A 72,089-nucleotide genomic window follows, 5' to 3' on the forward strand; every position below is an offset into this window, starting at 1 on the left:
CTTTGATCTCCAGATATAGCCAGTTATAGGCATCTAGACCAGAGTTCTCAGGCACTAGGCTGTACAAACTTTTACTCCGTCTCCGCTTTTTGCTCTGTTTGAACTCACTTTCCAGGTGAGGGGAGTTTCTGGTTCCATTTTTCTGGGTAGACGAGGCTACTAGGGTCTTTTTTTTTAATATTTATTTTTTTAGTTCTTGGCGGACACAACATCTTTGTTTGTATGTGGTGCTGAGGATCGAAGCCGGGCCGCACGCATGCCAGGCGAGCGCGCTACCGCTTGAGCCACATCCCCAGCCCCATAGGGTCTTGATTCTAGATAACAGACACCACTAATGCCTGTTTCTCCAAGGGCTACTATTGGCTTCATAAAGTCAATCATCAGTTCTTTAAAGTAGTCTGGTCAAAACTGAAGATATGATATTCCAAGCACATTCTTGGTAAAATAACCATTGTTGCTAATTACACAGACCAGTTTAGTCAGGGTCCAGGGTCCCCAGCCATAGCCTCTGAAATGAGCAATGATTTTTATCATCCCATCTGGGTCACCAAAACTGTAGGGAATTTGTTTTATTTTGTTTTGGGGTGGTGCTAAGGAGTGGATGCAGGACCTCATGCATGATAGGGAAATGTTCTACCACTGAGCTACACCTCCAGCCTGAAAGTTTTAAATTTACCTTTTCACTCTGAAAGTTTGATAATTTCAGTCTATGAAATAAACTGAAAATAGACGGATAAAATGAAAATAGAGAAATAGGAGTATTAGACTCAAAGAGGGGCATGATAGTTGATTCTTATGTACAACTTAAAGGGATAGGAACTTGGGCTTCTGGAACCAAGGTAGGTGGTCTAGTCTATGGAAAGTTTCTAAAGCGGTTGTTAGAGGGAAATTTAAAGTTACAAAAACATGTATTTAAGAGGAAGAAATGCTGGTGGTGTCCACCTGTACTCCCAGTGACTCAAAAGGCTGAAGCTGGAGAATCACAAGTTGGAGGCCAGCCTTAGCAGCTTAGTCCAGTTCAAACAAAAAAATAAAAAATAAAAAGGTCTGGAGATGTAGATAAGTGGTGGAGCGCCCCCTAGGTGCAAAATCCAGAACTGAAAGTTTAAATAAGAAAGGGAAGAAATCGAAAATCTGAATAGATACTGGAAATTTATCAAAATTTAAAAGTTTTACTGTGTGTGGTGGTACAGACCTGAAATCCCAGTGACTCAGGAGGCTGAGGCAGGAGGATCTAAAGTCTGAGGCCAGCCTGAGCAACTTAGTAAAGCCTTGTCTCAAAAAATAAAAAGATCTGGGGATATAGTTTAGTGATAGAACTCCCCTGAGTTTAGTCATTGTTAACACACACACACATAGACACACACACATATAAACACACACACATATAAAACACACACACACATTTTTGTATCCCAAAGTACTGATAAAAAAAGTGAAAAGATGATCCACAGAATGTCCAAGGGTGGGCTGGGGTTGTGGCTCAGTGATAGAGTGCTTGCCTAGCATGTGTGAGGCACTAGGTTTGATTCTCAGCACCACATAAAAATAAACAGATAAAATAAAAGGTCCATCAAAGGTTATAATTAAAGCATTGCCCCAGGGTTTCATAAATTGATTTCCAGACCACTCACATATAATCGAATCAAGCCTTTATTGAAGCACAGGGGTGGGGGCTGGGGATGTGGCTCAAGCGGTAGCGCGCTCGCCTGGCATGCGTGCGGCCAGGGTTCGATCCTCAGCACCACATACAAAACGAAGATGTTGTATCCGCCGATAACTAAAAAATAAATATTAAAAAAAAAAAAAAAATGTGAAGCACAGGGGTGGTAGCTGATCAGGGAACATTGCCAGTCAGTCACCACTGGTGTGCTTCAATAAAGGCTTGATTGGATTATACTGAGTGGTCTGGAAGTCAATTTATGAAAACCTGGGATGTTTCCTTAACTATAAAACAACAACTAAAAAAAATTTAAAAAGAAAGAATGTCCAAGGGTTGTACAGCTCAAGAAGACACAGAGCAAAACTTTGATCAGCATAAGCTGCAAATATCCACTCTTGCCCAATCATTTGAGCACTTTGACAGACAAGAAATTTTTATTTTTTTATTAATACTTTTTTGTTGTTACTGTTTTGTTTATTTGTTTTCTTCTCTGTTTTTTTCCTCTTTTAAATAATCATATTTTCTTTCTTCCTTTTTCCTTGTTTCCCTTCTCTTATTTTTTACTTTCCTCCTGCTATCATTTTTCTTTTATTATTATTATTTTTTCTCTTTTATTTTTATTATTTTATCTTTTTATTTTTATCTTATTTTATTTTATTTTTTAGTACTGGGGAATTAACCCAAGGGTGCTTAACCACTGAGCCACATCCCCAGTCCTTTTCTATTTCTATTTTAAAGACAGGGTCTCACTAAGTTGCTAAGATTGGCCTCAAACTTATGATCCTCCTGCCTCAGGCTTCTGAATCACTGGAATTATAGGGGTGTACCACTGTGCTTGTCTCACAAAAATTATCTTGAAATAGGTATGTATCTTAGTGCATTTTTCTTCAGCTATTACAGAATATCACAGGCTGCATAATTTATGAACAATAGAAGGTTATTTGACACATAGTTCTGGAGGCTGGGAAGTCCAAGAATATAACATTGGCATCTACTGGGGTCCTTTGTGCTGTGCCATGATATGACAAAAAGGACAAGAAAGCATGTACAAGATAGAAAGAGGAATCAGGCCAATATCAAGAGCCCACTCCCATGATAATGGCATTAATACATTTACAAGGGTGACCCTCTGTGACACAATTACATCTTAAAGGTGTCACCTTTCAATACTCTTATAATAGCAACCAAATTTCAACACAAACTTTCTAGAGAATGCTAAAACCACAGCAAAAACAGGCCAAACTATAAAACTAAAGCCATAATATTTCTATGATAAAACATAGGAGATTTTGGTAACTTTGGGACAGGCATAGGTATCTTACACAGAATCAAAAAACATGAACCAACTGGTTGTGGTGGTGCACACCTGTAATCCCAGAAACTTGGGAGGCTGAGGCAGAAGGACAGTGAGTTCAAAGCCAGCCTTAGCAATGGCAAGGCCCTAAGCAACTTGGTGAGACCCTGTCTCTAAATAAAATATAAAATAGGACTGGGGATGTGGCTCAGTAGTTGAGTGCCCCTGAGTTCAATCCCAGCCACCAAAACAAACAAACAAAAAACCCATGAACCAAAAAGAAAACACTGATAGCTGGGCACAGTGGTGCTCACCTGTAGTCACAGCAACTGGGGAGATTGAATCAGGAGAATCACAAGTGAGAAGACAGCCTTGGCAATTTAGGAAGATCCTGTCTCAAAATAAGAAATTAAAAACAAACAAATAAACAAAACGGCTGGGCCAGGAATGTGGCTCAGTGGTAAAGTGTCCCTAGGTTCAATCCCTAGTAAAAAATAAATACTGAATTTTACTCAGCCATAAAGAAAGAATGAAATTATAGGATTTGCCAGTAAATGGATGGAACTGGAAACTGTCATGGTAAGTGAAATAAGCCAGTCCCCAAACAACCAAAGGCTGAATGTTCTCTCTGATATGTAGATGGTAACACACAATAAGGGGGAGGGAGGGAAGATAGTTCATTGGATTACACAAAGGGGAATGAAGGGAAAAGAGGGCCATGGGAATAGGAAAGACAGTGGAATGAATCTGACATAACTTTCCTATGTTCATATATGAATACATGACCACTGTAACTCCACATCATGTACAACCACAAGATTGAAAGTTATACTCCATGTATGTATAATATGTTAAAATACACTCTACTGGCATGTATATCTAAAAAGAACAAAAAAAATGAAAATATACTGCTAATTTAAACTTTATCAAAGTTAAAAAGGTCTACTCTAAAATATAACATCACCATAATTAAAAGGCAAGCTACAGACTGGGTATTTGCAAAATGTATATCCAACAAGTGCTTTGTACATAAAATATGTAAAGGCCTCTTATAATAATAGACAGAAAAGCTGATTTTTAAAAATATTATTACTTGTAGGTGGACACATACTTTTATTTTATTTTTATGTGGTGCTGAGGATGGGACCAAGTGCATCACATGTGCTAGGTGAGCGCTCTACTGCTGAGTTTCAACCCAGCCAAAACTTGACTTTTAAAGGAGTAAAAGATTTAAATGGACACTGTGTGTGTGTGTGTATGATTGTGTGTGTGTGTGTTACCACATGCCCAGCCTTAAGAAAATACATGTTGACTGGCAAACAAGCATATAAGAAGATATTCAGCAGCAGTCATAAGGGAAATATGAACGAAAATCACAATGAGTTACCACAAAATACCCATTAAGGTGGCTAAATATAAAAAGACTCACAGTACCAAGTGTGCTATTAAATGTCTCATATTAGTTGGTACTAAGTCATTTAGTTCAGTTTACACTCAATGCTGGGAATTGCCCAAGGGAGTGAATACCAAGATGTGTTGATCACTGGGGCCATCTTAAAGGCTACCCACCACAACAATAGAATGTGTAAACAATTTGTGGTATATCTGGACAATAGAATACTATTTATCAGTAGACAATGAAGTAAATATTCATATGTGCAATAGTATATAGATTAATTTCAGAAATGTTATGCTTAGCCAAAGAGGCCAGGCAGAAATGAATTCATATGATTCCACTTATGTGAACCCCAAGAAAACCAAATCTTACTACAGTGAAAGAAAATAAATCAGGGGTGGCCTGGGCCTGGGTGTGGAAGGAAGGCGTTGACTGGGAGGGACACAGAAAACTTTGTTGTGATGAAAATATTCAATAACTTGACTGTAGTGGTGACTACACAGATATATAAATTTAACAGAAGCCATTAAAATGTACACTCTATATGGTTGCATTTTATTGGATTGTTCCCTCAATAATAGGAAAACACTGAAAAATGTGGTAAAGTTAAGTAAACAGGAGGCTATTGACCCAAGGTTGTCTCTATAACCAGAGCTCTTCTATAAGCAAACCAGATTTTAACTTAGAAACATTTATTGTAAATGACTTAAAACAAAACAACCCTCAGCCAATCACAAATGACCAACCAGCTGATTGGTTTATACAACTAGGAACTTCCTGTCTGACCATACCCAAATAAGGTAACACCTTGTTATAGCCAATAGGATCATCTCTCTACTTTGCTTCCATGGTCAGCCTATAAAGTGTTACTGCTCACACAGCTGGGGAGAACTGTCTGGGTTTGAGCACTGCTTAATTCATAAATAATTCTTTGCTCAAATAAACTCTGTTATATTTAATATAACTAGCTGGGGTTACACATATAATCTCTATGGCTTGGGAGGCTGAGGTAGGAGGATATGATTTCAAAGCCAGCCTCAGTGATTTAGTATAGCCCTAAGCAATTTAGTGAGACTCTGTAAATAAAATACACAGGAGCTGGAGATGTGGCTCAAGCAGTAGCACGCTTGCCTGGCATGCGTGCGGCCCGGGTTCGATCCTCAGCACCACATACAAACAAAGATGTTGTGTCCGTGATAACTAAAAAATAAATATTAAAATTCTCTCTCTCTCTCTCTCTCTCTCTCTCTCTCTCTCTCTCTCTCTGTCTCTCTCTCTAAAAAAATGTTTAAAAAATAAAATAAAATGGGCTGGGGATGTGGCTCAGTGGTCGAGTGCTCCTAGGTCCAATCCCTGGTACCAAAATAAAAATATAATGAGGGGCTGGGGATGTGGCTCAAGCGGTAGCGCGCTTGCCTGGCATGCGAGCGGCCTGGGTTCGATCCTCAGCACCACATACAAAGATGTTGTATCCCCCGATAACTAAAAAATAAATATTAAAATTCTATCTCTCTCCCTTAAAAAAAATATATATATATATATATATATATATATATAGAGAGAGAGAGAGATATCAATATCACTAAAATAAAAAAAAAAACAGTGCTAATACCAAATGCTGGCAAAGAAGCTAGGTGCTATGTTTTAGCTAAGTGTCACCTAAAGGTCCATGTATTAAAGGTTTGGTCCCTCAGCCTATAGAACTATTAGAAGCTGGAACCTTTAACACATGGGGCCTAGTGAGAGATCTAGGGGAAAGTCATTGGGGGCATGCCTTTGAAGGGGACTGTGGGAGTTCAGTGCCCTCCTTGTTGCTCTCTTTCACTTCCTGGCCATAAGGTGAATGGTTTTGTTCTGCCTTGTATTCCCACCATCATGTGCTTCCACAGGCCCAAAACAACCCAGTCAATTGGTCATAACACAAAACTATGAGACAAAATAAAAGTTTTAATATGTTGATCATATCAGGTATACATTGTAGTACTGAAATAAAAAAAATGTCTTTATAAGTTTATTATATTAGGTAATCATTATAGTTCCGAGAAGCGGACTAAGATACAGAGAAAATGGATATACTCATAAATTGCTGATGGGAATGTAAAATGTTATTGCCATTCTCAAAAACAGATTGCCAGTCTTGTTATCAGTGACAACCAAGTTCTATTTCCACAGATGTGAAGACTGAACACCCAAGAAACACCGAGGCAAATGACAAGAGCAAGTTTTTATTTAAACAATAGAAACAGACTTCTGGGAGGAAGAAGGGGACCCAGAATTGGTATCCAAAGAAGTGGGAGTGTTCTGCCCCTTTTACACATTTTAGATTGTCTTTGTTCTCATACCCTCCTTTCCCTTATCTTGCTTCTCTCCTCTCCCCATCCTGTGTACTTGACTGGTGGCCAGGAGATGAGCCAAAAGGTGAGAAGCAAATGGACAGGGGAAAGGCCACCCAGGAGGTGCTTCACTAACAGCCTTTTGGGAGGAACAGTTCCCTCTTAGCAGTAACCTTGGCAATAGGTGGAGGAGGAGGAGGGAAGGGCTCTTGAGGTTTTTAGTTTGTTTTTTTTTTTTTTTTTTGCTACCAAGGATTGAACTCAGGGGCATTCGACCACTGATCCACATCCCCAGCCCTATTTTGTATTTTATTTAGAGACAGGGTCTCACTGAGTTGCTTGAGCCACTGTTCCCTGTAGGTGTTGGCATTTCAATCCCTCAGAGACAGTCTGTACCTTCCCAGACCCAAATCAGCTTTCATCTTCCGGATCCCACCCAAACACCTATGGACACAAACTGCCTGTCCTTTATTCTTGCTTTAGTCTTATAAAACTAAACATGCACCTACGTTTTGACCCAGCAGTCTCACTCTTAGGTATTTATCCTAGAGAAATGGAAATTTATGTTCACATAATAACCTGTAAATGAATATTTATAGCAGTTTTTATTCCTGATAGCTCCAAACTAGAAACAACCCTGATATACTCACAGGTGAACATTTAACAAAGTGTTGTATAAGCAAACTGAGGAATATTACCTAGCAACAAAAAGATATAAAACATTGCCATTTGACACTTCCAATAAATTGGGAGAAAAAAGTCAATTATAAAAAGTTATAATGTGTTTCCATTTGTAAAACATTATCAAAATGCCAAAATTATAGAAATAGACAATAGATACCATCCAATTACATTATATGCATGTATGAAATTGTCACAATGAAATCCACTGTTTTGTACAATTAATACACACTAATAATTATAGTTAGAAAAGATAAGGAAAAAAAAAGATCTGGGCATGGTGGTGTGCACCTCTAATCCCAGTGGTTTGGTAGGCTGAGGCAGGAGGATTGAGAGTTCAAAGCCAGCCTCAGCAATTTAGCAAGGCCCTAAGCAACTTAGCAAAAGCCTGTCTCTATATAAAATACGAAAAAGGGCTGAGGGTGTGGATCAGTGTTTAAGCATCCCTGAGTTCAATCCCTGGTACTAAAAACAAAAAGTACTTTCTCTCTATAACCTGGCCCTGTTCGATTTTGGTGAGGTTTGATAAGTGACCCCATACAAACCTCTCCCATCTCTCTAAATGATTCCTCCAAAGACATTGCTGATTATTCATCCAAGTGGTTCAGTCCCATATTGCAGGAGCTCTGTCCTGTTCTTTGATCTGATTGATCCTATGTCAGAGAGGAAGTGACAGTCAGGCATGAGTTACTTACTGTCAAAATGTTAACCAAAGGAGTTTCCATGAAGGAGGACCTCAATTGGGGATAAGTAGGATCTTTGGCATTGAAAAACCAGCGTCTACCTCAGAGCAAAGCCTGTCCAAGGAAGGGACATGACCTTTGTCCTTGGAAAGACCCACAGAGCACTCCTAGGCACATTCCCACCCTGCTAAGTTGTTTGTCTACAAATAACAGGAGAGATCTGCTGCGCCAGGTGTCCCTGACTCAGTCAGGCTAGGTGGAGACCCATAGTAACCCCCTAGCAGCCACCAATCAGCATGAGACAGGGAAATACCTGGGATGCCAGATGACCCTCCCAGTAGTTTATGGTGGTTGATAACATGATGGGAAACCATGTAGTTCAGCAAGAACACCCCTTTTGGCTTAAACCAATCAGTTCAAATGAACACCCCTTTTGTACTGACCAATCACCCTTACCCAACTTGTTCCCGCCAGTGAATGCGCTAATCATGTTTTAGAGTTGTTTTATGATTTTCCCGGGTGTGTGATGATTTGCTAAGAGATGCTATGATGTATGTGGGGGTCCCTGCCTTCTCCAAAGAATGTATAAAACTGCTACAAACCCTGGGCTCGGGGCCTCTCAGCATCACCAGTTGCTGTGTGTGTGCGCACATGAAGGACCGAGCTAGCTCGCAATAAACACCTCTTTGCTGTTTACATAGATCTTGGTCTCTGGTGGTCTTTTGGGGGTCCCGAATTCGAGCATAACAGCATAAGTGATGGAAAATAATTTCAGCAGATACCTTTCAGAGACACACACACAGATTACTTTAGGAAAGCAGATGCTCATTCAAGAGAGAATGTGGGCTAAATCAAGAGAGACTTTTGGGGAGTAAGAAGTACACATTGGAGTGAGAATGTGGCCATCTCCAGAGGAAAAGACAGCAATCCTCCAGTGTGTTGTGTTAATATTTATAAAGGGAAAGTAGATAGAGGCTGAACTGAAGGTGAAATCAGGGCAGAGTTACACAATTTCACAGCCAGTTTTCCCTACATTTGCATATTGCCTGCAGCTTGTTACACTTTGTAGGCAGAAGCATGGGACAAGGGCATGGGTCAAGGATACAGACCAAAAGTGGGGGCTGGGTTACTTAGGAATGCTTGTTTTGCATTTCAAAGGTTCATGGGCACTTCCTGCACTCCAGTGATCTGTGGACACTTATGAGGCTCAGTTTCTTTTTCTGTATTCTTAAATTGCTATCTCAAAAAGACCCCCTTTTGGGGCTGGGGCTGTGGCTCAGTGGTAAAGCACTTGCCTAGCATGTGTGAGGCACTGTGTTTGATTCTCAGTACCACATAAAAATAAATAAATAAAATAAGGCATACTATCCATCTACAAGGACTAAAAACATTATTTTAAAAAGATAATTTTTAAAAATCAAATGTAAGGAAAGAGGTTTAGAAAGAGTAGTCCTTAGACTAGGGTTACCTAGAAGTCCATTGTTAAGGATTTTCACAGGCAAGAAAAATACAAGACACTCAAAAGGGCAAAACATCTGGGGATTGTGGTGAACATGTGTAATCCCAGTGATTGGGAGGCTGAGGAGGAAGGATCCAAATTTCGTGGCTAGCCAGCCTGAGCAATTTAATGAGGCCCTGGTGAGACAGAGACTACCAAAGGGACAAAGGGCAAATGCATCCCTGAGCTTTAATGTATCCCTTACTCATGACTTGACTGCCATTAAAAGATAGTACAAACTGGGTGTGGTGTCACATGCTTGTAATCCCAGTGAGTCAGGAGGCTGAGGCAGGAGGATCAAACAGTTTGAGACCAGCCTCAGCAATTTAGCAGGAGCGTGTCTCAAAACAAACCAACCAACAAATAAATAAATAAAATAAAAAGGACTGGGGATGTTGGGGACATAGCTCAGAGGTAAAGCCCTCCTGAGTTCAATCTACAGTACCAAAAAGAAAGAAAGAAAAAGAAAGAAAGAAAGAAGATAGTACAAGTTTTATTTCTCTGCTATTCTTAACTCATGGTTGTTAGGTATTAAAAGCTTGATATATGATTAACCCCCCTTTAAAAAACCTTATCAGCTTCAGAAACCAGATGCATCTTAAGGACCAGGATGTTCTTGCCTTGACTCTCAAGAGTGTAACAGTGGTTCACTTTATGCTTTGACTATATATTTTGTTGCTCTAAAACTGACATTTTTTTTTTCTTTTTCCCAACCTTCTCTTTCCTGACCTTCTCCTTCCTAATCTCTCCTCCCTAATCTCATTTCTCTGAATCACCTCTTTGAAAAATCTCTGCTCTCCTTAATGGGGAGAATCACAGACTTTGGGACAGAAATCCCATTTCTTCTTTGCTAGCAAAGCAATAAAACTTCTTTTTCCTTTTTCTCAAAACCTTGTCTTTACTGCATTGGCATTGCAGACGAGGACAAAGCTTTCAGTAACAGGACAAACAATATAAAGGGTAAAAACGGTTGAGTAGACATTAAAATGGCAAATCCCCAGGGCCCTTAACTTGTCACTTGCCATAATTGAGTCTCTTCCATTCCCCACCTATGTGTTCTCTGAACAGTTTACAGCATCTCATCCTCTGCACAAGTCAGAGATGTTTATACAGAATACAGCATCAATAAGAAAAACTAACATCTGGTGCCAGGATGACAAGCTGACCATGCCTTCCCCAGAGTTAAATGCCCTTTTAGGAACCCTCTCCCCCCATACACCTTTAAAATTGTACCTAAAGCCAATTAACATTCCTAAACCTTACTCCTTTTCCACCTTGGAAACAGTGTTTTCACATGAATAAAACACACACTCCGTTTGTTCAGGGGCCAACCTGACACTCAAGATCAGTGCCACCTCCCCCTGGTCTTAGGAGAAGCCCTCACAAAAGCCTATCTGTATGTTCTCTCACCTGGATGTTTTTTTGTTTGTTTGTTTGTTTGTTTGTTTGTTTGTTTGTTTCTATAGTCAGCAAGTCAAAGCTCCCATGTTCAGCATCACCAGCTGAAAATAACAAAAAAGGATGGGAGAGGAACTCAGTGTAAAACTGCTTGCCTAGCATGTGCAAGGCCTTGGGTTCAATAAATACTGTAACTGCCAAAAAAAAAAAAAAAAAAGCAGCAGCAGCAGCAAAGCAAATTGAGCCAACTTGAACTAATAAACAGAATCTCTTTAGTCCTATTGCTTTTGTTACCAAAAGCTTGGTCCTTGTCCCTGATGCCAATCCAATAACAAGAGCAAAAGAAGAAAGAAGTTTTATTGCTTTGCTAGGAAAGGAGAAACACAGGGGATTCTTGTCCAGAGGCTTTGATTCTGCCCATCAGGGGGAACAGAACATGGGATTTTTAAAGAGGTGATTCAAAAGCTACATTCCATGTGTCCTCTGTCTGAGTTGTAATTCACTTGTTTATTTGGGAGGTAGTCATTTCTGAGATCTTCCGGTACCATCCCCTAAATCTGAATTACTTGGTTTCTGTGGTGGGTGTGCGCTCAAGGAGAAATAACTCTGCCTAGGATGGGGAAGAAAGGTAATCCTGTTTCTACTGAGATTAGGGAGGGGAAGAGATTATGGAGGAGTAGAGAAAGAAGCATGTTCATTTAAAAAATAAATTGCATTGATAGAGCAGCAAGAGATATGTTCAAGCATAAAGCGGGCTGCTGTTACACATTTATCTTAAGGAAAACCAACTTTCAGGGCTGGGGATATGACTCAGTGGTAGAGTGTTTGCCTAGTAAGTGCAAGGCCCTACCTGGGTTTAGTCCCCAGTATTGAGATAGGGATTTAGAATAAAGAGAGAAATGCTGAATCTTACAGAAAATACCCACAAGCCCTTGTCAATCTTGGCCCATGTCCTTGAAGTATGAAGGGAAATACACAAGTGCAGGGAAAATTGACCTAAAATTGTGCGGTTCCACCCTGGATTCACCACCAGTCTGGCCCTTGATGGAGCCCTTCTATAATTACTGCACCCCCAGCCGAAGGCAGACCTTCTCATTCTCTAGATAGCCGACATTCTTCCTTGAATGCATATCTACCTTCCTAAATAAACTTCAGTCTATCCCTTTTTCTAACTTGTGCTAAATTCTTTTCCATCACATATGCCAAGAACCCTGCTAGCCCTGAATTAAACTGAACTGATAAACAGAATCTCTTTAGTTCTATTGCTTTTGTTACCAAAAGCTCAGCCCTTGTCCCTGATGCCAATCCAATAACAAGAGAAAAAGGACAAAGAAGTTTTATTGCTTTGCTAGCAAAGGAGAAACACAGAGGAGTTTTCTGGAAACTCCTCAAGGAATTCTCTGGAGACATCTCTTTTATGAAAGTACCTCAAAACAAAACAAAAAAACCCCACCAAATCAACTTATATGTAACATTAGTTCTATTAAAGATTTGCACTGGGGGCTGGGGTTGTGGTTCAGTGGTAAAGCACTTGTCTAGCATGTGTGAGGCCCTGAGTTCGATCCTCAGCACCACATTAAAAAAAAAAAAAAGTATTGTGTCCATCTACAAGTTAAAAAAATTAAAAAAAAAAAAGAAAAAAAGATTTGCATTAAGATGTGTCCCTTAGCTAGTCATTCTAACACAAGTCAAGGTTATTGACCTTTTGATTTGAAAACTTATTTCAAGAATTACATTTTATTTATTTTTTTTAGAATTTTTTTTAATATTTATTTTTTAGTTTTCAGCAGACATAACATCTTTGTATGTGGTGCTGAGAATCGAACCTGGGCCGCACGCATGCCAGGCGGGCACGCTACCGCTTGAGCCACATCCCCAGCCCAAGAATTACATTTTAAAACAACATTAGGGCTGGGGATATAGATCAGTTGGTAGAGTACTTCAGACTTGCATGCACAAGGCCCTGGGTTTGATCCCCAGCACCACAAAAAATAAATAATAAATAAAATTTTTTAAAAACTTAGAGAGAGCCGCCCCCTCCCCCTGCACCGGCAAGGTAGAGGGAACTGTGACCACGCACAGAGCAGGCCCAGCGGCCTGCTGAGGGGCAGAGCCACCCCCCCACCCCCCGCGCCTGCCAGGTGACCACCGACAGAAAAGGCCCAGTGGCCCGCAGTGGGACAGAGCTTCTAATCACTCCTGCAAGGTAGGCGGGCCTGCGACCCACCGGCAGAAGAGGAGCAGCGACCTGCTGAGAGGCAGAGCCGCCCCCTCCCCCTGCACCGGCAAGGTAGAGGGAACTGTGACCACGCACAGAGCAGGCCCAGCGGCCTGCTGAGGGGCAGAACCGCCCCCCACCCCCCGCGCCTGCCAGGTAGGTGGAACTGTGACCACGGACAGAAAAGGCCCAGTGGCCCGCGGTGGGACAGAGCTTCCAATCACTCCTGCAAGGTAGGCGGGCCTGCGACCCACCGGCAGAAGAGGAGCAGCGACCTGCTGAGAGGCAGAGCTGCCCCCTCCCCCTGCACTGGCAAGGTAGAGGGAACTGTGACCACGCACAGAGCAGGCCCAGCGGCCTGCTGAGGGGCAGAGCCACCCCCCACCCCCCGAGCCTGCCAGGTGACCACCGACAGAAAAGGCCCAGTGGCCCGCGGTGGGACAGAGCTTCCAATCACTCCTGCAAGGTAGGCGGGCCTGCGACCCACCGGCAGAAGAGGAGCAGCGGCCTGCTGAGAGGCTGAGCCGCCCCCTCCCACTGCGCCGGCAAAGTAGAGGGAACTGTGACCACGCACAGAGCAGGCCCAGCGGCCTGCTGAGGGGCAGAGCTGCCCCCCACCACCCGCGCCTGCCAGGTAGGTGGAACTGTGACCACGGACAGAAAAGGCCCAGGGGCCCGCGGCAGGACAGAGCTTCCAATCACTCCTGCAAGGTAGGCGGGCCTGTGACCCTCTGGCAGAAGAGGAGCAGCGGCCTGCTGAGAGGCTGAGCCGCCCCACACCCCCCGCGTCTGCCAGGTAGGGGAACTGTGACCACCGACAGAAAAGGCCCAGTGGCCTGCGGCGGGACAGAGCTTCCAATCACTCCTGCAAGGTAGGCGGGCCTGCAACCCACCGGCAGAAGAGGAGCAGCGACCTGCTGAGAGGCAGAGCCGCCCCCTCCCCCCAGCGCCTGCAAGGTAGACGGAACTGTGACCACCATCAGAGCAGGCCAGACCTGCAACCTAGAGACAGAACAGGCCCAGTGGCCTGAGGAAGGGTAGAGCCGCCCCCCCGCGCCTGCAAGGTAGGCGCACCTGCGACCCATTGGCAGTACAGCCCCAGAGGCCTGCAGAGGGGCAGTGCCGCTGCCTGCGCCTGCAGAGTAGACAGAACTCTGACCACCGACAGAACAAGCCTAGCGGCCCGCAGAGGGACAGAGCCGCCGCCCGCTCCTGCGAGGGAGACTTTGCAACTATACAAGACCAATATAAATATATAGGGGGAAAATTCCATAGCACAACAGTTTCACCAAGTAGAAAGGAACACGAACAGTATGAAGAGACAAGGAAAGAAAGGACCACAAGCATTGCAGGTCAACTCAACGTTAGAAGAGGTAATAGCTGCAGCAGATGGAATGTCAGATAAAGAATTCAGGATATACATGCTTCAGATGATCTGGAGTCTCAAGGAAGACATCAGACAGCAAAATCAGACAATGAAAGATCACTTCAACAATGAACTACATAAACAAATCCAAGAAGCAAAAGATCAACTATACAGGGAAATAGAGGTTATAAAAAACAAACAAACAGAAATCCTAGAAATGCAGGAAGCAATAAGCCAACTTAAAAACTCAATTGAGAATACTACCAGCAGAGTAGAACACTTAGAAGACAGAACATCAGACAATGAAGACAAAGTATTTCAACTTGAAAAGAACATAGACAGCTCAGCAAGACTGTTAAGAAACCATGAGCAGAACATCCAAGAAATATGGGATAACATCAAGAGACCAAATTTAAGAGTCATTGGGATACAGGAAGGGACAGAGTTTCAAACCAAAGGAATGAGCAATCTATTCAATGAAATAATACGAAAAAACTTCCCAGACTTGAAGAATGAGACAGAACCCCAAATCCTAGAAGCCTACAGGACGCCGAATGTGCAAAATCATAAGAGACCCACACCTAGACACATTATAATGAAGATGCCCAACATACAGAATAAGGAGAGAATTTTAAAAGCTACAAGAGAAAGGAAGCAGATCACATTTAGGGGTAAGCCAATCAGGATAACAGCTGATCTTTCAACACAGACTGTGAAAGCTAGAAGATCCTGGAATAACATATTTCAAACACTGAAAGAAAATGGGTTCCAACCAAGAATTGTGTTTCCAGCGAAATTAAGCTTCAGGATGGAAGATAAAATTAAAACCTTCCACGATAAACAAAAGTTAAAAGAATTTGCAGCTAGAAAACCATCTCTTCAAAACATCCTTGGCAAAACATTACAGGAAGAGGAAATGGAAAATAACAATGAAAACCAACAGTGGGAGGTAGGACACTAAAGGGGGGAAAATAATCAAAGAGGAAAACAAACCATGTTTAGTAACAGAAATAAACAAATATGGCTGGAAGAACAACCCATATCTCAATAATAACCCTAAATGTTAATGGCTTAAACTCACCAATCAAGAGACACAGGCTAGTAGAATGGATCACAAAACAAGACCCAACAATATGCTGCCTACAGGAGACGCATTTGATAGGAAAAGACATACATAGGCTGAAGGTGAAAGGTTGGGAAAAATCATATCACTCATATGGACTTCGGAAACAAGCAGGAGTATCCATACTCATATCAAATAAAATAGATTTCAAGCCAAAGTTAATCAAAAGGGATAAAGAGGGACACTACATACTGCTCAAGGGAACCATACACCAACAAGACATAACAATCATAAATATATATGCCCCAAACAATGGTGCAGCTATGTTCATCAAACAAACTCTTCTCAAGTTCAAGAGTCTAATAGACCACCATACAATAATCATGGGAGACTTCAACACACCTCTATCACCACTGGACAGATCTTCCAAACAAAAGTTGAATAAGGAAACTATAGAACTCAATAACACAATTAATAACCTAGACTTAATTGACATATATAGAATATACCACCCAACATCAAGCAGTTACACTTTTTTCTCAGCAGCACATGGATCCTTCTCAAAAATAGACCATATATTATGTCACAGGGAAACTCTTAGACAATATAAAGGAGTAGAGATAATACCATGCATCCTATCTGATCATAATGGAATGGAACTGAAAATCAATGATAAAAGAAGGAAGGGAAAAGAATACATCACTTGGAGAATGAACAATAGGTTACTGAACGATCAATGGGTTATAGAAGATATCAAGGAAGAAATTAAAAAATTCTTAGAGATTAATGAAAACACAGACACAACATATCGGAATCTATGGGACACATTGAAAGCAGTTCTAAGAGGAAAATTCATTGCTTGGAGTTCATTCCTTAAAAAAAGAAAAAACCAACAAATAAATGATCTCATACTTCATCTCAAAATCCTAGAAAAAGAAGAGCAAAACAACAGCAAAAGAAGTAGAAGGCAAGAAATAATTAAAATCAGAGCTGAAATTAATGAAATCGAAACAAAAGAAACAATTGAAAAAATTGACAAAACTAAAAGTTGGTTCTTTGAAAAAATAAACAAAATCGACAGACCCTTAGCCATGCTAGCGAAGAGAAGAAGAGAGAGAACTCAAATTACTAACATACGGGATGAAAGAGGCAATATCACAACAGACACTTCAGAAATACAGAAGATAATCAAAAATTATTTTGAATCCTTATACTCCAATAAATTAGAAGATAGTGAAGGCATAGATAAATTTCTTAAGTCATATGATCTGCCCAGATTGAGTCAGGAGGATATAGACAACCTAAACAGACCAATATCAATTGAGGAAATAGAAGAAACCATCAAAAGACTACCAACTAAGAAAAGCCCAGGACCGGATGGGTATACAGCAGAGTTTTACAAAACCTTTAAAGAGGAACTAATACCAATACTTTTCAAGCTACTTCGGGAAATAGAAAAAGAGGGAGAACTTCCAAATTCATTCTACGAGGCCAACATCACCCTGATACCTAAACCAGACAAAGACACTTCAAAGAAAGAAAACTACAGACCAATATCTCTAATGAACCTAGATGCAAAAATCCTCAATAAAATTCTGGCCACTCGGATACAAAAACTTATCAAAAAAATTGTGCACCATGATCAAGTAGGATTCATCCCTGGGATGCAAGGCTGGTTCAATATACGGAAATCAATAAATGTTATTCACCACATCAATAGACTTAAAAATAAGAATCATATGATCATCTCGATAGATGCGGAAAAAGCATTTGACAAAGTACAGCATCCCTTTATGTTCAAAACTCTAGAAAAACTAGGGATAACAGGAACATACCTCAATATTGTAAAAGCAATCTATGCTAAGCCTCAGGCTAGCATCATTCTGAATGGAGAAAAATTGAAGGCATTCCCTCTAAAATCTGGAACAAGACAGGGATGCCCTCTCTCACCACTTCTGTTCAACATAGTTCTCGAAACACTGGCCAGAGCAATTAGACAGACGAAAGAAATTAAAGGCATCAAAATAGGAAAAGAAGAACTTAAATTATCACTATTTGCAGATGACATGATTCTATACCTAGCAGACCCAAAAGGCTCTACAAAGAAACTATTAGAGCTAATAAATGAATTCAGCAAAGTGGCAGGATATAAAATCAACACGCATAAATCAAAGGCATTCCTGTATATCAGCGACAAATCCTCTGAAATGGAAATGAGGACAACCACTCCATTCACAATATCCTCAAAAAAAAAATAAAATAATTGGGAATCAACCTAACAAAAGAGGTGAAAGACTTATACAATGAAAACTACAGAACCCTAAAGAGAGAAATAGAAGAAGATCTTAGAAGATGGAAAAATATACCCTGTTCATGGATAGGCAGAACTAACATCATCAAAATGGCGATATTACCAAAAGTTCTCTATAGGTTTAATGCAATGCCAATCAAAATCCCAACGGCATTTCTTGTAGAAATAGAGAAAGCAATCATGAAATTCATATGGAAAAACAAAAGACCCAGAATAGCAAAAACAATGCTAAGCAGGAAGTGTGAATCAGGCGGTATAGCGATACCAGACTTCAAACTATACTACAGAGCAATAGTAACAAAAACAGCATGGTACTGGTACCAAAACAGGCGGGTGGACCAATGGTACAGAATAGAGGACACAGAAACCAATCCACAAAACTACAACTACCTTATATTTGATAAAGGGGCTAAAAGCATGCAATGGAGGAAGGATAGCATCTTCAACAAATGGTGCTGGGAAAACTGGAAATCCATATGCAACAAAATGAAACTGAATCCCTTTCTCTCGCCATGCACAAAAGTTAATTCAAAATGGATCAAGGAGCTTGATATCAAATCAGAGACACGCCGTCTGATAGAAGAAAAAGTTGGCTACGATCTACATACTGTGGGGTCGGGCTCCAAATTTCTCAATAGGACACCCATAGCACAAAAGCTAATAACTAGAATCAACAAATGGGACTTACTCAAACTAAAAAGTTTTTTCTCAGCAAAAGATACAATAAGAGAGGTAAATAGAGAGCCTACATCCTGGGAACAAATCTTTACTCCTCACACTTCAGATAGAGCCCTAATATCCAGAGTATACAAAGAACTCAAAAAATTAGACAATAAGAGAACAAACAACCCAATCAACAAATGGGCCAAGGACCTGAACAGACACTTCTCAGAGGAGGACATACAATCAATCAACAAGTACATGAAAAATGCTCACCATCTCTAGCAGTCAGAGAAATGCAAATCAAAACCACCCTAAGATACCATCTCACTCCAGTTAGATTGGCAGCCATTATGAAGTCAAACAACAACAAGTGCTGGCGAGGATGTGGGGAAAAGGGTACACTTGTACATTGCTGGTGGGACTGCAAATTGGTGCAGCCAATTTGGAAAGCAGTATGGAGATTTCTTGGAAAGCTGGGAATGGAGCCACCATTTGACCCAGCTATTCCCCTTCTCGGTCTATTCCCTAAAGACCTAAAAAGAGCATGCTACAGGGACACTGCTACATCGATGTTCATAGCAGCACAATTCACAATAGCTAGACTGTGGAACCAACCTAGATGCCCTTCTATGGATGAATGGATAAAAAAAATGTGGCATTTATACACAATGGAGTATTACTCTGCATTAAAAAATGACAAAATCATAGAATTTACAGGGAAATGGATGGCATTAGAGCAGATTATGCTAAGTGAAGCTAGCCAATCCGTAAAAAACAAATGCCAAATGTCTTCTTTGATATAAGGAGAGTAACTAAGAACAGAGTAGGGTCGAAGAGCATGAGAAGAAGATTAACACTAAACAGGGATGAGAGGTGGGAGGGAAAGGGAGAGAGAAGGGAAAATGCATGGAAATGGAAGGAGACCCTCAGAGTTATACAAAAGTACATACAAGAGGAAGTGAGGGGAAGGGGAAAAATAATATAAGGGGGACAAACGAATGTCAGTAGAGGGAGCAGAGAGAGAAGAGGGGAGGGGAGGGGAGGGGAGGGGAGGGGGGATAGTAGAGGATAGGAAAGGCAGCAGAATACAACAGACACTAGTATGGCAATATGTAAATCAATGGATGTGTAACTGATGTGATTCTGCAATCTGTATATGGGGTAAAAATGGGAGCTCATAACCCACTTGAATCAAATTGTGAAATATGATATATCAAGAACTATGTAATGTTTTGAACAGCCAACAATAAAAAAATAAAAAAATAAAAAAAAAAAATAAAAAATAAAAACTTAGAATTTTTAGGTACACTCCACAGAATGGTAAAAATTTTGAATATAGACTATAAGAATTGTCTATTTACCAATTAAGGACACATATATGTATATATTATATCTTAAATATATTTTGCAAACCAAGTCGCATTACCAACAGCATAATTAAGAAAACTTTAAAAGTCAGACTTATGTCATATTAAATCTTTAATTTAGAAATTTTCATAAGACATAAGATAAATAAATCAATATTGCCACTTGCTAACTACAGGGACATGGCTCATGACATCTAAATGATTACTAAAAATATACAAGATATTACTACTATATAGAGAGCTTAATAACAATTTAGTAACCTTTGTAGCATGCTAAGACATCAAGCATTATATCAGAACTATCAAAGTTCTAGAACTTTTTAGTTTGTTTTAATAAAACATTTGAGTCAGGCAGGGTGGTACATGCCTGTAATCTTAACTTCTCTGGAGGCTGAGGAAAAAGGATTCCAAGTTCAGGGTAAGGCCTAGGCTACTTAGTCTGACCCTATATCAAAATTTAAAGACACTATAAAGGACTAGGGATGTAGCTCAGTGGTACAGTGCCCCTGGGTTCAATCCCCAGTGCCACAAAACAAGCAAACAAAACCTATGTCATTATAAAAGTAGTTCATTTAGCTAGCCTTATAAATCAAAAAGAGCCTTTAGAACAATTAAAGGTATAAATAAATCCTAACACTCTTAAGACTTAATTTTCTGAAGCAATTAAAACCTAAACACAGCAAAAATCATAAAATCTTTGTTCATTAGGCCAGTACATTGTAAACTTTGTGAAGAGCAGATCAATAGTATAATGGATTCTTTATGTTATTCTATAACTTAAACATGATTAAAGAAAACCAGAAAGGCAAAATACATACATATATCTGTATGCATATATATGGATATACATGTTTGTGTGTGTGTATGTACAATTTTTTTACCTTAATAAATATCTAGTCTACTTCCTCAATTTGGTTCTCCCAGAAATTTCCTTCCAAAATATGTTAATTCATAATAAAATAACTGTGAAGAACAGACCGTGTGAGAAAGGTTCTGTTGCTAGAAGCTTAGTCCCTGTCCCTGATGCCAATCTAATAAGGAGAAAAAGGAAAAAAGGTTTATTGCTTTGCTAGCAAAGAAGAAAGACAGGGGTCTCCTGTACCAAAGGCTGTGATTCTGCCCATCAGCAGAAACAGGGGACTTTTAAAGAGGTGATTCAAAGGCTACATTCCATGTGTTCTCTGTCTGGAGTTGTAATTCACTTTTAATTTGGGAGACAGTCATTTCTGAGATCTTCTGATGCCATCCCCAAAGTCTGGATTATTTCATTCCCACAGTGGGTTTGTACTCAGGGACAGGAAGAAAGGTAATCCTGTTTCCCCTGAGATTAGAGAGGGGGATAAATTAGGGAGGAGCAGGGAAAGAGGAAGAGAAATAAACATGTCCATTTAAAAAATCACTTGCAGTGGCAGAGCATATAGTGAATCACTGTTGTAGTTCCAGGAAACATTTAACTGAAGCATACTAGACTGTTGACATCAGGTATAGCACAAGGTCCATTTCACATAATATTGTTATAGGAGCAGTTCCCAGAGAGGGGGACCTCTATTTAGAACAAGTGGAGTCCTTGTGGTACGTAATGAATAAGAATTTTGGCATGCATCAGAGATGCTAACATTTATTTAGGAAAGAAGATACAGGCCAGGAGTGGTGGTGCACGCCTGTAATCCCAGTGGCTTGGGAGGCTGAGGCAGGAGGATCATGAGTTCAAAGCCAGCCTCAGCAAAAGTGAGGTGCTAAGCAATTCAGTGAGACCCTGTCTCTAAATAAAATACAAAATAGGACTGGGGATGTGGCTCAGTGGTAGAGTGCCCCTGGGATCGATTCCAGGTACCAAAAAAAAAAAAAAAAGAAAGAAAGAAAGAAAGAAAGCAGATACATATTCAAGGGAGAATGTGGCCTATCTCAGTTAAGAGACATCATTATTTGGGGGGTAGAGTAAGAAATACACATTCAAGCAACAACTTGTGGAAACCAAATGTTTAACATATATTAAAAACACAATACCATGCATAGTCACTGCAAAGAGAATGAAATAGGCATATATATAACAAAATATGCACAGGGTGGCTGAGTGTGAGGGCCAACAGGTAGCCCAAACTGGGTGATGGAACATTTGTGTAATTTCATTGTAGTGATAGTTCCACAAATTTTCAAATGATATAACATTGCTAGAACTAATATCACACATACATGACATCAATGCAGGTTAAAAAATGGCAACAGTAGAATTATACCTGTATTCTAGGTAGTAGGAATAAACCAATGTCAAGTTCCTGGATTTGATATACTGCAACATCTACAGAAATTGTCACCTTTGGATGAAAGGCACAACATGTTTATTATACTACTTGGGAAATTTCCTGTGAGTTTATAATTATTTTAAAATTAAATATTAAAAATAAACAAGAAAGGACAAGGTGAATTTCAGAAATGACTGGAGGAAACAGGCTTTGCAAATGAATGGTGCTCAATCCAGGCTGGAATAAAAAGGTTTCTATGTGGCTTAAGTCTGTATTTATGTGATTGTTTTCTTTCATAACATGTTTCATTGTATTAAATAATATGTATAGACACATTGTGTGTATGTGTGTGTGTGTATATGCCGCAGTCAATGTTAGAGTCTGTAAACAAGTCTGGATGGCGCCTGGCATTTTGCCAGAGGGAGTGGTTTGTGAAGTAACGCCAGCGAGCCATTAAGTGTGGAGATTCCTTATTGGTTGACTGATGTATCTAGTTTATGCTAATTAAGATAAGCTGTGTGGAATGTATAAATACCGCTCCTGTCCTACAATAAAGGGCTTCCACTCCTGCTGTATCAATCTACACAAATTGTTCGTCCCCCCCCCCCTTATTTTGCCCAGCCAGCCTGGCTGCGGCATGTATATATATATATATATATATATATATATATATATATATATATACACACACATATATATGGAGAGAGAGAGAGAGAGACTAAAAAGTCTAGTCTTCCCTCCTACCGCCCTTACCCAGAGATAAACAATGTGTTGAACAATTTTCACACAAAAAAATCATGTTACACAAAAACATGGTGGCCCTGGAGCTGCCTTTCTCTCCCCCCGCCCAATTTGAACATGTAGGTAGGCAATTGCCCAAGTGTATGTGAATCTTTTGGGTTCCCTAAACAGTTGTATAGGATGCAATAGAAATGTTCAACTGTGACAGGGAACAGGCATTTTGAGAGAGTATAGATACTCAGGGCAGTTTTGTAAAATTGGAATGGGGTCATAGTGAGTGCTTTTAAAGTCTTAAACCTAAGGAAACATAAGCATTTCCTCATTTCACTAACTACTCTGTAAAAACATCCTCGAATTTGCAATGGGTTTGCTTTAGCTTATGTAAAGATTAGATGAAACCAGGAAAGGGCTTTTAAGCACACCAGCAAGAAAATGCCACAACCCAGGACAGATGAAAACCAACCTTGTGCAGGAACCAGGGCCAACAGTGGGCCACCCCATGGGTCCGCGCTCCTGTAGGTCAGCAGGTCAGCGGGGCCTGCGGAGGCCCTGGCCCATGGCAGGGTGCTTAGATGAGTGCTGAGAAAGGGACAAGAAAAAGATTCCCCAATAACGAAGTATACAGGACCAGTGAATAGACACAAATCAGAAAAACGCTCTCGTCTGTTTGGTGGCACTTGCTGGTACAGTTCTGCACAATGTGTATTAAAGAAAGAGAAATGCAAAAGAAAGAAAGGTACAGTGGGTTGTCTGGCCAGGTTTTCTGGGGACACTGTGGGAGAAGGCTGGTGCTGTGAATGCACAGGGCCTTCTGGATGAGCTTCTGTATGGACTCCCGCCATTCCTGCACTCCCACTACACTCTAGAGGATTCTGCAAGAGCAAATCCTGGCAGCAGGGCCTTCCGGTCCTTTCAGGCCTGGGCCTTGGCTCTTAGGGACTTGAGGAGGCTACGCGGTAGAGGTGGGGCGGGTCCCATGGGCGGGGCTGTGCCGGTGAGGTGCGACCTTGTGGGCGGGGCCTCGTGAGTAGGAGCCCCTCTGTAGTTCGTGCATGTGGGCGGGACCACTGTGTGGGCGGAGCTACGTGGAGGCTGCCGCGGGAAGGGGCGGGACTGTGCGACCAGCGGGTCCCTCGGGCGGGAGGGGGGCCGGAGGCGGAGGCTGCAGGATGGCCTGAGCCGGGTGTGGGCGGGGAGATCTGGAGGGCAGGGCTCGGACAGGTTAGGGGCGCTCCACACCTCTTATCGGCCTCGCCGTGGGTCCGCGCTCCTGTAGGTCAGCGGGTCAGCGGGGCCTGCGGCGGCCCTGGCCCATGGCAGGGTCTGCGGCGCCCGCGGCGGCTCTGTCGGGCCAGACGGTGTGGCTGTCGCGCTTCGCCTCGGTGCGCGGCTCCTACGGCGCCTTCTGCAAGGGGCTCACCCGCACTCTGATCACCTTCTTCGACCTGGCCTGGCGGCTGCGCACGAACTTCCCCTACTTCTACGTGGTGGCCTCGGTGATACTCAACGTCCGCCTGCAGGTGCGGATTGAGTGAGCGCCAGCAGCGGTGGTGGCCGGGTCAGAGTCGCCTGCCCACCAGCGCCGAGCCTGGACACCTTGTGAAGGACAGCGGGGCCGCCGGACGCTTTGGGGTGCAGAGTGGCCTGGGTCCCTGCAACTGTAGACACCCGCGTCTGGGGGACCGCTACCCGACCCTGGACCCCGTCAACACCTGCAAGAAAACTCACGCAACGGGTCCTTTGCATTGGGCTCAAGAAAATTACGAGTCCAGCTGACCTGTTGCCTCACACTGGCCAAAACTGGGAAATCGGAAAGAAGGAATTTTACTGCAGGGAATTCATTTGCCAAGTCTGAGCAAAAAGGTAGGAGAAAGGGTGGGATGGGGGTGGGGGTTAAGCTGCTAAGCCACATAGATGTCGGGGAACCCTAGAGGTTTGGGGCAATAGAGAGGACACCCAAACAAAACAGCCCGAAAAGATGCCAAGGCAAGCTGGGGAAAGGCAAGGCGCATCTGCTCCCCTGTTGTGATTCCTCAAGGCCTTTAGGGGCAGCCTGAGCTTCTCAGAGAGTCAGGATATCACCACAGGACAGATAAGAAGCCCCCTCCCATACACAGAGCGGATCCCCTCTCCTTTTACAGAGACTGGGGTGGTGTCACCCGAATGCTGGGGAATGGGTCAGTAAGGTCCCAGGAAGTCCCTGGAGCACAAAAGATGTGCCCACCCTTCTTCACCCATCTTAGGAGATTCATGGTAAGGATGGTTGCCTTATAGCCAAGCCCCAGGTCTGTCCCCTTTTCAGATCTCAGGATGCTGGGCCTCTCTTCATCTCCACACAGCCATTTGCAAATCTGCCTCTTTCCCTATATTTGGGGCCAAAGGACTGGTCTGTACCCTCTGCTGAAATCCCTCTTGCTCCCCTAATCCCATCTGGGGTCATTCTCATTTGCAGACCTGGAGGAGTAGGGAAGAGATGATCCTGCCTCTCCCCTTCCCCCACAGGCTTGCTCTGTGACCAATAGCTCAGACTCCCTGCAGGGCCAGCCACTGCCCTATCAGAGCCACAGAAGCCCATCCTCTAACCCAGGAAATCCACTGTGTGCCCAGGGAATTTGGGAAAATGGAAGGATCTCCCTGAGCAGGCAGCAGCTCTCAGTCTGGGTAGGTGGGGAGGGCAGAAGGAGAAGGGGGGTTGCAGAGAAAGCTACACAGGAAACAAGGCCCTTTGTCTGTGGCCAGGCAAATCTGAGGTCTCCATCTTTTTCTTTTTCAGGCATTGGTCTTTATAGGTGCCTTCTCTGGTTTGTGAAGAGCCTGATCCCTGCCTGGAAGTGCCTCTGTTCCTGCAGCCACCTGGGAGCAACTGAGTGAAATGCCCAGGAGGAGGGGAAGGGCCTTCCTAGTAGAGGCCCAGTATTGGTAGAGGCCTTGAAGGGTGGGTGGCCCAGGGATTGGGCCCTGGCATGGGAAGGAGGGTCATGTTTCCTTGGGAACAGAGATCTCCTAGCAACACTGTGAGGAAGATATATTCTCCCCACTCATGGGGCTCCAGGGAAGGGGCTGGGATTTGCCCTTGTCACACAGGTGGGAGGGTGGAGCTGAGTCTGCTGTTGGACCTGCAATCTCCCACTCCCTCCACAGACTTCCTTAAGATCTGGCAGCCTGTGGAACAGGGAAGGAGTACAGAGCTCTGAGGCACCTAGGAGGAGAGGGATCCAGGGATAGGAAATCTGGGATATGGCTTTCCTTGGAGTGGTATGGAAGGTCCCAGGGAAGACAAAACAGTGAGCTGAGATGGGGCACAAGAGAGATGGGTCTCTGAACCCTCTGGGGTGCCATGTCCTCAGCACAGAGCCTCGCCTTCCCACAGCACCTAAGCTTGACAGCTCCTCAGCAGCTGTGTGGCATAAACCTCTCAGGTTGGTGATGGAGTGGGGAGGAAGGTAGCTCTCTGGATGCTCAGGACACTATATTCCCAGGAGGGTGGGATGAAATAGGATTGGGACTCATGAGAGGACCCCATCTCTCTGTCCCCAAACTCAGGCTCCCATCCCCAGGATCACACAGGAGAATCTCATCCAGATGACCTGGGATTGACTCTGAAGGCCCCAGGCATGCTGCTATTTGGGATCCCAAAATAGCTAGAAGCTGCCCAAGGGGAGTCCTCACCACCCATGCCTATTCCCTCAGCTCCTCTGGCACTGGTAGCTCAAGTCCCATGTACTGAGTTCCTGGGACCAAAACCTACAGAAGCCTGGCCAGTCCCAGGGACAGAGTGGCCCAGCCTCCTACTGCTGCCCTTCTCAGCTGCTCACTGGATCTGGGGTCTCCAATGAAGATCTCAGTTCGCTCCACCCCAAGGATGGAGGCTTTAACACGGCTGCCATGTGTCCCTGTGGTTTCCCAAAGTCTAGGCCTGGTAGCTTCCTTCCTTGTGCCAAGTCCCTCTGGAGCCCTTCATCCTGCTAACCCTTCTCATCTTGTCCACTCAGGACCACTTCTGGAGACCTGTCAGCCTCTGACCTCATCCACAGGTCTCTGGGCCACCTCTATGGGACAAGAGACACAGGGTAGAAGAAGAAAGCAGGAGCCAAGGGGCCTCCTTGGGTCAGCTACCCAGTTTTGGCCCTTTCAAATCCTGGTCCCACCCTCTGGGTGACAGGATCTCCAGCTCCAGCCTCTTCCGCAGTCAGCCAGGAAGGAAGGAGGATGGCCCCTCACTCCTCACTGAGTGTGTGTGCATGTTTGAGTACGCATGTGTGTGTGAGTTTGCCAGCAAGCTTGTGGGGGTGTGATGGAGGGGATGGAGCTGTTGAGTATGAGGAGCTGCTCTGGCTGCCCAGCCCTCTCTGCAAAGGGCTCCACTTGGGGCCTAGGAGCCCTTTTCTATAGGGAGAAAAGTAAGTGGAGCCTCAGGGCCACCCTCAGACCTCCACTCCAGGGAAACCCAACCCTGCCCAGCACCCTGGCTTGGTCTTTTGCCGCCTCTGCCAAAAGGGATTGGCCCCAGGCCCCACCCAGCCTTGTGTTCCTCCACTGTTGGGGCCTTGACCCATGAGTGAGCTTCTGCTTTCCTGCCTCCCCTCTTGCCCGCTTTCTCTCCCTCAAGGGCCCTTGCTGCGTGATGGGGTCTCCATGCACTTTATTTATTTGCAGTCTGTGTTCCAGGTGGCGGAGCTTCTACATATTCAGAGACCCAGCCTGGATGACCTTACATTTCTGTGTGATGATCTCTGCGCTGGCCAGCACTGTCTGGTCAGGGATATGTTCTTGTTTCTGATATTGTCACATGTTGTTGTCCCCCTATGTTAAAAAGAAAGTCCTTGAGTTCAGAACACTACAATACTGACTGGAGTCCTCTTTTTGCTGGGTTTGGTGCATTTGCCAAGGGCAGGTGGGGAGGAAGTTCCTAGGGTCAGGGGCTGGGGAAGCCTCAGAGGGCCAGGTCCAGGCTGTGTCAGGACCTGCTGCTTCATCAGAAGCTGCTCCAGGACCAGACTTGGCAGGACCACCGCCCTCCTCCCCGAGGAGCGAGTGGCAGCAGAGCCTGGCCCAGGAGAGGGTGGCTGGTCCCATTCACAACCTTTGTTCAAAGGACCAGAAATGAGTCTTCCATTATAGAGCTGGGGGTTGAAAGTGCTTAATGCAGCTGAACCACTAGGGTAAAGAGAAGCAGGCAGACCATCTGTAGGTTGCATTGTGTGGCCCAGAGACCCCCTCAGCAGCAGGGGAAGGACCTCACTGCATTTCTGCAAGCAGCTTGCTGGGGACACTTGGAGAAGATCAACCACCCAGGAAGCCTGCACCTGGATGCCTGCTTCCCTGCCCCCACCATAGACCTAATCTCTGTCCGGAGAGCCCCATTCCCAGAAGCTCCCCCAGAGAAGCTAGGAATTGGGGTGGGGGTGGGCAAGGCAGGAGAAGGCTGTGGGGAGTGCAGGAGGCTGGAGGCAGTGCCCACAGGGCCCCAGGAGGGAGGCATCCTGGGTCAGAAGGTTTTGCTCAGGAGAGCACACTGTGGACTTTGGGACCCTGTTTGCACTCTGCCCATCATCAGGAGCTCCTCATGGCTGGGTGCAGTGGCACATGCCTGTAATCCCAGCAACTTGTGTGGCGGAGGCAGGAGGATTGTGAGTTCAAAGCCAGCCTCAGCAAAAGCCTGATAGAGTCTAGCCTGGAGCAGCCTTGTTGCTGTGAGGACGGGGCAAGAGACAGGAACTGATGTCAGGGGAGAGTGCTGTGTGCCATGCACTCTGCTAGGTACTCTGCGTTCCTAGCCTCAGTGTATCCCATACCCACCCAACCCTCCTCCCACCTGAGAGAAATCCAGGGTGGGAGCCTGTTCTGAATAGATCCCTCAGCAGAGGCTTTTTTCCTGACCTCCCTTTCCCTACAGAGGGACAGGGAATCAGGCAGAAAGGGTGGTGGGATAGCAAAGGGGAAGGTGATCCTGCCTTTTTGGAGTGGGTTTCAGGACACAGAGAAGAGAACCTGGGCTTTGGGGGAGCAGGCCTGGGGGTCATCTCAAAACGGAGCTGCCTACTGGGAGCAGCTGGGGCCACTGCCCATGTAGACCACCTGCCTTCTCCCCTTTTCCCATTTCCAGAGACTTGTTGAAATTTAAGCAACTGAGGCAGGAGAGAGGAAGAGAGCAGGAAGCAGACAGTTCCAGAGGCAGAGAGAGCAAGGGCCTGAAGAAAAATGTGCAGGGCCCATTCCACTTCCCCCCACCCAAGGGAAGCTGCTGGGTTTGGGATGAACTGTGCTGCCTGAGCACAGGTGTGCTGGGAGGACATCCTGCTTTGGATCCTGCTCATGGCTGGGTACAGTCCTTACTGAAGTCATAGAGGTGTGCACAATGTGCCAGGGGCCACTTGGAACTAAGCAAAAGAGCTGGGCTCAGGGTGGCGTGGGTGTTTTTTGCAGCTGCAGACTGAGCCTGTCTCCTTCCTCTGTAGCATGGGTGATCCCCCTTATCACCTCACGAGAACCCAGGCTCTGGTCTGAGCCTCTCCCATCTTGGTGCTCCCTGCTTATTTTTCCAAAGCTGCCTAGTAGTCCCTGTGTGGAACGAAGATATCATCGTGCATTTACCAACATTTCTTGATTGTTTCTCTTTCTTGTGTGGGGAGTGTGTGTGTGTGTGTGTGTGTGTGTGTGTAGTTGTGGTTCATGCATTGACATATGTCATTAAGGATAGTCATGATCAATTCCTTTTTATAGATTCCTGGAAGTGGGCCAAAAGACATGCACTGTTTGGGGCTTTTTTCTTTCTTAGTTTGGGTAACAGGGATTGAACTCAGGGGCACTTGACCACTGAGTCACATCTCCAGCCCTACTTTGTATTTTATTTAGAGACAGGGTCTCACTGAGTTGCTTAGCACCTCACTTTTGCTGAGGCCGACTTTGAACTTGTGATCCTCCTGCCTCAGCCTCCTGAGCTGCTGGAATTATAGGCATGTGGCACTGTACCCAGCGGTTTGGGGATTTTGATACCTCCAGCATCGGGGTTCCAAGTTACTCACTTTAGTCAGGAATGAGTTATTTGAGAGAAGGGTGACAATTCTGCATCACAACAGATTTTTTTATTCATTTGTTACTCTCTTTCTTTGCTTCAAGTTGGGTGCATTCTCTCTAAGACCAATATAATGTGGAATTGGACCCATCACTTTCCTGAAACTAGTCCTTACCTATCATCTCCAATTTATGCCTAGGATTACCTGTTCCTAGGATTCACATCAGATTTGTAAATCTCTCAATTTCATATGTTAAAATAGTTTATTTGGACATTTTGCCATGCATTCCTTGGAATACCTGATCAGGATGAGATACTTCCATAAGCCTTTGGCCATCTGTGCTTCTCTTTGCAGCTCTGGGGCGTCACTTGTTTTTTAAAGGAAATGAGATTTGCTTTTCATCATTGTGTGATGGGAAATGACTTTGCATCAGGACTGAGCTTGAACTCAGTCTGTATAAAACCCTCACCCATTCCTCCCCTCCCTCTTTTGCTAGTATTTAAAAAATATGGCCAATCTCAAAAGTGAAAGCAGAAATCTTAAGGATCAGAAGTGGCAGGAATGTAGGCAGCAGGTGGGGCCTGGAGCTGCACAGCCCTTGGAGGCAGAACAGGTCTGAGAAGCTAGGAAAGCTCACTCTGTAGGTAGGAGCCAGAACTAGGTGCTTGGTGTGGCCCTGCCAGGTGAAAAGTGCTGTCTGCCTTGAATGGGAACCAGGATTTCTTGATCTGCCCACCTGGGGTGTCTTGAAAGTAAATCCCCTGCCCAAACAATGGGTTGAAACAGCCACCATTAAGACTCTTAATCCTCAGGTCTGTCCTGTGCTTGGTGCAGGGTCTGGATTTTCCATGAGAAAATACCCATGCTGAGAGTTGAATAAAATACAGATGCACTCAAAATATTCTCCTAGGCCCATTTCTGTGAAGCTGAAGCATATTTAAGGCAAAGGGAAGAGCCTAAAAGCTACTAGAGAGGAGAAACACATTATTATTATAAAACAAAAAAAAAGCATAACAGCCATATTGACACTGAATATCATCCCCAACCCCCAGTGCCAGAAGACAATGTATCAGTGAGGAGTCAGAGGCAACACAGAAGCCGGAGTCAGTAGCCATCCTAAACCAAACTTCAATTCAACCAGGGACAAGGTGCTTGCAAACTTATTTCAAGGGCTGAAAGAGTCCAAAACAGTCCTGGACACCACAACAGAACTGGTCCCCCAAGGACAAAAACACCAGTCCCCAGTCAGGGTGCTAGGAAATCAGGAAGCTTGCCTTGGAGCTGTTGACTTCAAGAACACACCCCTGAGCTATAGCTGAGAGGCAGAGATCAGAAGGCTGCTGCCACCACCACAGTAAACATTTGTGTGTGTGTGTGTGGGGGGTGTGTGCTGGGGGTTGAATCCAGCGTTTTGTGCACATGAGGCAAGCATTCTACCAACTGAGTTATATCCCCAGCCCTACTACCAACTTTTTGACACTCATAAAGTCAGTAACTAGACAAAGGACACTGCAGAAAACAAATACATAGGCTGTATGATCAGACTCACCACCACAAGAGTTGACAAAGCAGGAAGATGGCCACTTATTGGCCCACCAGGAGTCTCACTCAAGTGCACCTAACTGGTGGGATCTAATTCACATCCTGGGCAAGCCAGCACATACAGATTTTTACTTTTCTGACTATGCAGTAGAGCAAGGTACATTAGGAGATTGGGACATGTATTGAATCTCAATTCACCACATGTGTCCCAAGCAATGTCTTCAAAATGTTGAGAGAAAACTTCTGTTGGCTTAGAATTTATGCATGAATTTAGAATCAATACATTCTGACACACAGGAGATGTAGAAATGTACTATTTATCAAATCTTTTTTTTTTAAATGCCCATCTGTTGGCCTCATGTGCAGACAGTTGCACTAGGCCTGAATATCAACATACTTAATGTCAGGGGTATTTATCAAATCTTGCTCAAAGAATTACCAAAGAGTGTGTGTTAGCAAGAAGATGTGGATATCAAGAAACAATAGCAAGTACATAGTTGTTAATGGGCTTAAAAACCTCAATATGTATTGATGATGAAGGAAAGAAGGTAAAGGAGAAAAAAATAACAATATTTTTGGGGAGCTTACTTTGTGTCAGGCACCGCTCTAAGCACATTACATAGACTAATGCAAACTCACAAGGGTCCCAAAACAAATTCATATTATCTCTCTTTATGAAGATGGGGTAACTGGGGCTCAGAGAGGCTAATAGCCTGCCCAAGGTCACAGCTGTGGTGGAGTGAGGATTTGAGACCTTGCAGTTTTCCTTATAGTCCTGTAGCTCCAAGAGCCTGGTGCTGGAATCAACTTTTTGAAAGAGCTCATGGTATCACATGGCACATGAACATGTGAAACAGAGAGAATTTTGTAAAGGGACACAGAGACTCAGAATGAGCTGGCTCACTCTGTTATAGCAACCCACTCCAAGGGAACTAATCCTCTCCTATGAGACCTAACCCACTCCTTGAGATCAGCATTAATCCCTTCATGAGGGTGGTCCTGACCCAGTTACCTCTCCTCAGGCCACACCTATTAAAGGGCCCACTATCTACTAATACCATTTTATGGGGACCAAGCTTTCAACATATGAACCTTTGGGGTACATACAACATCTAAAGCATGGCAGAGCTCTCCCGAACACTGGAGCCACATGATCTTGTTGTGGCAGGCCCTGTATTTGCTTAACATTTCTTTCCTGTCTACAGAAAATTTTCTAACAAAGCCTATGAACTTCATGCTCCCCAATCCTAGAACCATAAAGACATCCATTTAGGGACACCAGTGTGACACACTGACAAGTGTGAGATGATCGGGGACTTGCCTCCCAAATTATGGCAAACAGCCTTAAAATTAACATATTCTGAGGTAAAAGGTTTAAAGGGCAGATGTGCTGGGCCTGCCTATGAAAGCAAGTGCATTCTGGGCTGTGCCATTTACAAAGGTGAAGGGAACATATCCACCCCAACAACTGATGCTCCCCAGGGACTGAGTGATTCCCTCTGTCCAGAGAGGAATCTGGAATCAGGGCTGTGACTGATTCACAACCTGACTGGGCTGACCAAATCCACTGTTGCTCTCAGGGAACATGCTTCCATGTTGGTCAAAATGGAGAATCAAATGAGAGGTGGCAGAATCCATGGCCCACACATCTCTCACATCAAACAGTGACTTCTGTGTAATTCCCACTGGTGTGAAGCTGCTTTGGAATGATGACTTTCCCAGGGAACTACAGCTGCCACAGCTCCAGCTGGCCTTCTCTCCTGGGAGTTTCTGCTCCATGGGTCAGGAAGCCCAAGGGGCAGTGACAGAAGCCAAGTTCCATTAGGGCCTGGGATTTGGCTCTGTTGGCTTCACTCCAGTGTCTGGCATGTAAAATGGGATCAACAAGAATTTGTGGAGTGAACCAGTGAGTGGAAACACAGCCTCCACAAGCTATTCCTGACTACCCTACCCCACTCCCTTCAAATTGAGAAGTAACCACTGGATGGCTGGGAGGTCCCACTAGACCTGTAAAACAAACCCAGAAGCAAACCCTGTTTATTCCTGGGGCCAGGGAGTTACAGTAGAATTAGGAATCCCAGGACTGGGGCTGAGCTCACAGCCACTTCTCTGTGATGCTAAAAGCTTTGAAGTAGCTCTTTCCAGAGAACAGTTAAATGTGTTGTTTGAGGAAGGAATGAGAACTTTTCATGAAGGATACTTGTGGGATTTTTAGTACCATCATACCCACAATAACCAAATTCCTCTTCCTTTATGGGGCTATAATTTCACTCTCTGATTCATGTATGGAGCTGGACTGCACCTTTTAAACAAAGGTCTTTACCCACTTTGAGATTTTATTCATCGAATCTGGGGGAATGATTCTGTAAGAAATCAACTGAGGTCTTAATGAGTTGCTTAACAATTTTATTCCTAGAAAACAAATGATGGGTTAGCCACAAGTAAGCATTAGTTCTGCTCAGATAATTCTTTTATTGCATTTATTAACATGTAATCTGCCATTAGTATCTACTGGACCCTATTCTAAATGCTTGGTGATATATTAATGGAAAGAATAACCCCCCCAAAAAAATGCCTACCATTGAGGAGTTTACATTCTAATGTGGGGAAGGGATATAGGTAAACAATAAATATAACAAATTGAGTAGGTGTTAGGAGATGAAAATGCTACAGAATAATGGATACTGAACATATAGCCTAAGGGAACTTAAAATTGAAAGCAATCTATAATTTTAATTATTTATTTGTTTATTTGGTACTGGGCATTGATCCCAGCGGAGGGGGAGGGGCTTGGTCACTGAGCCACATCCCCAGCCCTTTCTATTTTTCTAATTTTGATACAGGGTCTTACTAAGTCGCTAAGGGCTTCGCTAAATTGCTGAGGCTGGCCCTGAATTTATAATCCTCCTGAGTCAGCCTCCTGAATCACTCGGAGTATAGGCATATGCCACCATGCCCTTTTATTTATTTTTATTCATTTATTTATTTATTTTTCAATCTATAACTTTAAATCCTGCCCATTAACATGGTGGCCCTGCTGTCTCTGGAATTAAATACTTTGTCTCTGAAGGTTAGTTACTTCAGGGCCATACCAGGTCTCTACCATCACACAATCCACTCTTGCCTGTGGAAAACAAAGAATTTAAATTTAATTGAGTTTTATTTCTTTCTTACAGGCCAGTTTCAAATACTTTTGAATTAAGGCCCTCCCCTAAAATGAACTGGTCCCAAGAGAATGAACCATCATGTTTTTGTTTTTGGGACTAGGGATTTAACATAGGGGTGCTTAACTAGTGAGTAACGTCCCAAGCCCTTTTTGAAATATCTTTCAAAATGTTGAGACAGGGTCTTGCTAAATTGCTTAGGGCCTTGCAAATTTGCTGAGGCTGGCTTTGAACTTATAATCCTCCTGCCACAACCTCCTGAGTCACTGGGATTACAGGTATGTGACCTGAGACCAGCTGAGCCAGTATCTTAATTGGATTTATCTAAGAATCAAACTTCAAATATTGTTTATGCTTACTAAGTTTTTCAATTAAACCTGACAATTTCCTGCCATAGAATAAAAGATGAGCAGAGAATAAAATGTTTTGTTATGATGACCTTTGCACTGGAGTCATAGAAACTGCTCTCCAAACATAGCACAACTGAACACTCTCCACTATTACCACATTGACAACATCATATGGTTGAGGTACATATCCATCAGGAAGTTTCAGAGAATCCAAGGTGAAAAAGATAGTATAATCTATCATCCCATGTCTTTCCTGCAGGCTAGTAATGCAAACCTGTATAGAAATGATGGAAATATTTATGTAGAGTTTATTATACTGTAACAGGCACAGTACACTATCACTCTTGGTCTAACCTGCTAGTCACTCCAACCCCATAAATGATTTTCATCTTGGTGGCACACTGGCAACACCAGGTATGCTTTGAAAACACACCTGTGCCCAAATCCCACCTCACACCAATTAAAGCCAAATTTCTGGAGATGGTACTTAGGTATACAGTGAGAAATTCTGTTCTAAATATTGCTCACCATGATCATTATTCTCTATAACTAAGGTTTAGAGAGTGAAAGGGATTGAGCAAGAATTTTATCTGTACCTTTGTTCAAACAAAATTTCCTTCTCATTTTTAATCTCCACTCCCCAAATCATACCTAGTTTTGACTGATAAATACCACAGCCAACTCCATTCATCCTTTCCCAATGCTTTTCTTTCACACAGACAAAAGTTATTCTTTCTGTTGTTCTCAGAACATTCTAATAACATTCTAATACCTAATCAACTATATAACTTAGAACTTAATTATGTGTGTTCTACATTGTTTTCAAATCATTTCCTTTTGGAAATCCTGAGATTTCCATAAGGAAATAGGCTCATTTTTTGTTAAAGAATATATTTTCTCATATTTTCAGATTTCCCAGTGCACCCAATAGATTTCTGGCCATGAAAATTCTCATTGAAGGGAAGATTGGTGGAAACTAATAACAAATGCAACATGGACAAAAATTACCTCATCCACATGCTTACAGTTCATTGGCTTCACAGAGTGTGCCTTGATGTTCGAGGTGCCTGGCTGTGTGGAATATTCAACTTCTAACCAGTCACCCTTATAAGGCACAAAACCTAAAACAGCCATGGAGAAAAATTCATAAGTTCTCAATAGATGTAAAGTCCATTTTGCACAGATTTAAATAGATATCTTGTAAATCTTTCTGTCAGAAAGTAAATGTTTAATCCTTTAGCCATTGAGTTTCCTCTACTGATTTAACAAAGTCAAATGGAGGAAAGAATCAACTATTCTTTAAGAATAGCACAGAATTTATTACATAGTTGGTCACATTTAATGCCCCTTCAAGAGAGACAGTCAAGTGTGTAAGTAAAACATATGTCTGAACTTGATCCCTGCATTACCAGTTTTGTAACTGACACTTTGCAGCCTTAGTAAAGGTCCTTAATCTTCCTATGCCTCAGCTTCTTTATCTAAAATCGAGAAGGACAATCATAGTTCATATGACATAGAAATGTTGTGACAATTAGTCACTATTGGTAAAACACACAGAATAATATCTGGCATGTGGTAACCACCAAGTAAATGTTGATTGCTATTAGGGGTAGCAGAAGCACTAGGAAATATTGTGATTGAAAGCATGAATTAATTTCCTCAGGTGTTTTGGTCAGCTAATGAACTCTTAAATATTTATCTTAAATATTTATGGTTATAAACATATAGTTTCAAACAGAATTTTACAGTAAGTAAAAAGTAAGTCACAGGATAACAAAGGTGCCTGGAGTAAATGGAAATATCAAACATTGCAGGTGAAAGAATCAATTGGCTCAATGACTCCAGTAAACTGGCAATAGCAACAAGATTAAACATTTCTTTATCCTGTGACCCCAGAAATATGGAATGACACAAAACAGGTCTTGAACCATTTCTCTCTCTCTCTCTCTCTCTCTCTCTCTCTCTCTCTCTCATCTGTATTCATTTCTTTATTGTGCCTTTATATAATACCCGTGGAATGATAACTTCAAAATATATATACCTTCAGATCTAACCAACCTCAAATTAAATTATCCACATACTTATGTAAGTGTAGCATGTTTTTTTTGTTTTTTTTTAAAGAATTTTAATATTTATTTTTTAGATATCGGCGGACACAACATCTTTGTATGTGGTGGTGAGGATCGAACCCGGGCCGCACGCATGCCAGGCAAGCGCGCTACTGCTTGAGCCACATCCCAGCCCCAAGTGTAGCATGTTTAAACTGAGTTATTGCTGTTCTTCTCATGCACCCAATTTTGCTCCTTTCAGTCTTGCACATCTTAAATTGGCAACTCCATCCACCCTATTGCTCAAATAAAAAAACTTTGAAGTTACTCATAGGAATAGAGTGACATCGGCAAAATACCAGAGGAGAAGATTCAAGCCTTCTTTCCTCCTACAAACAACAATTGGACAACTATCCATCATAAAAATAGCTCTAAAAGAGATCGGTTGGGTTGGGTGAAGGATTTAGCTCAGTGGCACAGTGCTTGCCTAGCACATGCAAGGCCCCAAGTTCAGTCCTCGATCCTGACAAAACAAAACAAAAGCACAGAAAAAATAAATAAATAAAAGAGTTCGGCAATCCACTTTAAAAACTACACAATAACCAGGCATGGTGGCACATGCCTATAATCCCAGAGGCTCAGGAGGCTGAGGCAGAAGGATTGCAGGTTCAAATTCAGCCTCAGCAATTTAGCAAGGCCCTAAGCAACTCAGTGAGATGCTGCCTCTGAATAAAATATATATATTAAAAAAAGGGCTGGAGATGTGGCTCAGTGGTTAAGCACACATGAGTGTAATCCCCAGTGCCTAAAAGAACAAACCAACAGAGAGAGAGAGAGAGAGAGAGAGAGAGAGAGAGAGAGAGAGAGAGAGAGAATTGCACCAAAAAGGCAAGAAGAATAACTTCATTTTCCTGAATCACCCCATGTCTCATGCAGACACTCCTCACCATGAAGAGGGAATTCTTTCCTCATGAGTTCCCCTAGAAGGGAAAGAAGAGAGGGGTGAACAGCCAGCTTACACAGCATTAAAGGGCACTGCCTGAATGACCTGCTCCAGCTTCATTCACCCCACCCACCGAGAATGCTGGGAAACTGCCAGTTGAGAAGTCTGAAGATGGTTAGGAACAAAGAAAAAGGGTACAGCCATCAGTATCTGCCACGTGGTGGAAGCCACTGTTGTTTCCAGTGGCCTGCCCTGCACAGGACTCCAGAGATTTCCTCTGTTAGGGACCCTGACAGCCTGCAGAACGGTAGTTACTAGAAACTGGGCAGTGGCGGGTAGGGAAAGAGAGAAAAAGGTCAAAGAATAGAAACTACCAGTTATAAACCCTGGAGACCTAATGAGCACCATGGTGACTATAGTTAATAATGTATTATATACTTGAACTTGGCTAAAAGAATAGATCAGGTATTCTCACCACACACTTACATACATGTGCACACACACACACACACACACGAGGTAATTCTGTGAGGCCATGGGTATGTTAATTAACTTGATTGTAGAAATCATTTACAATGTATACATATATAAAAATATTGAGCTCTATACCCTAGGGTATACAATATCAGATTGCATATCCTAAATATACACAAATTTCATCAATCACACCTCAATAAAGCTAGAAAGGGACACATTTAAAAAAATATTGGAATTAACTTTGACTCCCATTTTCTTCACCCAGAGGTCCAAATTCATTAGTCAATATTTCATCTCTAATTTCAAAATAAACCCAGAATCAAATTGATCCTGAGAACCTCTGCTTCTACAACCTCGTCCAAGTCTCCAACATCTCTTGTCAGGATTATCACAACTTGCTACTAACAAATTTTCTGACTCCACATTTGCCTCCACATAGTCCCTTCTAAACAAAGCAGACAGAACATTTCATAACAAAATTCAGGTAAGAGTCTTGGTTTTACAACCACATAAATCAAAATAGCAAGCTGCCTGGTGGAGCTAAACTAATATCCCCTTTCACACCCAAGCTACATGACAACTGCATTAAACTGAAAGCACATGAACCAAAGTATAACTCTGGGTATAAACAAAATCTCAGAACATCTGCTAATTACTAATAGAATTCAACAGTGGACACACACACACACACACACACACACACACACACACAGAGAAAGGTATAGTTTTGTCTCCAACCTTATTTTGAAGCACTTGAATATTTTAAAAATAGTGTCTTTATATAGAAGTTAGATAATTAATTAATGAAAATAATTAAATAATTAATGAATGAAAAATTATCCAGACATTACTGATTGCATTCAACTAATGAACATGTAATAAATGATAGTATGGCTTTTTAGAAATATGACCTGCTTACATCCTTATATTGTATATTATTTTCAATTCCAAAATTCCATCTCAAATATTAAAGAGTCACTGATTAGAGCCAAGTATACTGCAGAAATAGTTCCAGGTCCTCTCAAAATATTTAGCACTACATGTTTTAAAAATGTAAATCATACCTTCAGAAACAATGTCTATAGAGAAGTAAGTTTTTTTATCAATGTAGACAGTATCTTTCTTTATAGAGGTAACATAACCAACTAAAACTCTGATTCTGGAGTCCAGTGGTTTAGTGACATCAAAATTATCAGGGATGACATCCACCTATAAGATAAGGAAACAATTACTTAAAGTATGACAGAAATTTTAAAAGGGGAGTTTTATGCTTAAAACATTGTCATTCAAGAAATATTTTATTGCTGGGCAAGGTGGCACACGCCTGTAATCTTAGTGGCTCAGGAAGCTGAGGCAGGAGGATTGCAAGTTCAAAGCCAGCCTAAGCAACTCAGTGAGAGTTGTCTTTAAATAAAATACAAAATAGGGCTGAGGATGTGGTTTAGGTGTGGTCAAGTGCTGCTGTGTTCAATCTGGGGTACCAAAATAAATAAAGAAAATTTTAAAAATAATTAATTAATTAATTTATTTATTTTGCAGTGCTAGGGACTGAACCCAGGGATGCTTTATTGCTGAGTTACATTTCCAACCATTTATATTTTTAATTTTGAGCCAAGTCTTGATAAATTTCCCAGTCTGACCTAGAACTTTCAATCCTCCTGCCTTTCCTTCCCCAGTAGCTAGGATTATAAGTGTACACCACCACACCCAGTTCAAGAAATATATTAAACATCTATTGTTCAATACTAGTGAATATGTTCACATGACAACCAGATCATAGACATGAGATGATAAAAATAATGCCATGCTTCATGTATTGATCAATATACTCCCAGATTTTAATTGCTCACCCCAGTTTAATGCATCAATAGTGTTAAATTCAAAGATAAAAAATACTATTCTTGCTGGGCACGGTTGCACATGCCTGTAATCCCAGTGGCTGGGGAGGCTGAGATGGGAGGATCACAAGTTCAAAGCCAGCCTCAGAAATGGTGAGGTGCTAAGCAACTCAGTGAGACCCTGTCTCTAAATAAAATGCAAAATAGGGCGGGGGATGTGGGGCAGTGGCCAAGTGCCCCTGAGTTCAATCCTTGGTATATATGTATATGTATATATATATATATATATATATATATATATATATATATATATATATATATAATCCTTGCCCTCTAGGAATTCACAATTTAATGGAGGTGGGGACAAGTTCTAAGGAAGTTGTGATATAGGATATAAAATAAGTCCAAAAATTGCTTTCAGGAATTTCCAGGAGGGAGAAAAATTCAGACTAGGATACTTCCTCTACTTGGAGGAAGTCAGATTTGAGTGTGGTTGAGAAAAAAATAGAGAGTATACCTGGCAAATGGGGATGGGGGTGGGAGCGGGTCAGGGAGATGGAGGCAAAACAAACACAAGTTAGGGAAATATAGAGGAAAATTATAATATTCAAGATCCAGTTCTTAAGAAGTATAAAATACAGTTGGAAAAGTAACTTCAAATGAGAAAGGGTTGTAATACAACCATATCAAATTAGGGCTTACTTTGTCTATGACAGAAAAGCATGCAACTATTTTTGCTTATTGTGAGTGTAAGAGTTTTTATATTAATTTTTTAAAATTAAAGAAATAATTCATGCCCATTACAGAAAAAAAAGTAGAAAAAAAAAAAAAAAAACAGAGAAGCACAATGCAGTAAGTGATTGCCCCTAGTATGTAATTCCATTGCTTAAAAAAAACTACCGGCCACATTTTAGTATTTACCCTAGCTCCAGATTTTTTCTACACAAATGTATATATGCCCCACTTTAAAATAAAAAATTAGCATTGTATATAGTGTTAAAATAACACGTAATGATCACAAACAATTTGGGGGGGTCCTTGGGATGGAATTCAGGGGTACTTTATCACCAAGCTTTGGTCCTTATTATTTTCTACTTTGAGACAGAGTTCAGCTAAATTTCCCAGGCTGGCCTTGAAATGGAAATCCTCCTTCTTTAGCCTCCCAGGTCACTGGGATTACAAGCATGTACCACCATGCCCAACCTGATTGCAAACATTTTTATAGAACATGAGGTTATTGTAAAGAAAATAAGGCATCTCAAAGAGTGGGTGGACTATAATTTATGGATCTAATTCCACATTGGACATTTAACTTGTATCCTAATACATTGCCACTAGCCTGATTTATTTCTGACAATAAACTATAATCAGTAGAATTTCTTGTTCAGAGGTTTCTAATGGAAACAAACCATTAAGTTGTAAGTTATTTTTTGTGCTTTTAAAACAGCCAAGTTAATTGGTATCTTTCTAGCTTCCCATACCAATCTCATGATCTTTTGGCCCAGATTCATTTTCATTGAGGAATAAAGCACTAGGTCCCTCTCTATCTACTGCCATCTTGTTAGTACCCTAAAGGATAATTCGCTACATCTTCTCATCACTCTGTGCCCTGATTCCACACTAGCTCACAGTCATACCACACATTAAATTTTCCTCCAAGTTTCATGTAAACTCTCGCTATCCAAATTCTGTTTCTTTAGCTCAATAAGGAGTGCAGACAGATTCAAATGCTTGTGAATATGAAAGAGTTGTAGAATGAATCCAAAATTGGAAAGGAGACCTCAGGAATTAAGAGAGACCAAGAAAGTGAAATGTCTGCTGAGGAAAGCTACAGGAAGCAAGCAGAGCCAGGTCAAGAGAAGATCATGTGGGGTGCAACTGACAAGACCATAGGGACAGGGTTGCACAAGCCCTTTGGCAATTACATGCTGTCATGTGCCCTGGATGATAAATGCCATATGTGGAGCTATAGGACTTGTTTGCCCAGCTGGGTTTAAATCTTATTTTGGTGTCATCCCTTCTTTCTAGTCCCTATTCCTCTCTTTTGGAATGGGAGAATTTCTGTGTCACTGTTTATTGGGTGTATCTGACTTGCTTTTTGATTTTTACAAGGGCTCACAGCTAAGTGTTTGCCTTGAGTCTTGGAGGAGACTAAATCTAGACTTTTGAGCTGCCGCCGTCTGGCTGGGCACAATCAGGAGCCACTTGTCAAAAGAAACTAACTTTATTTTTAGAACCACACACGACAAACAAAATAGTCTCTCAGGAAAAACCCTCAGAGCCTCAACTGCCACCACCGGCTTTCCCCAAGCCTCTCTCTCCCCCCCAAGCTTCTCCCCACCTCCCACAATCCTCCTGCTCTTGAGGCCGATTGGCTGGGTCACGTGGGCGGAGCCAAAAAAGTCCCCCAATGAGCAGCTCCGTGGTCTGAAAGGGCAGGGAAACAGTCCAATGAGCATCACCGCAGAGGAGCCAATCAGCTAGATGTTGCTGGGGCCGAGGAGCCAATCAGCTAGATGTTGCTGGGGCCGCTGTGAGCCAATCATCAGCCAGCAGCTGGAAGTTTGCTGGCAGCTGGAAGTTTGCTGGGGCCCCTTCAGCTGTGGCTCTCAACATCTCCCCCTCTCTGTTTAAACAACAAGCATGTGGCTTAGGGACCGTGCCTGTTAGGCAGTCCAATTCAACATATGGTCCTTACCCGTCATCGGATGAACTGACCTCTAGGCGTCAGCCTCCTGTCTTAGGTTGGTACCACTGCAATTGGATCATACCCGTCACTGACTACCGGTCCAGCATACAGCCATACCTGTGGATAGGCCTTTGCACCTGTGGGGGGGTGAGGTTCTTTGCCTCACCTCTGTTGGCCCCCAAATTTTAGACCATCACTAGTAGAGGAGGATGCAAAATGCCATGACATTAAGCCAATTGAGGGCTCCTTTGAAAAATTGTACCACCAGTGACACCATCAGCAAAAATACTCCAACACTACCACAATTCGCTGTACCAACAGATAGTTCACAATGCATACAGGTGAGCTCACAATGTGTCCAGGCAAGTTCTGCAAGCAGTTCAGTGATGGCTATTGTAGAAGCTGTAGATTGGTTTTATCTTTCACTTCACCAGCACTGGGATGAAGATAGGAATTCTGGCAATAATGGCTAAAGAAAAAATTATGTAACATTCCAGAAGGCACTAAAAGAAAACAATTTTCTTAACAATTTACATTGTCTTCACCGGCACTGGGATGAAGATAGGAATTCTGGCAATAATGGCTAAAGAAAAAATTATGTAACATTACAGAAGGCACTAAAAGAAAACAATTTTCTTAACAATTTACATTATCTTTAAGAGAATTATTAAATATAATGAAAAGGAAAGGTAAAAGTAAACAAACAGATTTGTTAACCTTCTTTTTTGTTTACATATTAAAACAATCCTCAACAGTTGTTTACCCAATTTAAATTAAACCATATAAATCACGTGAAAAAAAAATATTTGGATCCATTTTATCATGAGCGCTCATCATATATGATATATGGACATACGTACATTCAAACATATAACACAAAACACAAGTGTGCACACATAATATAATACATACAACACATAACATTATAGTAAAGGCCTTATAACTTTTTACAGGTGAAATCTCCATTGCAATGCTTAAAAACTCTATAGTCAAAAAATAGAACTCATCAGCAAAACATTAACCTAGGTCTGTATGAGCTCAAAAAACAAAATAGAACTTCATGATATGGCAAAGGGCAATAATAAAATAGATATTGAAAAAAGCATCCTGGTTCTGTTGCAGATGTAAGAATAGCCAAACTGGAGTTTTGGATATCAGTTGTTATGGATTTGAGCCAAATCATCTTCTTTTTGGTCTGTAGAAATCGCTTTAGTTAATCTTTCTGGAATCCAAATCGGCTGCTGTTCTCCCTGTGGAAACACATAAACAGACCCCCCGACTCCAGACAATCACTGGGTCAGGACCTTGGTTAATCTCTCTGGAATCCAAATCGGCTGCTGTTCTCCCTGTGGAAACACACAAACAGACCCCCGACTCCAGACAATTACTGGGTCAGGACCTTTCCATTGTCCTGTTAGAATATCCTTCCAAAGTACCTTGGGCTTATGTACATTTTTTGGACACATATGCCTTTCTGCAGCACTAAGTCCTGATGAATCCAAATTTAAAAAGTTTAGAGTAAAAAGGGTTATTTTAAGTTTATCTTTGGGGAATATATACCCCTTCCCAATTCCTTCTTTTTGCTTTAATAAGTACATTTTAATAGTTTGATGAGCTCTTTCAACTATGCCTTGTCCCTGTGGATTGTATGGGATTCCTGTTATATGAGTAATGCCAAATGTTGAGCAAAATTGTTTAAAAGAGGTAGAAGTATAACCAGGGGCATTATCTGTTTTTAACTGTTTTGGAACACCCACAGTGGCAAAATTTTGTAAGCAATGAGCTATAACATCTTTAGTTTTTTCTCCGGCATGAAGGGAGCCCATCAAAAATCCAGAAGAAGTATCAACTGTAACATGCAAATATTTTAATTTTCCAAATTCTGGCAAGTGTGTGACGTCCATCTGCCAAATATGGTTAGGTATCAATCCTCTAGGATTGACTCCAAGATTAACTTGTGGTAAAAAGGTCACACAATTTTGACATTGTTTTATTATTTGTCTAGCTTGTTCCTTAGTTATTTTAAAATGCTTTTGTAAAGTATTAGCATTGACATGGAACTTTTTATGAAAATTTATAGCTTCTTCTAGTGTAGAGAAAATATGTATGTCATGTGTAGTTTTATCTGCTAAATCATTGCCCAAACTAAGGGCTCCAGGCAATCCTGTATGTGCCCTGATATGTCCTATAAAGAATGGATCTTTTCTGTCCCAGATTAGACTTTGTATAGTGGAAAGCAAAGAGAAAACAGTAGAAGGGGAAATCCTACCAGCATCTTCAAGAGATACTATAGCATTAACTACATACTGACTATCAGAAAATAAATTAAATACAGAATCTTTAAACATCACAAAAGCTTGTAAAACTGCATTAAGCTCTACCTTTTGAGCTGATTGTTTGGGTACTAAAAATGTAAAAGTTTGATCAGGGGTAACTACTGCTGCTGTACCATTATTTGACCCATCAGTGAATATATTTGGAGCATTCATGATAGGTGTTTTTCTTGTCATTTTTGGAAAAATTACAGGATGCAATGACCAAAAAGACAATAAAGGATTAGATGGTAAGTGGTTATCAAATGAAACATTAGATTTACACATGATTATTGCCCAAGTATTTAACTCATTAGCTAACTCATCAATTTGATTCATAGTATATGGAGTAATAATTTTATTGGGAGAAATTCCAAACACTCCCTTTGCTGCTTTTATTCCTTTGAGTATTAATTGTCCTACAGCCTCAGGATACCTAGTAAGAATAGTGTTAGGAGAATAAGATAAATGTATCCATAATAATGGACCTTCTTGCCAAAATACTCCTGTAGGAATATTTTTTGTTGGTAGTACAATAAATAATAAAGGCAAACTTATATCAATTCTATCCAAATGCATATTTTCCATATATGTTTCAATGATTTTTAATGCCTTTCTTGCTTCAGGCGTTAACATTCGGGGTGAATTTGGATCTGATGGACCTTTTAGGATATCAAATAAAGGTCCCAACTCTCCTGTTGGTATACCTAAATAAGGCCTTATCCAATTTATGTCTCCTAATAACTTTTGAAAGTCATTAAGTGATTTGAGTTGATCTACTCGTATTTGAATTTTTGGTGGACGGACCATGGTTGAGGATAATAGAACTCCTAAATAATTAATTGGAAAATTTAATTGTACTTTATCTATTGCTATCTCTAGATTATAATTTTTTAATAAGTTTGTAAGTGTGGCATAACATTCTAGCAATGTGTTTTTATTTTTGTGTGCTAATAATACATCATCCATATAGTGAAATATTTGTAGTTCAGGATTTTGATTTCTAAGTGGCTGGATTACTTTGTTAACATAAATTTGACACATAGTTGGGCTGTTAGCCATCCCTTGAGGGAGTACTTTCCATTCATATCTCTGATCAGGACCTTCATGATTCAGTGCAGGGATAGTAAATGCAAAACGTGGACTATCCTCAGGATGAATTGGAATTGAAAAAAAACAATCTTTAATATCTATAACTAAAACATACCAGGTTTTTGGCAAAGCAGACAACTGAGGAATCCCTGATTGAGCAGGTCCCATAATAACCATCTCATTATTAATGGCTCTTAAATCTTGCAATAATCTCCATTTACCAGATTTCTTTTTGATGACAAAAATGGGAGTATTATGGGGCGATACAGAAGGTTGTATATGTCCTTCTGCTAATTGTTGTTTGACCAGGTCATGGGCTGCTTGTATCTTTTCTTTAGTCAGGGGCCACTGAGGAACCCATACTGGTCTTTCTGATTTCCATGTAATTTTTATTGTCTCAGTGGCCCTTTCTGAAAATCCAACCCATGTCTGTCTGTTCCTTGATCTATTTGTATTGGTGCTGCTATACCTTGTTCTTGTTTTTCTAATCTTTTTCCTTTCCTAAAACCTTGTCTAGTCATAATAGTGGGTGCATTTTGGTTGATGTTATTTGTTAATGTCAAACCTAATTGATCTAGGACATCTCGTCCCCATAAATTTACGGGAAGATGATCCAATACATATGGCTGTATAGTTCCTTCACATCCTTCAGGATCCTTCCAATCTAATACCATTGCACTTCTATGGGGATTAGTCGCCACTCCTAGGCCTCGAAGCGTTTGAGTGGCTTGTTGTAATGGCCAATGTTTTGGCCATTCTTGACGAGAGATGATGCTAAGGTCTGCACCTGTATCCAGTAGCCCATTAAATTCATGTCCTTGAATATTTAGTTTTAGCATGGGGCGAGAATCTGAATTTAAAGAAAGCATAGCCCAATCTACACCTGTGGAGCCTAATCCCTTGGAACCTCTTTCTACAGTACGACTGGAAAATTTATCATGTAGGCTGGGTATTATTAGTAACTGTGCTATTCTATCTCCTGGTGAAATTACTGATATACCCTTTGGAGAACTGGCTATAATTTTTATTTCACCTTCATAATCGGGATCAATTACCCCAGGACTTATCATAAGTCCTTTTAGAGTAGAAGAGCTGCGTCCCAATAATAAGCCTACTGTTCCTTTGGGAAGAGGTCCTTTCACCCCTGTGGGAATGATTTGAACTCCCATCTCTGGAGTTAGTACTGCTCTGGCGGAGGCGCAGATGTCCAACCCTGCGCTCCCTCTGGTTTGTCTGATGAGGGATCTGATGGACAATGTGTCCTGGGCACTACCCTGATGGGGTTGCTGGGTTCCTCCAGTGCTCCGTATATTTGTGGTTTTGGGCCCCGGAGCATTGGGCCCCCCTGTCCGTTTTTTGGCAATGGAGCCCGATGCCTTTCTCCACGATATCGTGGATAAACACCTGGTCCTTGTTCGTTTTTTGATAATGGAGTACCCTCTATGGTGGTTTGAGAACGGCATTCATTAGCCCAATGTCTCCCTCTACGGCATCGTGGGCAAATACCTGGTATTCTACTCCTTTGATACCTAGTTTTGTTAAACCCTCCTCCAATGGGGCAATTCCTTTTAAAATGTCCTGTTTGTTCACAATTGTAGCATGTTCTTGGCCTGGCATCTAAAGCCTGTTTTACTGCAGCTGCCACAATTTGCCCTTGTTCATTAATGTCTCTGGCATCTAAAGCCTGTTTTACTGCAGCTGCCACGACTTGCTCTTGTTCATTAATGTCTCTACATAATTTAATATATGTGTTTAAATCTTCATGTTTCCATGGTCTAATGATATCTCTGCACCAACGATTCGCTTGCTCATAAGCCAGGTGTTTTAGTAATGGCATTGCTTGTTCTGTATTCCCAAAAACTCTGGTAGCTGTTTGAATAAGCCTATCTACAAATTCAGCATAAGGTTCATTAGCTCCTTGTATTACCTTAGATAATTGACCTTGTAAACCTCCATGTCCTTGTAAAGTCTTCCATGCCTTAATTGCATCTGCAGCAATTTGTGCGTATACGCCAGGATCATATGCAATTTGTTGCTGCTGATCCTCATAAGGTCCCTTTCCTAACAACATATCTAGATTTCTCTGAGGATAACCAGCTGCTGCATTTCGCCTAGCCGTCTCCTTGCAAAATTCCTCATTGGCAACCTTCCATAACAGGTATTGTCCTCCATTTAGCACAGCTTTACACATATTAGCCCAATCTGCTGGCGTCATGTTCAAGTTGTTAATGGATTCGACCAAGCTTACAGTGAAGGGTGCTTGAGGACCATAGGTTGTTACAGCCTCTTTTAGCTGCTTCACTGTTTTGAAATTTAAAACTTGGTAAAATCGCTGCCCTCCTGCCTCAAATACAGGGCATGTTAGTATTTGAGATCTTGTCTCTCAGGATCCCAACTATCAACTGCGGGGGTTGGGGGCCTCCCAGCATATGGAGGTGGCGCTGTTGGTTGGACACTTACGCCCTCTGGTGATAGAAAGGTGTTAGTAGCAGTCTCCTGTAGAGGTGGTGCTGTTGGTTGGACACTTACACCCTCTGGTGATAGAAAGGTGTTAGTAGCAGTCTCCTGTTGTACCTTTCCCCCTGATGGCTTTTTCTGTTTTACACTTTCTTTCTCTGTCTGACTAACTTGAGAGACCTTCTCTTTTACTTGAATCATTATGTCTTCTCCTTCCTCTACCATTGTCTGAACTGAAGGCTTTGGACTAAGCAAACAAGATATGAACGTCCACAATGGCAATGTGCCAACTGGCAGAGTCCCTGGGCTTTTCTTTTCTATTCTTTTTAAATCTTCACCATGATGGTTCCATTGTGATATATTTAACAACTCCTCCTTAAAAAGCCATGGGCTACATTTTTGTATTGTATCAACGTATGCCCTGACTGCTCTTGATTTTACTGGGATGCCTCCTTCCTCTAACAATTTACTTAACACTCTTTCAGTTTGTTTTTTACTAATTTCTGATCCCGTATTTCTACTATAATACAACCCAACAAGATGACGCCAAACAAAACCGAGACAGAATGAAATAAAAAGGGAACAACAGAAACTCATTATAGCCTTTCTATCCTCCTGACATGTGCATCCATCCTTTCTCCCTATCTGTTCCTCAGAGGTAAATAGTTTTTCCTCAGATGTGAGCGGTTTTTCTTCCGTCTCACTCATCTCCAGGGACAGGCAACTTAAAACAAAAGTGAAGCAAAATAAAAGAGGAATCTTAAAATGGCTACCCATCCTCTCGCCCTGCCCTCAGGGGCGAGCAGTTTCACTTACCCTCAGTCGCTCCCCGTGCGAGCCACCAAATGCCGCCGTCTGGCTGGGCACAATCAGGAGCCACTTGTCAAAAGAAACTAACTTTATTTTTAGAACCACACACGACAAACAAAATAGTCTCTCAGGAAAAACCCTCAGAGCCTCAACTGCCACCACCGGCTTTCCCCAAGCCTCTCTCTCCCCCCCAAGCTTCTCCCCACCTCCCACAATCCTCCTGCTCTTGAGGCCGATTGGCTGGGTCACGTGGGCGGAGCCAAAAAAGTCCCCCAATGAGCAGCTCCGTGGTCTGAAAGGGCAGGGAAACAGTCCAATGAGCATCACCGCAGAGGAGCCAATCAGCTAGATGTTGCTGGGGCCGAGGAGCCAATCAGCTAGATGTTGCTGGGGCCGCTGTGAGCCAATCATCAGCCAGCAGCTGGAAGTTTGCTGGCAGCTGGAAGTTTGCTGGGGCCCCTTCGGCTGTGGCTCTCAACATTGAGCAATGTGGAATTATTAAGGCTCTGGGGACTCTTGGAGATGGACTAAATGCATTTTGCATTATGAGATGGACATGAGCTTTTGGGGGCCGGGGCAGAATGTTATGGTTTAGATCTAAAAAATGTCCCCCAAAAGCTCATGTGTTAGTCAATGTAGCAATGTTCAGAGGTGAAATGAATAGATTGTGAGAGTTGTAACTTAACAAGTCCATCCTAGTTTGAATGAACTGACTGGGTGATAACTATAGGCAGGTGGGTGTGGCTGGAGGAAGTAGGTCACTGGGAGCATGGCCTGGACTATATCTGTCCATGATATCTTCTTCTCTCTCATTCTGTTTCCTGGCTGCCATAAGCTGAGAAGCTTTCTCCCACCATTCCCCTCTGCCATGGCGTTCTGCTTCACCTCAGAATCAGCAAGGGAATCAACTGACCATGGACTTAGCCTCTGAAACTTTTCCTCCTCTGAATTATATTTAGGTATTTTGGCCATAGCAACAAAAAGTTAACACAAGGGTCAAAGTGGACTATCCAATTTATCATAAGGTACAACTGGGTAGCAATTAGCAAAACAAGATATGAATCCTTCTTTCAGTTTGCACACACAAATCAAGCCAGGCTTGCTGAATGTTTGCATGTAAATAGATAAAAATCACAGGAGAGACTAAGAGACTATTTGGTGAATTATGAATTGCAGTATGCTTTTCTAAGAATTTTTACTGAACTCAAAAGCCTCATAGAGAATATGGAGATCATAATGGTACATAGAAAATGAGCACTCTAGTGGCTGGGGTTGTGGCTCAGCAGTAGAGCGCTCACCTAGAATGTGCGAGGCCCTGGGTTCAATCCTCAGCACCACATAAAAATAAAAATAAAAAAATTTTAAAAAAGGTATTAAAAATGACCACTCTAGGGCTGGGGCTGGGGCTCATTGGTAGAGCACTTGCCTATCATGTGTGAGGCACTGGGTTTGATTCTCAGCACCACATATAAGTGAATAAAATAAAGGTCTGTCAACATATAAAAAATATATATTTAAAAAATGAACATTTTAGAAGTCAAAAGATGGTACTGTGAAAGTAATTGCAAAACCTTTGAATCCAAATTTTCATAATGTACTTTAATTTTTTTGACATAAATATCTATAATGTCCCTAACATATAAATAGTTCTGAGAAAATAAAAGTTGCCGTAGTCTCATTAAGGCTTAGAGAAATTCTAAATAAAATTATGAGACTGCATTTCACTTCTAAGAATGGCAAAGACTTCAGGTTGATTATATTCTCATCTTTGCCAGTACTGACAAACAGGTCATCTTATAGCCTGCTGGTGACAGTGTCAATTAGTACAATGAAGCAAAAAGATGATTTGATAATATGAATCAAAATGTTAAATATCTGAACTGTGGTGATAGTTACATGCCTCTGTAAATCTACAAATAAGTCATTGAATTGTACTCTTAAAATGGGAGAATTTATGGTATGTAAATTATTCCTCATTAAAGCTATGTTTAAAAGTTTAAAATATTTGTCATTTGAGACAGCAATTCTACTTATATGAATTCGTACTATAGAAAAGGATTTTGGGGGGATGGCTTTGGTTGGGGGTTTTTGTTTGTTTACTTTTACCTTTTTTTTTTCATGCTGGGAATCAAAGCCAGAACTTTGTACATACTAGACAAGCACTGTGCCACTGAGTCATAGCCCCAGAAAATGTGAAACTATGGAAACTATGGCAAGAGTATAGCCTGAGCCCAGGAGTTCAAGATCAATCTGGGAAACAGAGTGAGACCTTGTCTCAAAAATTTAAAATATAAGAAGTGCCAAAGGAGATATGGCAGAGTCAGCAGGGTGGCTTAATAACCAGACCCTGTCTCAAACAAATAAAAAACAAAAAACAGAAATCACTACAAATATTAGAACACCCATTACAAAAGAACATACAGCTTCAGGGGAGTGAGACTTCAAATTCCACTATACATCCACTGTAAAGGTCACATTACAGAGTTGGGATTAAAACAAGAAAGTGCCAGGTGTAGTGGCACATGCCAGAGACTCAGAAGGCTGAGGCAGGAGGATAGCAGGTTTGAGGCCAGCCTCAGCAATTTAGTGAGGCTCTAAGCAATTTAGCATGACCGTGTCTCAAAATAAAATATAAAAAGGGACGGGGATGTGGCTCCGTGATTAAGCACCTCTGGATTCAATTCCTGGCACCAAAAAAAGCAAGATTGAAAATCCACTAGAAGCCGGATGTGGTGGCTGGTGCATGCCTATAATCCCAGGGGCCTGGGAGGTTGAGGCAGGAGAATCACAAGTTCAAAGGTAGCCTTGGCAATTTAGTGTGGCTGTAAATAACTTAGCAAGACCCTGTCTCAAAATAAAAAATACAAAGGACTGGGAATCTGTTTCAGTGGTTAAGTGCCCCTGGGTTCAATCCCTAGTGCCCCCCCTTCAAAAAAAAAAAAAGCCCACTAGAAAAGAGACCCTTCCCAAACTCATGAAAATCTTACTTTGGTTGCTTTCAATTCAACAGATGTTTTATCTTCTTCCACAACTGCAGTAACTTTCTGTCCAATTTTCAGAGGCACGTTTTCAGTCACTTTATTAGTACTGAAGTAGATGGACTCATCAATCAAGCCATAATCGTCACATAAACTTGTCACAACTCCCTGCACAGTTTTCAATTTGGTGTCACCTATGGGATAGGTAAGCAACAGGTTCTATTAATTAATTTCAAAAGCAAACACACATTACAAAAGAGTCCTACCAGAGGAAGATACAGTGTATGATGGTCTACTTCTAGAAATTAAATGGCTGAGTTTTGAGATACTGATGACACAGTCCTAGAGCATAATGGTGACTTGTGCAAGTGTCTGGAGGCAGAGGGCAAAGTTCAAATCCTGGCTGCCTTATTTCTCTGTACAGCATAGTGACAGTGGCCTCCTACCACAGGCAGTGGAGGGCCATCATTAGGACTGTACTGTCCAGATGAAGATTGCCTGGTTTTTAACCATAGCTCCTACACTGACCAACTTTGTAGCTCTGAGCACATTTCTTAATCTCTCTGATCTTGATTTGTCAGTCAAACAAGAACAATCACAATGTTTACCTAATTTCTGTTGCACATGCATGTCACTGCTTAGAACCCTGAGTATCTTGCACATGTTAGAGTGCAAATGTTGTTGTTGTCATCATATCTGTACATAGAGAGCCTTAATTGACCATTATTATATAACTTTATTATATATTATTATATAGTTTAACTTTATTAATATATGATTTAATTAACATTAATATACAATTGTATTATATATTAGTATATAACTTTATTATATAACTTTATAATGATGTATTATTATATAACTTTATCATTTTCATATCCATAATGAGAAGCAACATATGGGGATCTTTAAACATCTCACCAGAGCAATAAAAGATATCAGGGATTAAGTCTAGTTGAAAAGTGCAACTGAATCACCAGGGGGGTTTGTTTTTTCTAAACACGCCTAGCTGGTAAGTGGTATTTTGGGATCTGACCTGGGACAATTTGCCTGCAGCACTGGAGCTCTGAATCACAATGCCAAAGCTACTGACCTAATGACTTGGGTGGATAGAAAGAAAGGCTGGGAACTTTTGGATTATACTAGATTATGAAAATAAAAGCCAAGAAAATCTGGCAAACTGGAAAAGAAACCAGATTAAATGTATCACATCATATCCCAGAATAAAAATGAAGGACAAAGAAGACAACTGTCACTCAGGCACATGGAAAACTTGTTAGAGTCTTCTATGGATCCCTGTTGATAAAAGTAGAGGTAATAAGCGGCCAGGCATGGGAGGCTAAAGCAGTAGGATTGCAAATTCAAAGCCAGCCTCAGAAACTTATCGAGGGGCTAAGCAACTCAGTGAGACCCTGTCTCTAAATAAAATACAAAATAGGGCTGAGGATGTAGCTCAGTGGTCGAGTGCCTCTGGGTTTAATCCCCAGTACCTGCCTGCCGCCCCCATCCCCCCAAAACAAAGTAGAGGTAATAATGGATGCCATGGTAAGTGACGTCATCTAAGCATAGAGAAATCACCTTCTCTAGCAAGATTTGCTGTGACCCACCCACCTGTCCTGGGGGTTCACACTCTACTGGCAAAGAAGCCTCAGAAGATCCCAGGCCAGGAAGACAGGGCCCTTCCCAGGGAGTCTCTTCCACCACCCTCCTAAGACACTGAATTTGTTCATGGGGAAACACCCTCAGGGTGGAGCACAGGATGAGAGATACTGCTGGATCTGAGTGTGGGGTGTGAATTCTGGGGGACTGCACAGTAACTGTGTGCCCTTGCTTTCCTGTTCGCATCCCTAACTGATCCATAGATGGACACTGCAGTACTAAGACTTCTCTCATGGGGGTCTGTAGGTATTAATGACATGCAGCCCTTAAAGCCAGATAAGTGCTGGACACAAACTAGAATCAATGTAATTCAGAGCACGGATGCCATCCATACAGCGAACCTTCCCATGTTTGATTGGACTCGCACCCACCACACGCCACACCTCAATCAGTGCTTCCCCGTTCCCCCGTCACACCCCCCATCTCCCCGAATGCCCACTTGGTGCCAGAGCTGGGGCAGGAGCTTAGGATACAAAGTAAACAAGTTAAATGCGGCTCCTGCTTTCACACGTGTGACTAACTTGGTTTCAAGTTTATGGTGTGGACAGGAAACCAAATTCGCCCTCAAATCAGGGTGGTTCACATCCCCAAAAGTGTAAAATGGCTTCACACCAAGGGAAACACGGGGATGGTGGAGCTGGACACTCTTTTCCGTCACTTCTCAGTGTTGATGCAAACACCTTCCCACTTTGGATCAACAGGAGGCATTAGTCGATGTTGGCCTATTTCTTGGGGACTTAGTGACAATCTCTCACCCCCCCCCCCACACACACACATAAGGTTACGCACATCCCTAGCGTGCTGGTCCCATGAGTCCCCATGGTTCCCTATCAGGGGTGAGAAGTCTCCTCTGAGGAGACTTCTCACATAGTGAACAACAGGATTCAGATAACTACCTTGTGGGAGCCCCAGATATCTGTTAGGGTTTTCCCTCCTCTGAAAGAAGGCCATAAACCTTCTCAGAATTCTGAGCATGGTGCTGTCACCAGAGGCCTGGCTGCCGCCCTCACCGCACAGACCAAATACCAGGCCTTCTCTCTGGACACGCCCTATGATCACACAGCGACTCCTCAGGGACCCCTGTTTCTTTCCCTCAGACTCTGTGAGGAGGGATCGCCAAACCGTTAGGATGGCTGGGAGGGCCAGGGATATGGCGCCCCTACGGAAGCTCTCAGGTATGCCTAAGCCTCTTTATCCTGAGAGGGCTCATGCAGGGCCGCCTCTTTTCACCTTCCAGCCAATGGGGATGTAGCTGGTGATCATGTGTGTGTCTATGACCAATAAAAAGTGGGGGGTGGGGGGAAATCATAGCTCCACCCATCCAAGCTGTGGGGTCATTAGGAATGTCCCAGGAGTGTGCCCAGGGTAAAGGAGATATGTTCCATGGGGTTCCCTGCAAGGACCAGAGGTCTGGCTTGAGAGGTGTGGCAGAAACTTGCCCCCATGCTGTTCAAACAAAAAATCCAGAATGATGCTTAGTATAAGGATTGGTGATCATTAATTACTCTTCACCAGGGATCCTTTGAAGGCCAGTGGGTATATAAACCATTTTAGGGATGCTTTGTGCCTGTCTTCTATGTTAGAACTCCCTTAATGAATCTGGTAGTGCTTTATCATGGAATTCTTTGATGATCATTACCACCACTTATTCATTGCTCATCCAATGATGCCAGTTACTTAACCATATGTATTAGATTTTTTTTTTCACTTAGTATTTGTTGAGTACTGACCATGAGCCAGGCACTGTTCTGAGCACTTGGAATTAACCATCAAAAAATGGGCAAATTATCTTGGCCCTGTGTTGGTAATTTCTCACAACAGGAAGATAAAGGAGAAAAAAATGAAAGAGATAGTAACTGGTCTTGGTGTTGCAGGCGTGTTCTTGCCTGTAACCTCAGCCATTCAGGAGGTTGAGGAAAGAGGATCACAAGTTTTGAGGCCAGCCTCAGCAACTTAGTGAAGCCTTATCTCAAAATAAAAAGGGCTGGAGATGTATCTCAGTGGTAAAGCACCTCTGGGTTCACTCTCCAGTACCACACCCACACAAAAACCCAAACAAACAAAACAAAACAAAAATAGTAAAATACTTGATATGTTGAAAGGTAATAAATGCAATGAGAAAATATAGCAGGGTGAGAGCATTCCAGAGGGGCTGGAGAGAAGGGTTTGATTGAATTTTAGAAGAGACTAGCTAGGATAGGCATCATTATAAAGCAACAGGTAAGCAACACATTGAAAGAGGTCCTGGCTTTAGCCAGGCACCTATTTGGAGGAGCTCTCTAGACAGAGAGAATACCCTGTGGACAGATTGTGAGGTAAGACTGTACCTGATGTGTTCATGGAAAAGCTGTGTTTGGTGTGGAGGAAATCAGAGCTAGAATACTGGGAAATGTGAAGAGAGTGGTCACAGAGCCAGGCTGTGTAGCTAAGAACTTATAGTTCTCAGCTTTTCCTGTGCCTGATGTGTGAAGTCCCTGAAGGGTTTGGAGCCTTGGGGAATCCCTCTGGCTTCTTGGTTGTGAATAGGCTCTAGGGGGCCAAAGAATGGAGCAATAAGCTATTAGGAAGGTACTGGATGTGTTCAATCTCAGGGCCACAAGGTAAAAGTTATTGTTATTCAATCCTAAAGAAAGAACTTGGAGGATTCAATGGAGAAAGTTTGGACATTTTATTTATCCATGTGTTCCTTGGCAACAGTACACAGGGACAAAATGTTAGACTTCACCATACCTACAAGCAGGGGAAATATATAGGAAATGGATAGCTTCCCTTCTCTGTTTCCTTTGTTATCACATTTCTCTTCTTGAATATTGTGACTGCCTTGAAATTTCCTCCACCAGATTAATTGGTCCATTATCTTTAAATTCAGCCTCACAGAAACTCTCAAGACATGGGCAAAACGTAGACAAGCTCTTTGCCAAGATATAACACAAATGGCCACTGGTTCAGTTCCCAGTAGCGTCCTCATTCTCTGAAATCTCTTGTGCCCAGTCTTTACTGTCTACATTCCTATTAATATCCTAGTCTTCTGAGCTCCCACTAGAATCGCCCAGTTAGCTTACAACATTCTAAAGCTTTTCCAGCTTGCATCTCTAAACTTTTCAAAGTTCATGAAAAATCAACTCCAAAGGCTTCTGAACCACATGGCCAGTTAAGTCACAGCAATCACCCAACTTCTTGGTACCAATTTCTGTGTTAGGTATTTTGGTCACAGTGACAAAAAGTTGGTGATGAAATACCTGAAAACTTAGAGGAAATGTTTATCTTGTGCTCATGGTTTTAGAGGTTCAGTTTATGGGAGGGCCCACTCCATTGCTCTCGGCCTGAGGTGAGGAAGAACATTGCGGTAGAGGAAGTGTGTGTGTGTGTGTGTGTGTGTGTGTGTGTGCATCCATCCTTCAAACCCTCAGGGACTTCACACATCATGCACAGGAAAAGCTGAGAACTATAAGTTCTTAGCTACACAGCCTGACTCTGTGACCACTCTCTTCACATTTCCCAGTATTCTAGCTCTGATTTCTTCCACACCAAACACAGCTTTTCCATGAACACATCAGGTACAGTCTTACCTCACAATCTGTCCACAGGGTGTTCCCTCTGTCTAGAGAGCTCCTCCAAATAGGTGCCTGGCTAAAGCCAGGACACACACACACACACACACACACACACACACACACACACACATATATATATATATATATATATATATATATATATATATATATATAGAGAGAGAGAGAGAGAGAGAGAGAGAATGAATGTGCATGCTAGGAGTCAGAGAGAAGATATATAATTCCTAAGAGCACACCTCCAATGATCTATTTCCTCCAGCCATGTCCCACCTGCCTACAGTTATCACCCAATAGTCCATTCAAATTATTAATTTATCAAATGGAATAATCCACCAATGAGGTTATAGCTCTCATCATTGATTAAAGACCTACCTCTGAACTTTCTTGCAATGGGGATCATGCTTTTAAGCATGAGCATTTTGGGGGGAGCATTTGTAGATATAAACTATAACAGAGGTCATTTATGAAAGGTAGGAACTGTCCGTATTACTATTGGGCATTTGTAACAAATCCCACCTAGATCACATTTCTAGGTTCAAACTGCAGTGGAAGAATAGCTGTGTATCCACATTCCTCCAAATCCGCATGTGGAAACACCAGCACCTCAATATCATGCACTTCCAGAACTTAGAAGAAAGCTTTGAGCCTTGGGCTGGTTACTTAGTTGTTGTGGTGAGTCCCATGAGGGTGACAATAGGAACAGTCACACAGCAAATCTACTCCCAACCAGCTAGCAGGACTTCTCCATCCACATACACAAATACCAATTCATGTCACAAGCACCCAGTGTTCCTCAAAGTCAGAAGAGATCCATGACCCAGGACTGCCTCAAGACACTCTGAAAGTGGGCTCATGACCTACCCCCTGGTCCATTTCCACAAGTGACCCTATGGTAGGCCTTGAGCACAGATTGTCCAGTGAGCCACTTAGAGGCGCTCACAGGGCACATGGGGGTGAGGAGCAGGTGCCAGAGGTTTTGAGAGGGTTCAGGGAACAGGAATGCCCCTGTTGTCCCCAAGGAAGTAGTCTGTGGTAAGGGTTGTGTGGCTATTACGGGGGCAAGGTGAATCAGAAGGACCTTACCGCCAGACCAGGGGAGCTGCAACATGGCCTCCCAGTTCCAGAGACCAGTGCCCAAAGGTTTCTTTTCTTTTCTTTTTTTTTTTTTTTCCAAATCATGGTATCAAAAAGAAACATCAGGGTGCATGCAATAAGGACCCCAGTGGGTTCACCGGCACTCTGGAAGGTCATTCCTTTGGGATTCCAAAACTGTGCCCAGGGGATTTCCCAAAGGCCTTTCCAGGTGACCCCAGCAGATCTGAGCACTTGTGAAACCAATCTCTCTGCAGATGTGACCCCAGCGCTGTGTGGCGACTCCCGCGCTACTTTTCCTACTTCCCTCCACGCCAGGCTTTTGCTCTTGCGAGAGCAAAGGGCAGAGAGCGGCCCAGGAGCTCAAAGGCTGGCTGGGGGTGCAGCTCCTGCTCCGCAGGACCGGGTTTGTCTCTGCTCCTTCTGTGCCTGGCTCCCTGTGTGGCATCCGGGTGCAGCGGTGCAGCGGTGCAGCGGCGGGAGCCCCGAGCACAGCTCCTGACCATGCTTCAAGCCTCAGACTCATCCCTCTTCCCTTTCCTGCGTCCTCCCTTTCTGTGGCGGTTCAAAGTGACAGCAGATCGCAGTTTCTCCCTGGGTTCGATTTTCCCTGATGTCCAATTTAATAAACTTGCAGACCACCCTGGGAATTGCAGCAAAATGGTCAAAGCTGAGGCTCTCCTTTCCTGTGCCCCAAGGCCTTGTGGCCTTTCCTCTCCTGCCCTATCAAATCCTGTGGTGCAGCAGTGACCGACCAGGTGACCCGCTGTCTCCCTGAAGCCCTAGCCACACCCTCCCAAGGGCTTTCAAGTGAAGTTCAAGGGACTCACCAATAGATGGCGGTACTCTCGTTGGCGCAGGACTGACATGGGCAGGAATAAGGAGCAACAGCTCAGACAAAGTGATCTTTCTGTAAATGAATAAACCATGAGGGTGAGACACAGAGGTTTTCAAAATGAGCCCGATGTGCAAGACCTTAAGCAAATACCCTGGGAGGTGGTTGGGTGCTTTTGGTTTTGATTTCTCCACACGCTGCAACAGTGCTTTGAAATATAGCTGGGGAGCAGAACACCCCTGGCCAGCCCCCAGGGTCTTTTCAGAGCACCAGTAAATACGGGGAGAGGTCAACCCAGGTGTTAAACCAGGCGCGGCGCAGGTCGAGCAGGCTTTGCGGGAGGAAACCAGCTGGGTTTGAATCCTGGCTCTTCAGGGCATGAGCTGGGTGCCTTTGGTCAGGTGTCTCACATTCTCTGGCTTTCACTTCCTTCATCCCCGAAATGACTACCCAGTCACAGGTTCTATGCAGACAAATAAAGGCTTAGTTCGGTGCCTGGGTTAGATTGTTCACGCTGTGGTAATAAGTCACTGCAAACCAGGTGACTTAACAATGGAAACTGAGTACTGGAAGCCGAAGGTCTGAATGGAGGTGTCAGGAGGTGAGCACCTCCTGGAGGCCTTGCCTACTGGGGTTTCTGGTGTTGGCCTGCAAAGTTCTGCTCCCATTGTCACAAGGACTTCTCCCTGTGTGTCTGTTACTGCTATTCTTAAAAGGTCATCGGTCATATTGGATTTAGGGCTCACCCTGATCCAGCCTGAGCTCATTTTAACTTAACTCCTTATGTTTACAAAGACTTTATTTCCAATAGGTGATATCCTCAGGTTCCAGGTGTGTGTGGGCGGGGGCGACATTATTGAGCCCAGTGCAGTGCATGTGTCAGGACACATGGAGGCAGTCAGTGAATGAGTGCTGGTCTTTGCTAGTCACTCGCTTTATTTGCAGCTATTCACGCAGAGGGTGGGGGATGTGGAAAGGGCAGCACTGTGGCGGTGCTCAAGAGCACAAGCCTTAGCAGCTCTGCCACTCAATAAGGGAGCATGGGAGCATCGCCCAACCTCTCTGAGCCTCGAACTCATGACTGAAGCAATCAGAATGTCTGCCAGCCTCCTGCAGGCTGCTGTGAGATTAAATGAGGCTGTGCATGTAAAAGCGCTGGCCCTTGGGGAAGGGCTGCAGAAAGGGAAGCTGCTGTGGTCATAGGCAAAGCAAAAGGGCCACCTCAGTGCTCTTGTTCTTGGGAACAATTAACACTGGGTCCCCTTGTCTGTACCTTCTCCTATCTCACCTGCTACACTAAGATGTAGACCCTGAAGTTGCCAAAACATAAAGAAACGTGAAATAGGGGAAATTCTATCCACCAACATTTTTTTCTGCTTTTGGCAAAGAGCTATACAGTCTCTTGATGACTGAACTGTAGATTAAGTTAACAGGCAGCCTCCCTAATGTCTCCAGTCAGCCTCTGCTGGTTCACAGCTCTGCTGTGTCCTTCTTTGCCTGAACCTTTGGATTCCTGCAACCACCAGAGCAAGCCTCAGAGCCGGGCCTCCTTACAAGTCCTCTTGGAGAAAAACTTAAGGAGAAGAGCTCAGCCCCACTCCTGCCCCCCTCCATTCCTTTCTGTGACTTGGCCTTTCACCCAGCCAGGGAGAAGCAGGCCTTGGAATGCTTTGTGCTGTTTCCTTCCTGTCACTGTTTCCTGACAACTCCACTAATTGGGCCCATTTATTCCCCATTTGTATGTTCAGGCCAGCCAGTGAGGTTCTGGAGCCAGGCTGGTTTTTAGTGGGAAGAATTCTGAGTCCCAGCATTTTAACACCCAAAGATAATCTCCATGCTTTGTTTCTTTGAGTTCTTATTAGTTGAATATGAAATATTTACAAAGTGGTGGTACTTGCTAATGCTGGGTAGTGGGCACATGTAAGTTTGTTATGTTTTCCTTTTGAATATGGCATATATTTGAAAGTTTCTGTAATAAACAAGGTTAGCCAGGCATAGTGGTGTACTTGTAATCCTGACTCAGGGGGCTGACAAAGGAGGATCACAAGTTCAAGGACAGCCTCAGCAAAGTAGCCAGACCCTAAGCAACTTAGTGAGATCCTGTCTCAAAATAAAAAATTAAAAGATCTGCAGGATGGGCTGGGGCTGGGGCTCAGTGGTAGAGCACTTGCCTAGGATGTGTGAGGCACTGGGTTCAATCCTTAGCACCACATAAAAAAATAAACAAATAAAATAAAGGCATGCTTTCCATCTACAACTACAAAAAATTAAAAAAAAAAAAACATCTGGAGACGTGACTCAGTGGTTAAGCACTCCTGGGTTCGATCCCCAGTACCAAAAAGAAAAGTTTAAAAGAAACCCTCACACACATAAAGAACTGTAATCCAGTGGTTTTCAAGCTCTTTTAAACAAAACAAAAACAAGAAACAAAAGTGCTCTCTCAGGGCTGAGGATGAAACCCAGAGCCTCATGCATGCTAGAGTTACATCTCCACAAAATAACTTTCTATTTTTCAAATAAAATTTTAGGTGGAACACTAATTGATACAACAGAGGCAAGCTGCTCCTTTTGAAGCTAGGGAGGGGTTGGTGACTGGACTCCTGTCTTCTAGTTTTCCACTGCTAACAGCAGAGGGAGCCCCAAGTCACTCCAGTGGTTTTGTAATGCTTGCTTGCTACTAAAAGCAACAGTATCACATGGCAGCTTATAGGAAATGCAGGCACTGAGGTCCCCACCTCAGACCTATTGAATCAGGACCTGCATTTTATAAGATCCCCCAGTGATTGAAGTGCACATTAGAGTATGAGATGTTCAGCTCTGTGGTAGCAGGGGACTCTGAAGTCTGAAACTTATTGTCACTGGAATGCAGTTTGTCCTCTCGGAAAACTCATGTTTATCTGCATTGTGAGGTGTTGAGAGAGTGAAAACTTAATCTGATCATTACAAAGTATGGCCTTTGGGAGGTTCTTGGGATTAGATAAGGTCATCAGGCTGAGGGCCCCCATGATTGAATACTTAGTGGCTTTGTAAGAGGGAGAGACCAGAACAAACACATATGTATGCTTCCCATCTCTTGCCATATATTGCCCTGCACCACCTCAGGACTCTGCAAACATGAAGGCCATTACAAGATGTGACCCCTCAACCTTGGATCAAAACCGTGAACCAAAATGAACTTCTTTGCTTTTTAATTTACCCAGCTTGTGATATCATGTTACTAGTAACAGAACATGGCCTAATAGATTATTAAGGCTCACAATGATGTGCATAAAGCCATACAACTATTGAGCAGGAGCACCAAAGTTAGTAACCAGGTTCCTTGACTTTCAATTCAAGGCTTTGTGCATTATTCTTGTCAACTGTACCCCATGACAGATTCCCCTCTGATCCTAAAGTTCAGACTCATGCTTTGTTTCTGGGACCTAGCCTTGACTTTATGACTGCTTGGTACCAATAACAGGCCCCTGTCTCTTGTTCCTGTAGCTAAAATGTAGGACAATTTCTTTGTTGTCTTAGTCAGCTCTGGCTGCTATAACAAACTACCAGAGACTGGATGGCTTATCAACAAACACTTACTTCTCATATTTTTGGGAGCTTCAAATACCAGAACATAGTGCCAGTATAGTTAGTCTTGTGTCAGATCCTCCTTCTGGCTCCTGGATGGCTGCCTTTTTGCTGTCTGAGGTGGGGAGGGAGGGAGGGGGAGAGACCGGGGGAGGGAGGGAGAGAGAGAAACTCTTATAATAAGGCAAATAATCTCATTAATGAGGGGTTCACCCTCATGATACAATTACCTGCCAAAGTCCCCACCAAATAATAACATGCCATTGGGGATTGGAGTATCAGGATATAAATTTGGGGGAGATATAATATTCAGACTTTATCACTTACTAACACCAAGATTCTCCAGAACTAGGGCCATACTTTGTCCTCACTACTTTCCCCCTAGCCCCAACATATCCCTCATCCTAGTTCTTGCTTTTGATGAGTCTGAAAGCCTAATGGTGAAAGGTCTACAAGGATAGGCATATGACATTAGGAAGTTCCAAGGCTGGTTGGAGTTCAAGGCTGGGATTCCAGTTTCTGGTAAGGACTCGGATGAACAATGTGGAGACTGATATCTATTTTTCCTGCTCCTTGGTCCTTCCCATAAACTAGAATTTCAGGTGTTCCTATGAGGTTTCAACACAGAAAGTAGAGTGTGATTTGGGACATAGGCTGCATAGAGTTGTTTGTGTCCCTTGATTTCTGTTTGAATTTATTAGAATAACATAGATGTGGCTGATGAAATCTTTACAGTCCCTGGGTGAGGCTGAGGAACAATGATTTCTTAACAAGAGTAATTTCTCCAAGTTCTGTACATTATATGGAGCCACTAGTATCCTAGAGTAAAATTGAGGAGTATGTTATATTCTGGAAAAAAATTAGTTCCTCACCAATGGCCACTTCCCCAAAACTACCAGGAATGAATGACTTCTTTTGATTCCTACAGATCCTAAAAAAAAAAAAAAGTTGTGAAAACTGACTTTATTATTGCAAAGTCCCTTAAATGCCTTGGGTTATGGGAATCAGTTCTGAACTGGGGCCTTTGTAGGGAAAGGGGCATGCCAAGAAGGACAAGTGTCGGGAGTTGGGAACAAGTTAGTTCAGCCCTTTGTTCTGGGCCTAAACCTGGCTGAAATCAAATTATTTGCCATACTACAATTTTTATCTGTGGCTCAAGGTCCTCTTCATTTTTTAAAGTTTTTATTTGTTCTTTTTAGATATACATGACAGTAGAGTGTATTTTGACATATCATAAATACATGGAGTATAACTGCCCATTCTTGTGGTTGTACATGAAGTAGAGTTACACTGGTCCATTATTCATATGTGAACACAGGAAAGTTATGTCTGATTCATTCCACTGTCTTTCCTATTCACATCCCTTTCCCTTCCCTTCATTCCCCTTTGTCTAATCCAATGAATTTATATTCTCCCCGAAACCTGCCCCCCTTGTTTTAGGTTAGCTTCACATATCAGAAAGAACATCTGACCTTTGGTTTTTTGAGGATTGGCTTTTTTTACTTAGCCTGATAATCCCAGATCCATTCATTTACTGACAAATGTGATAAAACCATTCTTTTTATGGCTGAGATTCCATTGTGTATACATACCACATTTTCTTTATCCATTCATCTGTTGAAGGGCATTTAGGTTGGTTCCACAGTTTAGCTATTGTGAATTGAGCTGCTATAAACATCACTGTAGTATGCTGATTTTAAATCCTTTGGGTGATATACCAAGGAGTGGGATAGCTGGGTCAAATGGTGGTTCCATTCCTAGTTTTTTGAAGACTCTCCATACTGCTTTCCAGAGTGGTTGCACCAATTTGCAGTCCCACCAACAATGTAGGAGTGTACCCTTTCCCCCACATCGTCGCCAGCATTTATTGTTGCTTGTATTCTTGATGATTGCCATTCTGACTGGAGTGAGATGAGGACTCTGTATAGTTTTAATTTGCATTTCTATGTTTGCTAGAGATGTTGAAGTTTTTTAATGTATTTGTTGACTGATCATATTTCTTCTTTTGAGAAGTGTCTGTTCATTTCCTTTGCCCATTTATTGATTGGTTTTGTTCTTGTTGTTGTTGTTAAGCTTTTTCAGTTATTTGTATATTCTGGAAACCAACGTCAAGGTCCTCTTCTAAACTCACTGATTGTTGACAGAATTCATTTCCTTGTGGTTTTAGGAGTGAAGTCCCTGTTTTCTTGCTAGCTGTCAGCCAGGGTTCACTCTCAGTTCCTAGAGGCCACCCACAGTTTTTGGCCACATGTCTCCCATAGGTATTTACAGCGGGGCTGTGTCCTTTCTTCTAGATTAGTGGGGGCAAGTCTCTTAACGATGACTCTGACTAGCATTAACTAGAGTGAGCAAGCATGGATCCTCTGTCTTCAGAAACATTCAATTATAAGCATCTATGGGTATATACACCTCTACACCACCACTTTAACATCCTCAGTCATCTCTTAAAGAAAATATTCAGAAAGACATTTGTTCTCTTTTTTAAAAAAATATTTTTAGTTGTAGATGGACAAAATACCTTTGTTTTATTTATTTTTTTGTGGTACTGAGGATCAAACCCAGCACCTCACACATGCTATGCAAGCACTTTACCACTGAGCCACAACCCCAGCCCCAGAAAGACATTTGTTCTTTACAGGAGTGGAAAGCCCTGGGGTCTTCTTGTTATTGTGGCAGTCTACACGTATATAATATAAAATTTACCACTTTACTATTTGGAGGAGGGGGGTTACTGGGGATTGAACTCAGGGGAACTTGACCACTGAGCCTCATCTCCAGCCCTATTTTGTATTTTATTTAGAGACAGGTCTCACTAAGTTGCTTAGGACTTCACCAAGTTGCTGAGGCTGGCTTTGAACTAGCAATCCTCCTGTCTCAGCCTCCCAAGGCACTGGGATTACAGGTGTGTGCTACTGTGCCCAGTCCATTTTAACTATTTTAAAGTGTCATGCAATGGCACAAAGTACATTCACAATGTGGTACAAACATCACTAGTTCCAGAAATATTTTCATCACTCTGTATCCATTAAGCAATCATTTCACTTCCCCCTTTCTATCCCTGACAACCAATTATCTGTTTTTCTTCTCTATGAATTTGCCTGTTCTGGATATTTCATTAAAATGGAAGCATGAAATCTGTAGTATGTAGTGTCTGGATTTTTTCACTTAGGATTATATTCTCAAGGATTATCCACATCATAACATGTGTCAGTATTCGATTCCTTTTCATGACAGAATAATATTCCATTGAATGGATACAATATTTATTTAGGTATCTGTTAATTTGTTTATAGACATTAGAATTGTTCCCACCTTTTGTCTGTGGTAAACAGTATTGCTATGTATTATGTATGTAAAAATGCACATATATCTGATGCCAATATATAATTTTTCTGGGTCTATGCTAATGAGTGGAAATGCTGGACCATATGGTAATTCTATACATGACTGAAGAAATACCAGTTTTCCACAGCAGCTTCAAAATTTTATACTTCCACCAATGAGTGTTCTAATTTTTTCCAGATGTTCTACAATGCTTGTTATTTTCCTTTTTTTTTTTTGTTAAAACCAAATGTGATATGATATTTCCTTTTCTTTTTGATTCACATTTCCTTAATAACTAATGACATTAATCATATTTTCAGATGCTGTTGGCTATTTACTTATCTTCTTCGGAGAAATGTCTATTCAAGTTGTTCACCCATCTTTTAATAAGTTGTTTTTTAGTCCTTTACTTATTCTGGATACTAGACCCTTCTCAGATATACATTTTACAAATATTTTGCCTTATTCTGTGAACCTGCTTATTCATACTAGCAGGTTTACAATTTCTTCAAATAGAGATATAATATTTTAAAAGTTTTTTTGTAGTTAAAAAAGACATTTATCATCTTAATTGTACAAATCAGTAGTGTTAAGTATATTCACATTGTGAAACAGATCTCCAAAACTTTTTCAACTTGAAAATCTGAAACTTTATGCTCATTAAACAACTCTCCTTTTCCCCAAGCCCATGGTAACTACCTGTGTTATTGAGCTTTTTGTCACTTTGAAGAAAATACGTGACAAGAACAACTTGGAGAAAAAGTTCATTTTGATCTCTCAGTTTCAGAGGTCTCAATCACTGGTTGGCTGACTCCATTACTCTGGGCCTAAGGTGAGGCAGAACATTATAGCAGAAGGGCATGGTGGAAGAAAGTTGCTCATCTCATGGCCACTAGGAAGGAGGTGGGGGGAGAGGGAGAGAACTGAGAGCCAGAGACAAAATACAATCCTAGGAGCACCCCCTAGTTACCTACTTCCTCCAGCCATGCCACATCTGCTTATAGTAATCACCCAGTACTCTATTCAAATTATTCATTCATCAACTGAATTAATCCACTGAAGAGGTTATAGCACTCATTATTGCCTTAAAGCCTTAAGTCTGAACCTTCCTGCATTAGAAGTCATGCTTTCAAACTATGAGCTTTTCAGGGACATTTCTAGATCCAAACAATAATTCTACCATTCTACTTTCTGTTTCTATGAATTTAACTAAACACCTCATGCAAATAGACTCATATAGCTTTATCTTTTGAGAATGATTTATTTTACTTAGATTAATGTCCTGAAGGTTTATGAATGTTGTAGCATATGACAATATTTCCTTCATTTTATTTTTATTTATTTTTCCTTCCCTTTTAAAGCTGTGTAGCATTCCATTGCATGTAGTCATGGACTGCATAAATGACGTTTTGGTCAATGATGAACTGTGTATACAATGGTGGTTCCATAAGATTATAATGGGTCTGAAAAGTTCCTATTGCCTAGTGACATTATAGCTGTGTCATGACATAATAGCACATTACTCACATCTATGGTAATGTTGGTGTAAACACACCTACTGTGCATCCAGTGAGACAAAAGCATAGCACATGCAATTGTGGACAATATATAATACTTGATAATGATAATAAATGTTACCATTTAATGTATTTACTATACTATGTTTTCATCAATACTTTAGGGTATACTCCTATTTATGAAGAAAGGTTTATTGTAAAACATGCCTTATCACACTGGCAGAAGCCTCATACATCTCACATTTACTATGTATCTTGGTTGCATCAAGAGGTCACATTGAGTGATTGATCTATATTATATAGGTTTGTGTAAGTAAACCATATGGTGTTCCCACAATAAGATCACCTAAAAATGTATTTATCAGAACATATCCACGTTGTTAAGTGACACATGACTGTATATACCACATTTTGTTTATCCATTCATCTGTCCATGTAGATGTAGGTTCCTTTCATGTCTTGTGGAAGGACATGAGAGAATTTATTGTCATTTCAAGGCTGCATATTATTCCTTTGCATGTACAGTCATATGCTACATGACTGAAACTTAAAATAGAGTAATATAATTATTTATCAAATATTATATGCTGTACACAATTGTGTGCATTATTCTTTTATGTGTGGCAATTGTGAATAGTGCTGCTATGAACATGGGACTACAAATATCTATTGGGGGTCTTGTTCCATGGTAAAATGTATCCCCCCGAATTCGTATGTTCAAACTTAATCCCCAAAATGAGAGTTTAAGAGATGGGACCTGTAAGATGTGATTAAATGATTAAGGTGGAACCCACATGGGCATACAGACTTTATACAAAGGATTCAAGAGAGTGGGTTCCCCCCTTCCATACCTTCTGTCACCCAATGACTCAGCATTTGTTGACCTCAGGCTTTAATCAGACACCAAATATTGGCACATTGTTGATCTTGGAGTTTCCAACCTCAACAACTGTGAGAAATAAATTTCTATTTCTTATAAAATTACTCCATTTCGAGTATTTGATACAGCAGCCAAATGAACTGAGACATCCTGCTTTCAATTATTTTGGATATATATCCAGAAGTGGGATTGCTGGATCATATGATAATTCTATTTTTAAGTTTTTGAAGAACTTCCATAATGTTTTCCATAGTGCTTGCCCTATTTTTCAATCCCAGAAACAGTGCATAAATGTTCCAATATTTCTACATCCTTGCCAACACTGGTTATTTTCCATTTTTTAGTGTCCGTCTTAGTATGAGTCTAGTAATTCATTTTTGAAGTTGTTTGCAAAAACTATTTGTTCAGACTGGTTTGAAAAATTAAAATCCTGACTTTTTACCACAGGTAGTTTGTGGAAGAGCATTGCTATTGAAGTCTGGTACTAAGGAATCTAGGAAGGGACACTGTTATTTTAGGCATGGAAGGACTTAAGCAAAAGCAGAACTGAATCTTTGAATCCCAACACTTTAGTGTTCTTTTCCATCCTAGTAAATACTGTATTACCACCTTTTTATGGCTACATTTCTTGAAATGATGACTTTGGAATCCATTGTACATTCAGGTGCTTCCCTAAGCCCAAATCTCAGGTTCTTGATCTTAACTGGATATCAGAATTGTTCAGGTTGTCATTCCACCATCTTTGAGTGTTTATGTATCCTTGTAACTCAATCAATCACTGAGACTCCTCACCATGACTTTTCTATGCCTGCCAACACTATCCTCTCCCCTTCTGTCCCAGACAGGAAATCCCAAGGAAATTTAAAAAGACAACAAAAACTTTCTAACCTAAAATACTTTTACATTTGGACTTATAAGTGTGAGATCATTAATAGAATTAGATAATGGTATTTGATTCTTCAGCTAATGGGACAGTGTTAGTGACCTCTGTAGTTGTGGTAGCCTGTGTCCTTTACACAATCTCTGGTATTCTCAATACTGGGTGATGGTAGTAGTGAAACTGGAGTTTTGAGATAAAACTTGATTCTCTGCTTCTGTTTGCACGTGAGGTCTGTGCAAGGCCTGCACCTTGCACAGACCTCTGCAGCTGACAAGTGTTCTAGCTCTAAATGGCAGGCTATGCTCTCCAGTGTTGCAGCAGACCCCAGCAGCTCATCTTCAATTTCTAGGTTTTTTTTTTTTTTTTTTTTTGGGGGGGGGGTACTGGGATTGAACTCAGGGGCACTCAACCACTGAGCCACATCCCCAGCCCTTTTTTGTATTTTATTTAGAGACAGGGTCTCACTGAGTTGCTTAGGGCCTTCCTAAGTTGTTGAGGCCGACTTTGAACTCGTGATCCTCCTGCATCAGCTTCCCAAGCCACTGGGATTATAAGTGTGTGCCATAGCACTTGGCATTCTTTCTAGGTTCTTTTTTCACGGATTCAAAGAATGAAATCCACAGACCAGAATGAGCGAATAAAAGGGTAGGATTTATTGAGAAATAAAAATAGGAACAGAACTCTTGCAGCACAACAGGGGACTCGGCAGGTTTTCTCCATCTATGCGTGCTAGCCTAGGGGTTTATTTAGTACTTGGTTCAATGCTATTGTTCCAAACTTATGCTAATTAGGGTTTGAAAAATTACTAGCTCCTTTGCTCCACATTTATGCTAATTAGGGTGTACTAACGGCTGTAGGTCAATTCTTGAGTCCCAACTCTCAGATCTACCCCATTTCCATTTTCTCTTAGAAGGTCAGGAAGTGGGAGGCTGTGGTCATGGGATGGGGCTGCAGGGCTGCTTGGAGCAGGCTTCTGCAGTAGATGCCCATACTGTGCCCAGGCTGAGCCACCAAAGGCTGACAGGCCAGCAAGCCTTGGCTCCCCTTAATGCTGACTTGCCAAGCCTTAGACCAGCTGCACCTGTATGGTGGGCTCCACTCAGTCTTGGGCCATCCGTGTTTGCCACCAGGCATTCCAAACCACCCGGGCTGTCACTTGCCAGCTCTATCACTCCACTGTGGGGTGGACAGCTTGGCAGCTGGGGAGCTGTGTCAGTAGCAGCAGTAGTTGTCAACACCAGGAGATATGGATGACCATAGGGTGTGGGAACCGAAGCTGAGGAGGAAAACTCTTCTTGAAAGCACATGTGAGAAGTCCTTGAGGTACACCAAAAGCACTTAGAGGGGCTAGGAATGTGGCTCAGTGGTAGAGCACATGCCAGCATGTGTGAGGTCCCGAGTTCCATCCCCAGAACTGCAAAAAATAAAAGAGTACTTAGGGGAGCACTGAGGAGGGGATCTAGGGCATCAAAGTGGGTGGCAGTTCAGATAGAAAATTACTTCATTGAGTTTATTATTACAATGACCCATTTTTATCTCTACGCTGGTGTCCTGAGGAATGCAGGTTACATTTTAGGAGCCTAACTGGGTTGAAGTATTTTAAGAACATCATGTTTCTTTCCATGCTTGCTCAACTGCTAAATTACCAGAATGGTGCCTTGAGAAACATATTTACATCTCACAAATTTGAAGGCATTTGAGGCATCATGAAGAAGAAAGTTTGAGATGACTTTGCTATTAATACTTAGCCCTTGGACTGGTGCCTTGTTTATGCACTGAATGTATATGAAAAGGAAATCAGGGAATGTGCTTGTTGCTCCTAGGAGAACATATCAAAAGTTCTGGGGGAGCACTTTTTTTGGGGGAAAACACAGCCAAGAATGATATGCCAGGCAAAATAATACCTCCTTCAAAGATAACCATGTCCTAGTCTCTGGAACCTGTGAATAATGTCATGTTCTGAGGAAAGAAGGAAATAAGATTAGAGATGGAATTATGCTAATAAGCTTACCTTAAAATAGGGAGATCATTTTTGATAACCTGGGAAAGTCTAATGAAATTACAAGCTTCCTTAAAAGTGGACGAAAAAAGTAGAAAAATCGATGCCAGAGTTATGTAAGAAAAAATTTCAC

The 72,089-nt window shown here is 42.2% G+C and overlaps 2 protein-coding genes across 3 annotated transcripts; one reads left to right on the forward strand and one right to left on the reverse strand.

Annotated features, from left to right (window-relative positions):
- Positions 1–24,111: 24,111 nt before the first annotated feature.
- On the forward strand, positions 24,112–27,761 carry LOC124109491 (small integral membrane protein 10-like protein 2A). Of its 2 annotated transcripts, XM_046468148.2 has the most exons (3): positions 24,112–24,781; positions 25,692–25,853; positions 27,587–27,761. In XM_046468148.2, the coding sequence occupies exon 1, from the start codon at positions 24,232–24,234 to the stop codon at positions 24,451–24,453; it is 222 nt and encodes a 73-aa protein (XP_046324104.1). In that variant the 5' UTR covers positions 24,112–24,231; the 3' UTR covers positions 24,454–24,781; positions 25,692–25,853; positions 27,587–27,761. The 2 variants fall into 2 exon arrangements, with proteins under 2 accessions (XP_046324104.1, XP_046324103.1); XM_046468147.2 differs by having other exon boundaries at positions 25,692–27,761.
- A 7,308-nt stretch (positions 27,762–35,069) lies between these two features.
- Positions 35,070–55,268, reverse strand: LOC124109477 (cancer/testis antigen 55-like). Its single transcript, XM_046468120.1, has 5 exons — positions 55,190–55,268; positions 52,644–52,828; positions 39,523–39,667; positions 35,999–36,111; positions 35,070–35,264 (listed from the first exon to the last, which is right to left on the reverse strand). Exons 1-5 carry the CDS (start codon positions 55,266–55,268, stop codon positions 35,070–35,072), a joined length of 717 nt encoding a protein of 238 aa, XP_046324076.1.
- Positions 55,269–72,089: the final 16,821 nt, after the last annotated feature.

The sequence above is a fragment of the Marmota monax genome, unplaced genomic scaffold (assembly GCF_021218885.2).
Source record: "Marmota monax isolate L192 unplaced genomic scaffold, Marmota_monax_Labrador192_F-V1.1 WCK01_AAM20220418_F8-fsc00333, whole genome shotgun sequence".
Lineage (NCBI taxonomy): Eukaryota > Metazoa > Chordata > Mammalia > Rodentia > Sciuridae > Marmota > Marmota monax.

Coding starts and splice junctions, on each gene's coding strand:
- LOC124109477 (XM_046468120.1), bottom strand. CDS start 55,268: ATGCTCAGAATTCTGAGAAGGTTTATGGCCTTCTTTCAGAGGAGGGAA. Junction 52,829..55,189: donor ATATCTGGGGCTCCCACAAG/GTAGTTATCTGA, acceptor CCTATCCCATAG/GTGACACCAAATTGAAAACT. Junction 35,265..35,998: donor ACTGTAAGCATGTGGATGAG/GTAATTTTTGTC, acceptor ATTTCTATACAG/GTTTGCATTACTAGCCTGCA.
- LOC124109491 (XM_046468147.2), top strand. CDS start 24,232: ATGGCAGGGTCTGCGGCGCCCGCGGCGGCTCTGTCGGGCCAGACGGTG.